Source organism: Papaver somniferum, chromosome 9 (genome assembly GCF_003573695.1).
Source record: "Papaver somniferum cultivar HN1 chromosome 9, ASM357369v1, whole genome shotgun sequence".
In the NCBI taxonomy this organism is placed as follows: domain Eukaryota; kingdom Viridiplantae; phylum Streptophyta; class Magnoliopsida; order Ranunculales; family Papaveraceae; genus Papaver; species Papaver somniferum.
The window spans coordinates 85333316-85404915 of record NC_039366.1 but is presented as its reverse complement, the minus strand read 5'-3'; the positions used below and the strand labels follow the sequence as shown (position 1 = coordinate 85404915).

Sequence of the window (71600 nt, the reverse complement as noted above, 5' to 3'; positions counted from 1 at the left end):
GTGCACAACACTTGCACACGCATGGGACAGCCATGTGTCCCATCAGGTAGTTTTCCTAACCGCCAGCTTGCTTTTCAACTGCCACCTTTTGTGTTGTCAATCCAAATGATGCCACATCTGTTCCTGGTGGTTATGAACACTCCCACATGGTTATAAGCTTCTTTTATAACCGTCCTTATTTGTCTCGCACCATTGGCCCACTTGTCAAGCTCGCAACCAACTTCTAACCGTCACTTGAATTGTATTGCACTACTATTTGCGCAATACTGAACTTAGCCTTGATTCTGTGCTCAACCATCTTGGCACTGCCAACATCGTGCTCTAAGCTCATGCATGTGTCATCCTTGTGCATCCATCATCAAAGCCAATTCCTTAAACTCATTCTAGTTACTCATGGCGCCATATGCTTCACTTCGCCAACTTGCATGACAATAGTAATGCCACTCTTGCATTACTAACTTGTTTGCATTATTCAAGCTTTGTCCAGCCTTGAACTAATGCATAGACTAACTCTTAGTCTATTTTACCCGCTTGCATCATCCTTGAGTTTGGGCCAACTCAATTCCACGGACATGCCAACATGCCAACATCGCATGTTGCATCTTGCAACTTTGGTTTTGCCTTGCCTTTTCCTTAATGAAGCTTCATTGTGTCGGCCAATAAGCTTCATTACTTAGCCAATGTGCTTTACATTGTAGCGCCAATCTTGCGCTTCACTGGCCCTGCAGGGTGCCACTATCTTAGTGCTTGAAGGTCTATACAGAATACCGCTATTATGGCTTGTGTTGCGCTATTATAGCTTACGTTGCGCTATTATGGCTTCGCATTGCACCATTATGGAGGAGTACTAACTTGGCCTGCAACTCTGTGATGCACAATCATTATGCTCAATTGCAGGACCGTCATAGACCTCCCCCACCTAATCCGTTCAACGTCCTCGTTGAACGCGACCCAGTATGAACACCATACTTGTCTTAACTTTGCTTCACTTGCTTTTAAGAACCTTCTCTGAAAATCGGCAACTACTTTTGACTAAACCCTTGTCAATGGTCTCCTCCGATTGCATCCGCATCACTTAGCGTTACTGCTTTGTCATTGATCCTACTGATCTTGAACTTTGTTGTTACGTTGCGTCTACGTTCCAACTCTGCCTCAATCCGCATATCAATACTCAAATGCAAACTGAAATTCTCCTTAGCCAATTCCATGAATTGTGCTTGAACTTCGCATGAATCATTTGTGCCTAAGTGTACACAAGCAATGATTCTTCCAAACTGATCATACTGATCATTGCCATAGTCGTTTGCCTTCATTTTCCGACATTAGTTGCACCATGCAACATAACAGGACTTATACAAGACTTGGCCTCATTCTTCAATCATATGTATGCCAAAGAACCAGCACCTTGTTGTTCTTTGCTTGCATTGTCGCTACACCCTGATTGAAATGCATGACTTTGGTATAGTCATGACTTAGGATTACCCGTGACGTCACACCGTATCTTTAGACCAGGCATCCTCTTCACGCGCCTTTGAAACCAGCACTTTAAGCATCACTTGCTTTTTCAAACTGTTACGCTTTAATGTGGCGGAAAAACAACATCACGTTCTTCCTTACTATGAGTCAATCTTAACTCATTTACTTGATGGACTTACATCTTCATTCTTGCTGCGTTACTCCATGCATTCGCTGCCAAATGCCTTCGCACTTCCACATAACTCCCAACAACAAACTCGACTATGCCACCAACTTCTATATTTGCTTCTTTTCACTTTCAGCGTCTTCTATTGCATATTTTGGCTTAATATGCTATGTAGCATCTTCCATGCGAACTAGCTTTACTTTGAATGAAAGAGGCAAGATCTTTCACTTCAAATACCCTCATTCACTAATACCTTACATAGAGAGACTTCATTCCAACACCAAGGTCCACTTGACCCAAACTGAAAGTATACTCAAACTTGAGCAAATACTCGCGCCAACTGATTGCAACTTGTAAGACCTAACAAGCCTCGCAATACTAACTTCAACTTCGCTTCTAAGCAACAAAGGAAGCGAGACAACACCTACTGTCCCCAATGTAGCAATTCACTTTGCCACATACACTCTTCTACTTATCAACATTCTTATGTCACTCCCATAACGAAGCACACTATAATTGACAATTAGTTCAATACTCCTTCTAGATTGATGCTATCATTTTGCTTTAGCTTTCATGAAGATTTCTTCAATAATGGCCACATGCCAACTTTATGCATCACCACTACTTTGTCCTTCTTTTCCATGCATCTACAATTCTCCTAACTCGCATTTCCAACCGCATCATGCATTCTGGCCATGCCCAAATCTCATTTGGCGCATGCTACTGTTGCATACATGCTATGCCAATTAGCACTCAAATCTTGACACAAACTTGTGCACCTTTGCACAACTGGAACAGAATTAACTTGGTGATTCTGAGCATCACCATAGAGCTCATCAAAGTCATATCACTCAATGACTTTCTCGGACAATTATCTTGGACAATCTTAACAAGGCACAATCCTTGCAAATGAGGCGCCACTGCCTACGTTCCATGAAGCAAGAATGTCACATTCTTCTTCAAACTTGGAACTCATTTTTACTGCCCATGCACAACTGGCAACTCTTGTCTTTCCCCTTCTCCAAAATCAAGTTCAGTAGCAACAATTGTTGATTTGTAGTCGACAAGAACATCCGCTTGTGGTTATGATCAAATGCAGGTCTTTGGACACCCTTGTCCAAGCATACTGATTCCACTCATAAACCAGGTGCAAGCACACTCCTTGTGTGCATCTAGCATCAACGAAGAACTTCTTTGTAAACGCAAGACCGTGGTGTATCGGTTTTTCCCTAACTTGCGCTTCTGTCTTCAGCCTTTCCATAAACTTTATGCTAGATAAGAATTTTCCACCCAATTCTTTCTTCATGGCATCACATTTCCACAAACATGCTGGTTCGCAACCAGACTTTTGCATTACCACCAAGGTGCATGCATTCGAGAGAGATAACTATAATCTTCCATCAAACTGGCTACGATGAAAACACCTTTAATCTATCGTATAGACATGTTCTTCATCTACTTTCTCACTGCAAAGGCCATCAACTTCTTTGAGTTCAGGAATTTTCACAAAATTCCCATTACTTCTTGTAATGTACTCGCCACTGATAACACTACGAAAGAATGCATTCCAAATGCATAATCTTTGCATACTTGTGAGAAACATGGACTTTAAACTCTTGACTTGCACCATAGAAGTCAGAATACTCCTTATTTTTTTCATGCCATCATTTGAAAACCCGGTTTTCAATGATTCTTGCGCGTTCGTCTAACACTTTGGGCAGGAATTTTGACACCTTTGTCATAAACTTTCATGGCATGTTGCTACTTCAAGCTTCAAGTTCATTCCAATTGATCTTTCCACACAAGACCAATTTCTTCTAGTCTCCATATTAGCGAAAACCCAAACAATTCACCACAGAATTTGACAAACAAATGACATTAACTTGAGCAAAAGAGAGAAAAATCAGCAACTGTGTCCCCAAACACAACTATGATACCGGCTGTCACATGCCCATTTAATCGCCTAAAATTTGCATGGGACATGACCGGAAATGATTGTGGTTCAGTGAATCAACTTCACCCAAAATCATTCAGCCTTGCATACTTGCATCAAAGTACGCATCTGCCTTCACTCATAAGGCATTGCACAACAGAAGTCTTTTCTTCTTTCTCTCTAACTCTTCATGCCCCCATAAGCATAAGAGGTTCTGCCATGTACTTAACTAATTTTCACACAACATCAGCAACATAATGAACACAAAGATTAATGCAACAAACCCGTTTTATTGCACTAAAGGAAGTTTACAAAACTCGTCCATCACATGGACCAAAAACAGGCCATTCACCCTCTTGGTGAATGCCTAACTCTCTCAAACATGAGACTAACTCTTTCTTGTGTAGCCTACTGATTTTCCCACTCCTTAGGACTATTTATACAGCAAACTCACTAGCCAAAACCGTGCACAACACTTGCACACGCATGGAACATCCATGTGTCCCATCAGGTAGTTTTCCTAACCGCCAGCTTGCTTTTCAACTGCCACCTTTTGTGTTGTCTAGCCAAATGATGCCACATCTGTTCCTGGTGGTTATGAACACTCCCACATGGTTATAAACTTCTTTTATAACCGTCCTTATTTGTCTCGCACCATTGGCACGCTTGTCAAGCTCGCAACCAACTCCTAACCGTCACTTGAGCTGTATTGCACTGCTGTTTGCGCAATACTGAACTTAACCTTGATTCTGTGCTCATCCATCTTGGCACTGCCAAGATCTTTCTCTAAGCTCATGCACGTATCATCCTTGTGCTTCCATCATCAAATCCAATTCCTTAAACTCACTCTAGTTACTCATGTCGCCATATGCTTCACTTCGCCAACTTGCATGACAATAGTAATGCCACTCTTGCATTACTAACTTGTTTGCATTATTCAAGCTTTGGACAACCTTGAACTAATGCATAGACTAACTCTTAGTCTAGTTTACCCGCTTGCATCATCCTTGAGTTTGGGCCAACTCAATTCCACGGACATGCCAACATGCCAACATCGCATGTTGCATCTTGAAACTTTGGCTTAGCATTGCCTTTTCCTTAATGAAGCTTCATTGTGTTGGCCAATAAGCTTCATTACTTAGCCAATGTGCTTTACAGTGTAGTGCCACTCTTGCGCTTCACTGGACCTGCAGGGTGCCACTATCTTATTGCTTGACGGTCTATACAGAATACCTCTATTATGGAATGTGTTGCGCTATTGTAGCTTATGTTGCGCTATTATGGGTTCGCATTGCACCATTACGGCGGAGTACTAACTTGGCCTGCAACTCTGTGATGCACAATCATTATGCTCACTTGCAGGACCGTCATAGTAGGTGATGATTACCGCTCCATCATTTGTTATTTGACCTCCAAGTCCTATTTCTCTTATGTGCAAAGTGCAAACCCTATTTTTCTTTTTTGCGGCATCCTTTCCTATCCACCTTTTCTAATTCCTAATGATTTCTTTTTCGTATTCGTTAATACATGGAAACATGCAAAGAGAATCAAAGATGATGTATAAAGGTTTCAGTTAGCTTAGATTTTTCTTTGTTCTCCTGTTTTGTACATATAGGTATTGATTTTGTTTACCTTTGATTTTTCAAACTTCATCCTTTGAGTATCCAATTATGACTTGATCATATCATGTTCTCGTTGATGGTGGTTTTTAGCTTAGGGTTAAAATCATAAAACCTTGCATCAGATGTGACGTCACTCTGCAAGGAAACGGTGCTGCGAGTACTAACCTCTCCACCGACACATTTATTGACCCGCTCAATACACTTTTATCCATAACATTCTTCAAATTTCGGAACCTCGCCAATACGAGACTCACTGAGTACTTTCCTGTGCTATGTTCCCCAGCAGCACCCTTAATCGGTATGGCATGACGGATTTATGTTCACTCGCAGCGGAATAGCATGAACCTCCAAGTACCAAAGTTAAGGCCATTGCACGAAATGCTCAGACATAAAGCCCATTGCATTCTGTAGATAAAGATTTTTGTATGGCAACATACAAAATCTATCTAATTATTGTGATAACTCGCAAAGAACTCATAAACCCAACTAATTTGCAAATTAGGGTTTCGCGCCCCGCGCAGTATACTGGACCCCGTTGGTCGAAACCATGCTTAAACAAGCTAGGCAACCGAATCCGCCACAGCGCGCTAAAAGTGCGGCCGCGCCCTAGCATGTCGGCCCTCTTTCCGTCGACCAATCAGGTCGTTTCAAATCCGCCACCGCGTGCTGGAAGTATGGCCACGCCGTAGCATGTTGGCCCCACTTCCCGTCAACCAATCGGGTTTCTCCAAAACTTGCCATGGCCTCAAAAAGGTCGTCATATTAAGTTGGCTTCCCAAAAACGCCAGCATGTCGCACGCGCATGTCGCACATGCCAGGCGCGCATGCCATACGCGCATGCCAGACGCACACGCCAGATGCGCTTACCAGACGCGCTTACCAGACGCGCATGCCAGACGCGCTTACCAGACGCACATGCCAGGCACACATGCCGCACGCGCATGCCAAAAAGCATGTGCAAGCCATGCCATCCATGCTACCATGCCTCTGGCCACCAACGGAAGGTAGCCATAATCAATGGCTACCCTTCCTCCTGAGGTGCGGATCTCAGCCGTACAAGTTCTCCACCAAGCCTGTGGCAACCTCTGGCCGCAATGCCAAATTCCACGCTTTGTGTCAAACCCTAATTTGGCCACGCCAAAGGCATGCGTAAGCCATGCCAGCACCACGACCACACCAATGGCCGCCAAACGGAAGGTAGCCGCGATCAACAGATACCCTTCCTCCTGAGATGCAAAATCTCGGCCGTCGAAGGTCGTCACTGAACCGGCAAGCCTCTCTATCTTAACTTGCCGCACATAACAACATGCTACACGTTTTCCAATGAAAACACTCGAGAAATCAAAACATGTCACAAACTGGGGGATGCTCATCAGGGTATTGGTCTGGCGGTTTACAGCGTGCGGCGTGCAATACGCCCGTTACAAGAAAGTGTCATAAGAGTGAGGCGGTTCGTAATGGCAAGAAATAAGTGGTGAAACGCATCTTCATTATGGAAACATCAATTCTAGGCGTTACCCGTTACCACTTTTCCACCAATCAACCGCTTCCACTTCTTACGAGACCAGGGTACGTTTTATTACGACTTGTATAAATAGGTTTCACCTATTTCCACCAAACAACAAGTTTTGGTCGTGAGAACAATACACATCCAGAAATCACCTGGTAGCTTTCCATTCAGCTTGCCAGTTCAACTTTCGGATACAAGTCTCAAAACACCCACACTTCCAGAATCAACTATTCTGGCATCAACACTTTCTTCGCTTCCCTCCCTAAGACCAACCCTTCTCCTTCACTTTGTGACCGAAGCATGCCTGGAACGGCCATTTCTTGGTTTAGGCCAGGATTGTACAGATTGATCTCTCGAATCAAAAGTACTCCCGTGCAATACATTGTTTTTGGTTTATATTTGTTTCTCACTCGCACTCACATGAAATTACCGAAATCAGCATAAACGGTTTTCGCCCACAAACAATTGGCGACCACAGTGGGAGATTAATCTGTCGGTTACAATATCAATTTTCAATTCCCAATTTCACTTTTCGATTCAATTTTCAGAAGATGGTTGGTCTTGGATCTGAGTCCACAATCTCAAACTCCACTCAGGCTCCGGGGAATGGCAAGCTCCTCCTCCCAACACGACACCTAATGACGCAACCAATGGAGAAATTCCGAAGTTGGACGAATTGGCATGAGTCCAGGAGATCCACGGAAGAAACATGGACCTGATGAAGGATGCAATCAACAACATACTCAACTTTCTTATCAGCCTGACATCGGATCTGAATGATTCACCCACCCCGGAAACTCAAAGACTGGGGATTGACGTCTCGGATGATCACTCTCAGGTTAATAGCTTCACCACCAATCAGAAACCAGTAGACCAGGAAGCAGCTGCGTTGGTGGAAAATTTATGTGAACTTTTACACCTTTCAAAAGACCAGCGAGCAGAAACATTTGCTGCTATCAATCAAATATCCCTAGACGCATGTTTGGTTCCCTCGCGATCAAAGACTCCAACATCAGAGATGTCCGTCAATAATATTACATTTACTGAGGACGACATGATGGCATAAGAAGGGCATAACAGGGCCCTACACGTCACTGCTCGCATCAAAGATTCAGAGTTCAAAAGGGCCCTCCACGTCACTCTCAGGATAGCCAAGGTGCGGCCAAGAAAAATCATACGTCAGTCTACCATGATGACTGATTTCGAAGGCAACCTAACCAACACGTATGGATACATCAACCTGAATCTGTCGGTAGGGCCAATCCAGTCAAAGATAAAATTCGAGGTAATTGAAAAGGAGCCAGACTACCACATGATACTGGGGAGACCATGGATCCATGATAACAAGATCATTCCTTCAACATATCACCAGTGTCTGAAGACCATGTTGAATGAAGAAGTTATTTGTATCCCGGCGTCGTTATCTCTTTATGCTCCTATCTGCGGTATGGAGATATTCGAACCAAGGGAAAATTCGCGGGACTCGTCATGCAGATTCCACTGCACTCCGCTCCCGACATGGACATCAATCGATGAAAAGGACAGACTCATGTCGCTGCACCAAGAGACGCGACCTCATATTCTCCCTCCAAAAGAAAAACACGTCGATCTCCCCTCATCAAGTGAAAGCATAACTCACACTCATACCAAGCGGGAGCGGGCTTTTATCGCAAGTCGTGACGAAAAGGGGAAAACCGTATATCGGCGCCGCTGTTAGCAATTATCAGGGAAGACTACCACCCAGTCTCTCCGCCCAATGGAATGCAATCACAGCAGTGATCCACAAGAGGAGGTGCCATACGCACCACAACAACTGCAGGAGGGAACCAACTCCACCATAGACGAACTCGAAGTCGTCAACATCGGAAGCGAGGAATCTCCACGGCCTATCTCCATCAGTTCAACTCTATGCGCTGACGAACGTGGAAAACTTGTGAACCTTCTTAAGGAATATCGAGATGTATTCGCGTGGACGTACGATGAGATGCCTGGCCTGGACGAGAAATTGGTCACACATCATCTACATGTAATACCCGGATCTAAGCCAGTCAAACAATCTTCAAATCAATTCAGACACGATATAGAAAAACAGATCAAAATTGAAGTTTAAAAACTATTAGCCGCTGGTTTCATCAAACCCATTCACCATCCCACCTGGTTAGCCAATGTGGTTCCAGTAAAAAAGAAGAGCAGCCAAATCAGGTGCTGCGTTGATTTTAGGGATCTGAACAAGTGCTGCCCCAAGGACGATTTTCCTCTCCCTAACATCGATATGCTGGTAGACGCCACCAGTGGACATGACATGTTCTCTTTCATGGACGGGTACAGTGGCTACAATCAAATAAAGATGTACGAGCACGATGCAAGTAAGACATCCTTTCGTACTCCTCTCGGAAACTTTTACTATACCGTGATGCCTTTCGGTTTAAAAAATATTGGTGCCGCCTACCAGCGCGCCATGATAGCAATTTCCCATGATATGATGCATAAACAAGTTGAGGACTACGTGAATGACATAGTGGTTAAATCCAAAACCCGGCAGCCCATACAGAAGTGCTGCGGAAGGTGTTTGAAAGGTGTCGTGAATACAAGTTAAAGATTAATCCTTTGAAATGTGCCTTTGGCGTCTCTTCAGGAAAATTTCTAGGTTTCCAAGTGACCGCCGAGGGAATCAAAGTCGACCCAGCCAAAACCCAAGCCATCCTCATGATGCCACCTCCACGAACTGTGAAAGAACTCCAGAGCTTCATGGGTAGGGTAAACTACATCCGACGTTTCATATCAGGTTTAGCTCAATTGGTTGCCTCGTTCACTCCCTTGCTGAAGAAAGGGGCAAGTTTTGTTTGGACGTCGCTGCATCAAGAGGCTTTTCGGAAGATTCAACAGATACTGTCATCTCCAAGCCATAATTGAAATCTCTTGTACAAGGAAGACCGTTATGTCTCTACACTGCTTTTAGTGATACTACTGTCGAAGCCCTCCTCGCCCAAGAAGATGGGGAAGGAACTGAGCACCCTATATATTACTTCAGTCGGAATTTGAGCGATGCTGAACTTAGATACCCTAAAGCAGAAAAAACGTTCCTAGATCTGATTCATTCCATTCAGAAGTTCAGGCATTATTTGCTTTCAAACAAAGTGGTGCTGATATCCAGGTATGATCCCGTGAAGTTGTTGCTTTCAAAACCAGCCCTGATAGGAAGGCCAGCCAAATGGCTCCTCCAAATGTCAGAGTTTGATATAACGTGTGCTTCCCTAGCTATCAAGGGACAAGCGGTCGCAGATTTACTCGCAGCTTTTCGGGGGGAAGGTACCACAGCACTGCACGAAGATCTTCTTGGAGAGTTTATGGAAGTCTCTTTTGCCAAGGAAGAGGCATGGATACTATTCTTCGATGGCTCCGCCACCCCTAGCAATAATACCGGAGGAGCAGGCGTGGTTCTAGTATCCCCAACCGGTGAAGTTTTCTCGCATTCCTTCAAGCTAGACTTTCACTGCACCAACAATTCAGCAGAACATGAAGCTTTTCTCATAGGGTTATCATTAGCCAAGCAAGCTGGAGCTACGCGTCTGGAAATATGGGGTGATTCTAAGTTGCTGGTTAACCAGATGAATGGAGTATATGCGCTAAAAGAGGTAACGCTGGCCCCGTATAGATCTGAAGCGCAAAAGCTGCTAAATTACTTCGCTGACGCAATCATAACGCATATTGGCCGTAATAACAACAAACATGCTGACTACCTAGCCAGATTAGCATCAAAGATGCAGTTCGAGGGTTTGGAAGAAACCTTGACAGTGAAGAGACGAACCATGGCATCAACATGGATTTCACGATCCAAGGAGACTGAAGCCAACGACTGGAGAACACCGATTATTCAAGAACTTAACATGTCGCTTTCTCAAGGGAAAATCAGCCTCAAAACCTTACAAAACTTCTTCATGCTTCACGGGATGTTATATCATCGGAACCCAGATGGTTCCCTATCAAGATGCCTCGGAGATGAAGAGGCACATCAGCAGCTTAACCATATTCATAACGAAGTTTGTGGGCAAACGCTGGTAGTGACACTTTACTGTCGTCTGCAACGCCTTGGCTACTACTGGCCAGAAATGGAGACTCAATATCGTTTGCTCCAAGGATCTTGTTCCAATTTCCAAGCACCACCGCATCAAATTGAAGTTTTCAATGTTAACCACGCTGGGGACTGGCAGAAGCCGTACATCAGTTATCTTCGCGACGGCGTACTTCCTACCAGCAAGAGAGATGCAACCAGGGTAAAGCAAATATCTAAAAGATTCATACTTCACGAAGGAATCCTGTATCGTAAAAGCTTTGGGGGAGACTTATTACGATGCCTGGGCGAGGCAGAAATCCCAATCATGTTGAAATGAAATGCACGAAGGCGAGCACCAAGGGAAAAGGAAGTTGTTTCTCCAGATACACGAGCGATACTACTGGATGACCATGGAAGACGACGTGGTTGATTTTGTTCAAAGATGTCACAAATGTCAAATTCATGGGAATCTTATACACGCACCCTCTACTCCGCTGCATTCGATAAGTAATCCGCAGCCGTTTTATAGCTGGGGGCTCGACATCATCGGGAAGATCAACTCGTCATCATCAAAACAGCACGAGTACATAATAACCGCAACGGGGTATTTTACCAAATGGGTCGAAGCCATTATTTTACGAGGGACTACTGGAACCACAATTGCAGCGTTCATCAAGGAATATATCATTTGTCGTTTTGGTGTCCCTAAACACATCATCACCGACAACGACACTCCTTTCGCCAACAAACAAGTGTGGGAGTTACTTGAAGAATACGGAATTAAACAATTTTTCTCCACCATTTACTACCCCCAAGGGAATGGGCAGGCCGAAAGCACCAACAAGACTCTGATTCGAATCCTCAGCGGGACAGTGCACGATAACCCTCGAACGTGGCATGAACAGTTACCCATGGTGTTTTGGGCATATCAGACATCACCAAGGATCTCTACTGGCGGCTACCCTTACTCTCTCGTCTACGGCGCGGACGCCATTCTCCCAGCGGAAATTAAAATCCCGTCAACAAGGATTGCCGAGGCAAGTGGAGTCCAATGGAATGACGCTGAAACATCGAATGCCAGGGTAGCGGAGCTAGACACTTTAGATTCCAGGAGATCTAAAGCAGAGGATCACGCACAAGCATACAGAAATAGAGTTTCCCGAGCGTATTACAAAGCGGTGAAACCTCAAGTTTTTCAAGCAGTAGATTTGGTGTTGAAGACTGCCAAACACATTCAACAAGACATGACCGCACCAAAATTCTCCCCAAAATGGGAAGGGTCGTATGTGGTCACCAAATCATACAACAATGGATACTACAAGGTCATCAAGGAAGATGAAGGCAAATTGGAAACAGTCATCAATGGAAAATGGCTCAAGGCATACTATGCCTAACTATTACCTCGCCCATCGCCATCTCACGACACGGCTAGCCAGGCATTTTTATGTTTCCTTCACATCCCAGTTATTAAAACTTCATTTTAGTCAAAGCATATCAATGAAAATTATCTTATTTCTCCAAGACCAGTACAAAAAAAATGTATATGTTCGAGACTAGAAATAAAACCAGATGTCTCACAACTACATAACTCAGAAGAGCCCGTCCAATAGATTATAATTCCTTGAAAGCATCATCTTCAACCTGTTTTGATACCTTTCAGTTCTATTCTTCAAGTCCTGGATAGCCTTTCCCACCTTTTGAGATTCCATTGCCAGAGCCTTCTCCTCTTCCAAAAACGGCTTTTGTAGCAGGAACGACGTTGGCAAGAATACCGGCTCTGTCAACCTTCACAATGTCAAGGCGATCCCGCAGCCAACTTACATTGAACTCAAGAGATTCACAGGTAGACACCATGTTTTCCCACCTTTCAATAGTTGATTCCGTGACGTCGCGGATGGATGTGCCCTCCATTTCAACGATCATAGGCAGGAGGCAATTCACTGTGGTAACCAAAGCCGACGAATAATGCTTCACCACGTTCCTGGTGGCAATATGGCCATATTTTCTCCATATTTTCGTATACAGAGTCACGAATTCCTTTCAGACTAGGAATTTACCGACGCTTCGGTAGCTAGAAGACAAACACTTCATGTGGATTTCAAATGACAAGCCTACACGGGGATATTCATAGAAAGAGATGCCCAAATCAGCAGTGGTCGGTGTGCTCGTTTTTGAAGAAAAGGGGGAGGTCAGATCATCGTCATCAACGACAGTCACACATGTCCCAGTTGGATATCTCTGTGCAAAAGAAAATCTCCTTTCGTCGCTCGCCAGCAATAATAAACAAATATCTATTGGTTAATGAAAGCATACCGGTATGATCTTCTTGACTCGGATAATCCGGATGGGGGAATTGTCGCAGGAGCAAGAATGTCCGCACTTAAATGAAGAATCAGGCTGGCTCGAGGACGATTCACTTCTGCTCGACATGATGAAAGAAATATGGGTTCATCAGGAGAAATCTTTGTCGTGAACTGGGAAGGATGATATAGTTTCACCAGCATATATATTGCGGAAACCCTAGAAAGAAATGGATGCTGGAAAAACGCGGTGAGCCTACATGACAGCCAAAAAATCATCCACAATGAAATCTCTTGTCGAAACCCAAATAAAAAAAATGGTCAAACATTCAAGGGAGGAATATATTTTCTAGCTCGGAACCCTGGCACCGACGCGTACCTAGAATGTGTTCTCCTTCCACAGAGGCGTTAACCACGCAAGAGGGTGACCAATACAAGCCGAGCCAACGTCTCCGCGTCCAAGCTATCTCTGCGCCAAGCTAAGCCAATGGATCCAAGCCAATCCATCTCCGTGCGCAAGCCAGATCGCGCCCGAGCCGCGTTCAAACCGCGCCAAACCGCGCCAAGCCAAGTCGCGCCCAAGCCAAGTCGCGTCCAAGTCAAGCTAGCACCGGTGCTAACGCCAAGACGAATCTATGCAAAATCCGCCAGCACAAGGATCACATATTTCTTATGCCTTCCACTAAAGGTTAGTTGAATTTCCTTGACGATCTCTTCACGTATCTCTCTCTAGATTTTACTCTCGCCTATCACCATCTCATGCTTACCCCGCAACAATGTCACTGTTACGTGCTAAGCAGGGGACTTAATGTTGATGGTGGGTTTTAGCTTAGGGTTAAAATCGTAAAACCTTGCATCAGATGTGACGCCACTCTGCAAGAAAACGGTGCTGCGAGTACTAACCTCTCCACCGACACATTTATTGAGCTGCTCAATACACTTTTATCCATAACACTCTGTAAATTTCGGCACCTCGCCAATACGAGACTCACTGAGTACTTTCCTGTGCTATGTTCCCCAGCAGAACCCTTAATCGGTATGACATGACGGATTTATGTTCACTCGCAGCGGAGTAGCATGAACCTCCAAGTACCAAAGTTAAGGCCATTGCACGAAATGCTCATACAGAAAGCACACTGCATTTTGTAGATAAATATTTTTGTATGGAAACATACAAAATCCAGCTAATTATTGTGATAACTCGCAAAGAACTCATAAACCCAACTAATTTGCAAATTAGGGTTTCGCGTCCCGCGCAGTATACTGGACCCTGTTGGTCGAAACCATGCTTAAACAAGCTAGGCAACTGAATCCGCCACAGTGCGCTAAAAGTGCGGCCGCGCCCTAGCATGCCGACCCTCTTTCCGTCGACCAATCAGGTCGCTTCAAATCCGCCACCGTGCGTTGGAAGTATGGCCACGCCCTAGCATGCTGGCCCCACTTCTCGTCAACCAATCGGGTTTCTCCAAAACTTGCCACAGCCTCAAAAAGGTCGCCATACTAAGTTGGCTTCCCAAAACACGCCAGCTTCCCAAAAAACGCCAGCATGCCGCACATGCCAGGCGCACATGCCAGGCGCGCATGCCAGACGCGCTTACCAGACGCACATGCCGCACGCGCATGCCAAAAAGCATGTGCAAGCCATGCCAGCCACGCTACCACGCCTCTGGCCACCAACGGAAGGTAGCCATAATCAATGGTTACCGTTCCTCCTGAGGTGCGGATCTCAGCCGTACAAGTTCGCCACCAAGCTTGTGGCAACTTCTGGCCGCAATGCCAAATTCCACGGTTTGTGTCAAACCCTAATTTGGCCACGCCAAAGGCAAGCGCAAGCCATGCCAGCACCACGGCCACACCACTGGCCGCCAAACGGAAGGTAGCCGCGATCAACGGCTACCCTTCCTCCTGAGATGCAAAATCTCGGCCGTCGAAGGTCGTCACTGAACCGGCAAGCCTCTTTATCTTAACTTGTCGTATAATGCAACATGCTACACGTTTTCCAATGAAAATACTCGAGACATCAAAACATGTCACAAACTGGGGGATGCTCATCAGGGTATTGGTCTGGCGGTTTACAACGTGCGACGTGCAATACGCCCGTTACAAGAAAGTGTCATAAGAGTGAGGCGGTTAGTAATGGCAAGAAATAAGTGGTGAAACGCATCTTCATTATGGAAACATCAATTCCAGGCGTTACCCGTTACCACTTTTGCACCACTCAACCGCTTCCACTTCTTACGAAGCCAGGGTACGTTTTATTACGACTTGTATAAATAGGTTTCACCTATTTCTACCAAACAACAAGTTTTGGTCAGGAGAACAATACACATCCAGAAATCACATGGTAGCTTTTCATTCAGCTTGCCAGTTCAACTTTCGGATACAAGTCGCAAAACACCCACACTTCCAGAATCAACTATTCTGGCCTCAACACTTTCTTCGCTTCCCTCCCTAAGACCAACCCTTCTCCTTCACTTTGTGACCGAAGCAATCCTGGAACGACCATTTCTTGGTTTAGGCCAGGATTGTACAGATTGATCTCTCGAATCAAAAGTACTCCAGTGCAGTACATTGTTTTGGGTTTAGATTCGTTTCTCACCCGCACTCACACGAAATTATCGAAATCAGCAGAAACGGTTTTCACCCACAAACAGCTCTATATTCTTAACTTTCTTAAACACAAAACAAACACAAGTTGTTATGAGCTAAGGGATTGACAATATTTTCAAACTCTACTGTCACCCTTGCCTCTCTACTGGCAGTGGAAACCCTACGAAGAGATATGCATTTCTTCTTCACCTAATTCAGATCTTCACGTAAGTAATATCTATACTTAATTTGTGGTTAAGCTTCTCATAACAGTGCTTATTGTTGTTCTCATAAGATTTAAGATTTGTACTTGTATGTTGTGCAACCTCGGGAGAAGGTCTGTATGAGGATTTGGACTACCATTCCAACAACATCGCTAACAAGGTGATACATATTTGTGCAATGTATTGCATACATTTGATGTTACTTGAATAATGACTATTAGTGGCTACTCTCCTTGGTTTTTGTTTTATTGTTTGGATATAAGGCTAACTCCTATGTGCTAGATTGAACTGCTAGATAGGCCAAAAATTGTTGTAAATCATGAAAAAAGTGTGGAAATTTTTTTTTTACACTGCTAGTTGATAGTTCTCTCTACTAACAACTGCTCGCAGTTCAACTATCAGCGAGATTAAAATGTTGAACAGTTCAGCGCTCAAAAAGTGGTCTAAATGCTGAACCATTCAGCGCTGGGAGAAAATTTTCTGATCTAACGGCTGAGATTTAAAACGCTGAACCGTTCAACACTGAGCGCCGAACGGTTCGCCGTTATATGGTGGTCCCGCTGCTAATCTAGCTGCTAGATTAGCCATCCCATAAGACTTAGAAGATTGTTCATGCTGACGTGGATGGCCAATCTAACAGCTAGATATCTAACCCATAGGACTAAGCCTAAGTATTTAATGACTGTAGTTTACTGTTGGATAACTTGGACATTTAGTCTTTGGACAAAATAGGTAGATATTACATTTTGACACAGTAGGGCTTAATTTGGTGACAATACTTTATGTGATTTTTTTTTGCTTTTAACAACAACTTTTTGTGATTTCAGTTTGGCTTAGGGGCTAGAAAAGCCAAGGTGGTTGGTATTGAGCAACGTGTTCAAACAGAAGAATCTGGAATGCAACCTCGGATACAGGTAAGTGAATACATAAGCTTACATGTATTCACAACTAAATTATTTATTAATGTCTTATATTTCATATCATTGCAGGATGGCCAGCGGGAAAAAAAAAAAAGGAAAAATTAAAAAAATGCTCATGTGGGGAAATCATTTAATAAAATGTCTACGTCTTTCATAATTTATTTACTGTCCATGTCGTTACGATTTCCATCGGGTTCCGTCATTTTGGTCAAATCTCGTGTACTTTGTAAATTTCTCGTAACACGAGATGAGAAAATGGTGCGCGTAATTACAAATTAGCCCATGACTAACGAACGACTTAAAAGTTGGGTTTTTAATTTGAATGATCGTCGACCGTTCATTTGCATGATGTTAAACAGAAATTAAAACCCTAGCTAAATACGTCCGAAACCAAACAACACATTCTCTATTTTCATCATCTTTTCCTTTGCTAACCATTCCATGATATCCCGGGATGGATGCTCGTTGATCGATGCCTAAAAATGCATATTTCTAGATTATTTTGTTATCTTTTATCACATTCAAAAAACTTAAATGTCCTATTTTGAGTCAAATGCATTTTACGTTTCGAGACATCAATAACGTTGTTGTTGTAAATATTGGTATTTTGTGTTTGTTTTTGTAGGACTAAAATACGGAGAGGTCCACAAAGTAACAAAGTGACTAGAGACTAGAGTGGCAGAGTTACTATGGAAAGGGGAAGTGCAAACGGTGGCTAAGAAGTGTAAAGATAGGGTGTTGCATTAATGAATTGCTGATACATATGAGGAGGAGTTGTCATGGTGTTCACGTGAATGAAGATAAAAGTAAGCCTATATTGGATTGCTACAATTCATGACATCGAAACCTGATGCACAAACTACACTCAAAGTCAACACCTAAACCTAGGCTTCCACGCGTGAGAAACGAAGTTGTTTCGTCTCCATTTTATCTCTTTCCCATTTTCTGTCTGTTAACCCCATCCCTCTAATGTGTACTCTCTATTTCTCCTCCTACTTACCATTTCCTTCAGAACCATCACACCCGATACCACCTCCCTCTCTCACCCAGAAACATCTCCATAAAGATGACGAATTCGTACTCCTATTGTTATATCATTTCAAGCTGGACCTGGAGTCAGTAATTATTATGTGAGCAACAATAGGTCGGCTAATTGGTTTCCAAGAGCGATAAAATTGACTAGTAGAAATCTGAATTTATTGGTCCTTGCAATCACCGACAATGGCAGTAAGGAATTGACGGCAATAGGGTGGTGGATGTGTAGACTCCATCAGTGGTGAGTGACAAAGAAAACAAATCCCTAAATTTATTTTTATGCATCTGTTTGACTATAGGGATTTGGGGGGTTTTGGGGAAATTTGTATAAATAGGGGAGGCAGTGATATTTTGAAGTCAAGCCCGGAGTAGCCGGTGCAAGTAGCCGTAGTCATTTCTAGGTTTATTTTCAGTTCTATGTTTGTGATGTTCTAAAATCTCTGCACAGAGATGAAACCCCTGAATAATTAGAATTTCTTTGTTTGTTTTTACTTGTTCTCCATGGATTTTTATTGAAAAAAATATAATTAATCTCTGAATTTTGTCAATTTTCTTTCACCTTGTATGTCAAGCATCCTAGATAGTTTGATTAATTCTTTGTCAAAATTCAAGTCTATGTGAACTGATTTTAGTTCAATCTTTGATTACTTGTGCCTTAGAAAGACAAGTAATGCTAGTTCATCTTTTTATTGCTTCTTAATCTTGTTGCTTTAGTACAATCAATCATCCATCACTTTGTAGTATCACTTTGTAGTATCGACACCCAACAAACAACCTTTTTGTGTTACTCTTTTCTCTGAATCAGTTGAAGTAAGACTTTAGAAACAACTCTACATCCACCTTTTCCCTGAGGATCAATCTGTATTTGCACCTTAAACAATTGACACTACGCACTTGCAGTTATCATTGTAGGTACCTTTACCGACCTACCACTCGTGAACATCTATTTCTTTACTCGATAGAAATTAAACAATAGTATTCACATATCAGAAGAAAAATTTCTTCTTTCTTAACCACTCTTTTGATGAAACAGGGGTTTGATTACGCTGATAAGATGATGACGGAGTTAATATTGGTACTGTTTCGAGTAATTGAATCTAACTTCAAAAAACATGTAATTTAAAAACGTTTGATTTAGGACTTTCATATTCTTTTCCAAATTAGAGAATTAGGGTTTCCGTTTAATTTTGAATTTAGGGTTTGATAGGAATTGGTATGTGAACTGAGATAGGTAATGAATGAATGGGTTTTTTATGGCTGCCACATAGAGAATGGTTAGATGTTGAAATAAATTTGCATGTATTTGAGTTGAATTGCAGGTGTGCAGTGTTTCCTTCGCTGATATCCGTAGACAAGAGATTGATTTGTAATTGGTGATTCTATAATTGCAGTCGCAGTCTAGTCAATTGGGTAGTTGTAGTTTTACATCGATTGACTATTTACGATCTTCAATTGATCCAATTTGATGTTTGGAGTTTGTAATTTCTGAAATTGGGTTTATTGTGAGATTTTAGGGTCTGGAATAATGGGGAAGAAGACGAACATCATGTAAATTTTACACCGTATCACCCGTTGAATAAGTCTCACCGTTCCAAATGTCTCACCGTTCCAACTGTCTCACCGTTCTAACTCGGACCGATCCAATTGATTCACGGGCTAGGATGTCATTTGACATAGCTGATTTAGTGCCACGTATCCCCTAACGGCTGTGAGCCGTTTTTTCAAAAAAAGCTAAAAAAAACGGGACGGAAAAATTCAATTCATGGGCATTAAATAATTTACGAAACAAATGTGGGCATTTTATTAAATTCATTTTCCCGCATGGACATTTTATCAAGTCTCCCAAAAAATAAAAGAGAAATAGTTCAGCCACCCATTCAAGACGCAGAAATAGCAAATCCTGGTAACAAAGCTGCAAGTGGTCAGCAGTTAAGAACTTTTTAAAGCCATCCACGAGGAAATTGAGAACTAGCTACAACTAAAAATCATTATGCTCATGAGTTAGATATGGTATCAATATATCAGTAGAATATTACTGTAAAGCATGCGAAGCCAGATGCCATGTATCCAACTGTACTTTGATGTACTTTGAACATTGTCGGCTTTATGAATACACTGTATCATGTCCAACTGGTGCAACTGTGATAAAATCTTTGCTATGCCAAGATTCATAATGGAACTTTTTTCTATTGGAGATGAATACACAAGAAGAGCTAACAAATCCTAATTACGAAGCAGCATGTGGTGATCAGGTGCGAATTCTATTCAGTAATACATGATCAAATAGAAAACTAACAAAAACTTAACGTTGTTCTGCTCCTGAGCTCCGGACTAATATTAATACGGTCAGCGATATTCAAAACCCAAAAATTCAAAATATAAACCTAACCTTTGTTGTCTATTTGTAGATTGCTAGATTTTACCTCGGCCATTGGAGCTGCTAATGTAGGAGCTCTTGGAACCGCACTTCTTTGTTATGTGAAGGCTGGGGTTATCGCATACAAGATAGCTGCTCATGCAACCGATTTAGCTAAAGGTCATCCAGGTGCTCAAACCTGGGATGATGCATTGAGCAAGGAAAGATTCGAGTTTCGATGGATGAATCAGTTCGCTTTGTCGTTGGATCCCATGACTGCCATGTCCTTCCATGACGAGACCCTACCAGCTGATGGTGCTAAAGTTGCACATTTCTGCTCTATGTATGTGCCACAGTTCTATTCTATGAAGATAACGGAGGATCAAGAAGTATGCTGAGAAGCATGGCTATGAGGATGAAGATTATATCTAAAACAAACTAAATTAACTACATTAGCCCAAAATAAGGATCTTAATTTATTTAGGAACAAAAGAAATGATAATACCTGCTTAGCGAAATTCGCGACAAAAAAAACGATGGAAAATATACAGATCCCGTTAATAAAATTATGAAAAAGGTTCTAAATGGTGAAACGGTATCACTTGTTGCGGCAAAAAAAAATTGATCAACATTGCCAAGTTATTGTAACTACCGGATGAACCCACACAAAGACGATAAGGATGTAGTTGATTAAATATAATCTTTTAGAGTGATGGATTAATATTCCGACGACATCCCATACTACAATAAGGAAAAAGACCATAGAATCAAAATGTATCGATATATTTATATATTATCGTCATAGAATCAAAATGTATCGACCACATTAAATCGCGACGGGGTGAGGCGAGGCGAAGTCAAAATCGAGTTTTACCAAATAAAAAATATGGTTGTGCTAGGCGTAGCAGAGCCACACCAAATCAAATCGGGACGAGGCGACGAGAGGCGAAGCCGAAACATCAAAAATAATTTTACTGATGGGGATCTGTATATTTTTCATCTTTTTTGTTGTTGCGAATTTAGCTAAGCAGGTATTATCATTTCTTTTGTTCCTAAATAAATTAAGCTCCTTATTTTGGGCTAATTTAGTTAATTTAGTTTGTTCCATATCAAATCGGGACGAGGCGAGGCGAAGCCTACCTTTACCAAATCAAAAATATAATTAAAAGAAAAAGATGCCCGAACTCAAAATCTAGTAATAATTAAGAAGCGGGACAGATAATATACTGGTTTTTCTGATTTTGGCATCTATCAAAACGGAGTGGCCCAAAAACTATTGTATGTTTTGCTGTGTTATTCCGGAGCTGAACTATTCATTTCCCAAAGAGACTTTTTTACCCCATGGCTCTCTGCTTCCCTAGTCTGATGAATCTTACAATATTCTCACCTTCAATTACTAACTCACCATCTTCAAAATCTCGATTCTCATCGTTTCAAAACCCACCATTAATTTCGGGTTTAAACTTTCCAAATCATAAGAGAAGGAAACCAATACAATCTAATAGAACTAGAGCTGTTAGAGAATGGCAAGATTATGAAGAAGCAGTTAAACAAAAAGACTTAGCTCGAGCTCTTAGATTCTTGAAATCCCTCGACAACCCTCAAATTCAAAAACAATCTTCTTCTTCTACTTCTGTTGACCCTTATTTGGATGTTGATAATGATTTGAGTTTATTGCGGCCAGAAAAGGACTGGGAAGTCTTGGATGCTTGTTTAAATGCCGATGATATGAAGCTAGTGGCAACTACTTATAGATTTCTTCAAGAACGTGGCTTGTTATCAAATTTCGGAAAGTGCAGGAATATTGGTAATCTTTTTTTCTCCTCCCAATTATTTATTTTCTAAAATGCTTTGAAGTTGATTTGGAAGCTGCTTAGGAATATTTTTTTGTTTCACGTATAAATCAATCTTAAACATGGACTGGCCGTTTAAAGATAACCTCGCTTTTCTGGGGGCATCCCAGACGCAGTACGAGTTCCTTGAATTGGATTAATCTTGCTCCTTGGTCCCTTCCTTAGCTTTTGCTATTGGAAGATTTGTCAAACTGTTTGGAAGTTGAATTTCCTTTATATATTGTCGCAGTTAGTCAGCTAAGTTTTTGTGTTACAACACCTTTTTTAATAATGTCATACCTTTTTGTTGAATCTTATAAGTTGTGATTGAAGGACTTGATGCCCATTGGGGCATTGCTATTGCGGAATAATCATCTGTATTCCTGTAGAGGAAATTCTGTTTGAATGGGCATAGAGTTGGACTTGTGAAATATATTGGGCATGTGGGATTTCTCAAGAGAGATTGAATAATCCAAAATAGTTTGAACTTTAAAGGGTGCAGTGTAATTAGCATAAACATATCTGGAGGATATATTTGAATTAAATTATTTTAAGGTCAGCTTATTGAAGATTACTCCTGTCTGTATTCACTTTGCATCAGCTAATAACCAAGCCTTTTATTCGCGCTTACGTGTTTTGATCGGAAAATGTACATGTTCTTGTTCAGCAGTTCTGTGTTTCATTCCTGATCTGTTTGTCAGTATATTATGATGGCAGTGCTGGAAGGCCCAAGAGATGTTACGCCAACAATTCTCAAGTCTTCTACTGGTTTGGAAGGTATAGAGACCTCTGATTGATTATTCTTTACAACACTTGAAATATCAAGATGCCTGATAAGATAGACTTTTTTCACAGTCTCACCTACAACATACTTTTCCACAGCGTCTAAGCTTTCCCCGAAGAAGTGGGGTCTTTCTGGAACCTCTACTGCTGTCTTAGTTGCTTTTCTCGGAGGGGTATCCTATCTACTTTCCAAGGATATAGATGTAAGACCTAACCTCACCGCCATACTGGGGCTGGCCATGTTAGACTCTATTTTTCTTGGAGGTTCCTGCTTGGCCCAAATATCTAGTTATTGGCCTCCATATAAGCGCCGGATTCTAGTTCATGAAGCAGGGCATCTTCTTACAGGTACTCATTTTCCCGTTCACTATTAGTTTCAAATAGCCAAATCATAGCAATTCAGAATATTTTAGTTGTCTTTCGAGCATCCAAAATGGTGGATGCTATTTTTAAGTTCATATTGCTAGAATCGACTCCCTGTAGAATAAGCACGGGGGTAAGAATGACTGGTTTTGCAATCTAGGCGTTTTAGTTTTGGAATTTGAAACTGGTGTTTAAATTGGACCCTGAAGATGAGTGCTTGTGTGGGGCTAGGTGGATTGTAAACTCATGCCTACTTGCATGCGCACTTTTCACTTTTCGGGTAGGTTATACAATGAAGAGAGTTATGAAGCTATGAGCCAGTATTAGAAAGTGTTCTAAATTCCATATGCCTTTTACTAGTGGGTGAAACGGTGCCCATATAGTTGGCAATTGCCAAATTTGAAATTTCGTTTGGTCAGATGACAATCATGCTCAATACCCATTATAAGCTAAGAGAAAAGATTGCTAAGAACACCATTGTCAACTCTAATTGTTCTGTATAAATCATGTGCTGCACTTTAAAGAAGAAGACTTTTTTTTTCTCACTCAAAATTTTATCATTTCATTATATAAAACAAATTGTGGCTACAGAACAATGAAACCTAAATCAAAATTCTAGAGACCGATACATACACCTGGAAATCAGCCTAATTTAGCATTGTCTTTAATATATCATACTGCAGAAGTCATATTTGACAAAGTTGCCATCTGAAAATGTTAATTTTGGAAATTCCGAAAAAGGGCCAGGGCTTAGCTCAAAACCCTTGGCAGCCCAAATGATACTCGGAATCCAGTCTAGTGTCCTGGATCTCATGTCGTGATTGCAGGCTCTGCACTTAGTTTCAAGCACAACTCCACTCATACTCAATTTGTAAGGGGTTGACCACAAGCAAGACTAGCCTCTTGGCATAAACAATTTCAACTTCCCAATCCTACTTGAATGTAACCCTTACTTCAAAACAAGCAACGCCCCTCACCTGGATTTATGTGTGTCCCATTTTTGTAACATAATGCATTATCACCATTATGCTTCCCTCTTGAACATTTCTATAGCTAAATATAGTTAGCAACATGCACACCGTTGTGTATTATTTATTTTATGCAAGTCGCCGAAAGTGGCCAGCATTGTGCATGTTCTTACCATGCACAAGGTTTTCAACTTTATCATTCATTTTTCATACTTTGGATTTAGGCTTAGGGAAGTTTAAGTTTGATATTTGCTAATTCGTTTTCTATTTTACATGTAACTTAAGCTTATCTTATGGGATGTCCAATTCGTGGGGTGATCTTGGACCCAATTGTTGCAATGCAGATGGGGATCCAGGGCCAGGTATTTCTCCACCTACATTTATATTTTTGTCCCTCTGTATCTCTATCTCACTCTACTTTTCTGAAAGGATCTGGCATTTCACTTAACAACTTGTTAATCAAGGAGTGTACCCGAGAAACATGAACTCGTGAAGGAGAGAAAGGAAAGAGACATAGGGATAGTATTAATACCAATTTAATGATGCAGCCAAAGCATTCTCATAAAAGCTTACATTATGATGAATCAGTAGATCACTTTCCAGAGCATAACACCGTAGCCAACTTGTAAAGAGCCTTGTTGAAGTCTTTAACATTATACCCAGAAAATCATGGATGTCAAACCATTTTGCTTGGATCGAGTTGGTTTCTCATGACCTCGTGAGATTGCTAGCCCTACTGCCAATTTACTACCCCACATTTAATTTAAATCCCACTTACTAATGGGAGTGGTTAGTTTATACAAAGGCGGATACTACATCTCTTTTTCCGGAATAGGCTCAATTGGCAGTAGGCCATGGTCGCCATCTGAACCACCTTCTTCGGTGTGCGAGTCCTAGCATCAAATGGCTTTTTTACTGTGGATGCCGTATTGCAATAGAACAGTTGACTTATGCAATGTTTTTTTATATATAATAAAAGGAGCGCAGGTGTCTCAACAAGTACGAATAAAATCCGACAACGAAAGGTTTTCTGGCGATGAAATTACTTTACTTAGGTGGCGCAAATTTTTGGATCTTATATTTAGGATTTGATATCTTTGTAAATGTTTCCCCAATTAAGGAATCTAATTGGAAATGAAAACAGATTGAATGTCTTAAGAAAGAGTTCCGTTAAGCTATTAAATCTGGTATACCACCTTAGTTAGGTGCTGTATACCTCAGTTGACATATCGCCAACCCTCTTATTATATTCATGATGATGAATAAAAAAGTAAGTCATTAATTTAGTAAACTACATTCAGCATACTTTTTACAGGCAGGTACTCAGTTTTGGGATGAGAAGTTAGAGAAAGAGCTTGGTGAAGGTCGACTCAGCACTGCTGCTTTTGACAGGTCGGTTATACCAATATAAACAATTATGTGCATGTACAAGCGCTTGTAGATGTCTAAATCTAATCGAAAATGTTCAGGTACTGTATGGTACTGTTTGCTGGAATTGCAGCTGAAGCTCTTGTATATGGAGAGGCAGAAGGTGGAGAAAATGATGAAAACCTGTTCAGGAGTATATGTATTCTTCTGCAACCCCCACTATCCGTTGCACAAGTTAGTATCTTGTTAAACTCGGCAAGGAATCTCTATATACTCTTTAACAAGTTGATTAGTAAATCTTTGTTTTCTACTTTTTATTTTTTTTCTTTCTGGAAATCGTAAATCTTTGTTTAGTGGTTGATTTTATTATTTCATCCAGATGTCAAATCAGGCAAGGTGGTCTGTCCTGCAATCATACAACCTTCTCAAGTGGCATAAACGTGCGCATCGAGCTGCTGTTAAAGCTCTTGAAAATGGTAGTAATCTCAGTGTTGTGATCAAGAGTATAGAAGAAGCAATGGTTTCTAGTAAATAATCTGGGACAAACTGGAGTCTGGTGGAGGTTGCATTAGTTTCCAAATGCGTAAGGTACCTTGGCTCTTCTCAAATGCTTAATATCTAGATGTACAGTATCTCTAAAGATATCATTTTCTAGGGGCAACAATGAAATACACGAGTTTTTAATGCAGTGAGAAGACAACTGCACGCTTTAGTAAACGGTAATGCTGCCTTTTACCCTGCAGCGTGATTTGGGGATAGAAGCACATACTAAATGTAACCCCTTTTTCAGTATCCACAAAAATAATTCGCTTGCACTTTTAAAATTATGTTCCAAATGCACTTCTAGCATCAGCCTGACTAAACTGTTCGTGGTATTTGCAGTAGGTACACATGTATTATAGTTTGTGATTGATTCCTTTTCTTGGGGATTCCAGCAAAACGGCCTGGTGCTTGTGTTAGATATGACACTTACGGGTGTTTTAAGAAGACGGTGGTGGTTCCCATATCCAGACATGGAATGGAAGGTGATGGAAGATGTAATATGTCCGTCATCAATGGTCAAGCTCCAAACTCTCAAGTAAAGGATGATCAACCATTTGCCAGGTCGCAGGCACAGCAAATACTCGTGTTACCAGGGCACTGTGCACAACACATCAACCCCAAAATCAACAGAGAATATCCTGCTTGTACCCAATGAATAGCTGTACTAATAACAGCTACAATATTTAGAAGTCTTTAGAAGATTGGGACAAATCGAGCAGGTCACATCTTTTAAAGCGATTGTTCTAATACTTTTTGTAGATAGCACTGTATATGTAACGATGCAAATGTTGTGATATGTACTAATGGTAGTGGAGTGCACTGCACTGATGTAAAACAAACCACAACACGGTGTGATTTTAATTGTATCATCTATGTCATTGAAGTTTATTGCCATTGCAGTGTTAGGCCGTGCTATTCACTTGGTATTACTGTATAATAATGAAAATAGAGAAAACAAACGTTCTTTTGTAGATGCATCTTTCATAGGATGATGATAAAATCGTCCGGCACCAGTCTACGACCAAACAAAAAGCAGCCCGTATGACGAAGCGAAAAGGGCCATAAGGCCCTTTTGCTTTGGTAGTCTCTAGACCCAAAGCAAACGAAATACAGTCGAGTCCTATCTTAGTATTTCTTTCAGCGCCCAAAGGGGACATTAGTCGCATTACTGAATCAGAATGGGGAGCGAGAAGAAGTCTAGGAAAAGAAGTTCACCATCATCCTCAGAAGGTATCTTAATCTCAATCCGTTACTACAGCTTCTATCTAACTTCTAGGGTTTCCTCATATTCCAACTTTTAATTTTTGTTTATTTATTTTTGTAGATGACAAGGTTAAAAGCGATAAACGGCATAAGAGCAGCAGCAGTAGTAGCCACAGAGACAAGAAATCCCACAAGCATTCTAAACATTCTGATAAGAAAGGTTATTATTCTTATTTCTCTACAAGTTTAGTATATGTATGAAGAATTTGTATTTCTAAGAATCTCTGATCGATAACTCTGAAGCTCACTAGGTTTTGTGTTTTCTTCTGCTAGTTATATGTATGTACTGCATACTGAGACTGTTGGGGTAGGCTGAATTCTAGGAATGGTCGTGGTTTTCTTGTTAACATGTAGATGACCATCAACTAATTTCAGCTGATTTCGTATAATATGTAAAAATTTGCGCTGTCTGTAGATGAATTAGAAAATCTGCTGTAGTTTCAGTGGGAAACTGGGAATTTCTTCATGTTGTTGAATACAAACTAGTTGAGTTTCCCCTTTCCCCTCTAACTGATATGGATTACGATTTGCATACCCAGTTTATAAATTTTGTTTCATCTCTCTCAAAGAATTTTTTTATCTAACTTTTACTAAATGATTGGGTTATGATAAACCCATTAGCTTTAAAGAAGTTTTTGCTCTCTAGAGTTAGTAGAGGGAGATTGTAAGGGTACATTGGAGATGGATGATTTTGCACAAAAGGAAGTCACCCAAACTTTAATGCCTTGTTAACAATGAAATTAAAAGAACCCTTCACTTTACAAGTGTCGTGATTTAACACATACAACAAGAGGATCCAAAATGGTTTACACTGTTCCTTGTTCCCCTTTCAGTAAGTTACTTACGTGGCACCGCATATTACTTTCTACTCTGGTATCTACCAGAGTACTCAATGATTAGATGTCTTCTGTTTCGGTTTTCTATTTAAGTGTCACTTTGACTTTGTAGCTACGACAAACATATTTGTGTAGTCATTTTCTAAATAATACATTTTGTTTGCTAGATTATAGTCTTCATATCCTCTTTATATTTTCTTTGATTTGGAATGAGATCCTTCAGAACTCTAAAAAATTGGATGGTACTTGGATGTTCTCTATCATTTTTTATGTGCTTCTGACTTCCGACTCTTGTTATGGATTATATGGTAAGTAAGATTTTCGTTGTTTTTTGCTTAATAACAGGGCACCATCCTATATTTTGTATCTATCAGGCTATAGCAACTTCCGCTGGGTGTTTCTTTACCACAGTGTCGCCATAGTAAGCCGGGATTTAGCGCCCATTTAAAATCCATTTGAGGGGAACTTTTGGCCATTATCTCTTTGCGGAGCTCGAACTTTTTTTCCTTAGTATACATATTGTCTTTGGCTATGGTTGTTAGTGCTTTTCAGTTTATTATATCGAAATATTAATTTTAGATATTGCATAAGTTTAGTTCAACTACATAAGTGCTATCCTTAACTGCTTGTCATATACTTGTGATCACTTTGGTTACATGTCTTAACGACTAATGAATTTTGTTTTACAGTAAAGAAGTCAGAAGAGAAGCGTGACCATAAACGTCGCAGATACAATCTTCTCCCAGTGAGTTCTTCTAGTTATCATACATTGTTGTAAGAGTGTTTTTAGAATCGTGTTTTTCCTCTACAATATGAATGTTCATAGTCATGCAAGTATCAATCAGAACTTTATAGGAGGTGATCAAGTATTAATAAAACATTAGAAACCTGTGAGGTCATGACTTCCTGAATAAGAAGTATCACTTATGTAAGGAGAGGAAGAAGATTCCAAGTAAATTAAACTTGTTAGACCTGTGTGAAGGAAACAGCAGTTAATCAGATTTGCTTCGGCCAGCGGTTGGCAAACTAAAATTGTCCATATTATTAACCGACTGCATAAGGGGGGTCGTATAGGCTCGAGGAGAAGGTGTTAGCTGCGAATGCTACTAAGCATCACAAGTTGCCTTTGGTGCTGCAACAGTACACAATTATTATTCAGTAACTTCACTATCTGGGAGTTTTGTTCTAATATCTAGACACAAAGATAAAATGCCAGTCTGGTGTCTGCTTATCAACAAGATAAGATGAAGGTGCTCTAGTCTCCATGTATCTATATCTTTTTCTGTCTTCTCAAATGAATGAGGGAGAGACAATTTATTGGAGTATAGCTTCAACCAATATTGTTACCTGTGGTGTACTTGTATAAATGGTTAACATCACGATGAGACCATTATCACAAAAGACAAAATTTTGGGTCCACGGATATGCATACCAGTTTACCAAGTTGGATGTAACAATTGAAAACTTCTATATGATCATTTGTGCTAGTATAATTTGGGATTTTTAATTTCTCTGCTTATGATTTCGCACTAGATGAAACTAGTTAGCACTTAATACAAAGTTAGATCATGTCTTCTAAAGATTCTGTATTGTAAAGAATGAGCTGTCCAGTTTGATATCTGTGAACCGCCATTTCTAATCTTAGTTCTTTCTAAAACATCAGGGGGAAGAGCTTTCCAAGGAGGACTACTTTGCAAAGAATAATGAGTTCTCAACCTGGTTGAAAGAAGAAAAAAGAAAGTTTTTCAGTGATCTTTCATCTGAAGCTTCACATGACCTGTTTTTGGACTTCATCAAGGTTTGGAACAAAGGAAAGCTTGAAGAACGGTACTACAAAGGCATTTCAACTGCCCCACGAACTGCTCACAATTGGAAGATTAGACCTGAGAAGGTTTCTTGAGCAGTCCTAGGAAACCCCACTAGTCTTGCAGGCCAGATCCTCAGGGTACCTTTTAACATGTTCTTTTGGTTTGTCAGTCTGCTTCTAAATAGTCTTTTGACTGGCCTCGTATGTTCTTCCAATATTTTGAGTTAGCCTGTAGTCAACTCCAAATCAAGAATCTGGGTTACGATCAAAATATAATTGAACAGTTTGCATATCCAGGTCATTAGAGCACCTCTGTTACATGCTTTCTCTATGTAAGTTTCAACCTTTTTTTTTTTGAAGCAGAACTATTTGCTGTGTTAGCTTTTAATCAACTATAAGTTTAGAATCTAAGTTAGTAAGATGGACAAGTAATTCCTCAAGGAACTGGTTAAGCTGGAAACGCCTTTCCAGGTTAGGGGGCCTAATTTTCCCAATCTGGATACTCAACCTCCCAATTCCGACTGTGCGAGTTTTTTTTTTCTTTTTTTTGTTTTTTCGATAGATGACGGCCTTCAAAAAAGGCGAATGATCTCCCTCAACAATTGGTAAAGGCGAAATTGGAGGTACAAACCAGTACATTGTAGAATTGTTTGTTTTAGCCCACTGTGTTAATGCATGAGCCATAGAGTTACATACCCTAGGTTGAAAAGTAAATAATCATGCCTCGAAACAAGGAGGCAAAATACTGAATATCCTTAAAGATAGCATCCGTTCTTGGATCTTCCTCAAACCTTCTAGGTGAAAATCGGTCAATGAGGTCCTTTGCATCACTTTCAATGATGATATGAGTAAATTTTTGTTCCACTGCTTTCTTCAGAAATGTCCAAATTGCTCTGGCTTCAGCTTCAGCCGTAGATTCAACATCAAAAACTATTGATGCACAAAAAGAAGCTTTATTGGAGAAATCCCCATCGCATAGCCTGCACCATTATTCAAAGAAGTTTCATCAAAGGCACCACCAGTATTACATTACATTTTATCTATCCAAAGGGGTGGGTGTTTGGGTGAGGGGTTCATTTGTCATTATGACCAATAATGATACTAGAAGAAATCTGTAAGTTAGGTTTCCTGGTAAAAAGCATAGCTCTGGTTCTATTGATAAATACAGAATGGGACTTCTTACGATTATTGAAGACAAGATTGTTTTTGCTGCTCCAAATGGACTAAAGGATAGTAACAAACAGACGTATAGGCATTTATTAGGCAGCTTAGTGACATGATCAACCAACCAGAAAACAAGCCAGTCAATAAAAGACTTATCCAAGAAAGCATTAATGTTCACACAAAATGAAGATATGAACCAAACATGACTAGCAAAGGGGCATAGAATAAGAGCATCCATAACATACTCATGAGGGTCAGAACATCTAGTATAGTCACGCATATGCATTCAAAAGTGAAGAACAATCATAAGGTATTACAGTTCTAGCAACCTTCGAAATAAAAATATGAACACTTTTGGAAGCATGGAAGGCAATAGGAGTACCAAGGTATTTTTCACCTACATCCCGATTATGAATATCAAGGATATTAGAAAGATGACACATAAAATGCTCATACAGTTTTTTGTTAAACAAGATACCGGACGTATCAAAGTTTATTTCCTGGTCAGAAGCCAAACAATATTTTTTTTTAAATAATCCTTTATGGTTCGAAAATCTTTGACAGTAGCTTTAGAAAACAACAAAGAGTCATCATCAAAAAGGAGGTGGGTAATACTAGGGGAGACCTTACAGATTTTAATTCCTTCCACTAACCCCTTTCTAGTCAGAGAGTCAATGTAGGAAGACTAGGCTTCAAAGAAAATAATATAGAGATAAAGGATCTCCCCGTCTCAGACCTCTTTATGGTTTAGTTAAGTAGTGCTACCATTTAGCAAACTGGATAAGACACAATTGAAAGGCACTGATTAATCAAATTGACCCAGTGGTCAGATAGACCCATCTTTTTTAAAACTTTTTCGAGAAAAGACCATGCCAACTTGTCATAGGCCTTAGACATGCCAAGCTTGATGGAAGCAATACCATCTTTACCTTTGTGATGATTAACAATATAAATGGTCTCATTAGCTAACAAAATGTATCAGAGATAAACCTTTTAAGAACAAAGACACTTTGACTTTGATAAATTAGGTTATCCATAAATGGTTTTTGTTAAAGCATTGCTCGTTCGAACTCACAACTGCTGCTATATCAAGCTTGTTGTCAAATTTAGTTATCAAAGCTATATTGATTTCTAGTCTACAATTAGTTAAGTCTCGGTCAAGGATAGAGGTAGTTGAGAAAAGAACCAGTCAATCATTTGCGTTCTACCGTTTGAAGGCGAAGATCAACCGAAGGTTTTGGAGAACTTCATCAACAAAAGGTAAGTGAAGACTGAACCACCTATTTCTCAAGTTATATTCACCTTTCTATCCTTGAGACAATTGTCGCATAACTAATTAGACTAGCTTGCATAGACAAAAATTTCGAGTCGAGAACTAATTATTTAGTTTACGAATTTCTCGAAATATAATGACTAAGCTTAATGGACATTTGTTCATACTTGATCAACTTCGGTGGAGAACAATTTATTGCTCAGAATCAAAATCTTCATTCAAGTTTATCATTCGAAAATAGTCTGGAATGGTGATATGTGTCATTGATGTTATTCAGGAATGTTTCGAATTAATTCATAAAAATATAAAACTACTGTATTCGGATAACTATTATTTTTTTGAAGCCGTACTACATGTATTCGTACACGTAGCGGAGTAGCTATATATCGACTTGCAGATTTATGTGATACGCATATTCGTATGCACATCATGGGAGAATATGTTTGTTTCGTGATCCGGATAGGTATGTATATTCGTATACAAACCATTTTAGAACTGTGGTAAGGGAACCGGGCTTAAGTATCCAAACCGGTATGCAAACCAATACAGTTGTACGTTCTAGAACCAGTTTAGTACTCAAACCGGTACACAAACTGAAAAGGTTCTGTGAACTCCGGAACCGGTAAAGTCTTAAGGTTTCCAAAACAGTTCACAAACTGAAAAGTTCTGTAAACTCCGGAACTCAGTTTCGCACCTAAGTTTGTAAACCGGTACGTGAACTGAAAAGTTCTGTCAACTCCGGAACTCGTTTTTGCTGATAAGTTTGCAAACCGGTCCGCGTACCATGACTCAGCCGATTCACGAACGGCTCATGTATTTGTACTTTTTGCATTCACAAACTATGTCGATTGTGTTCAAATGCGATTAAATTATTTCTACGAGCTTATTTGCATTTGATCAATTCTCTAATTAACACTAGACTTATTTAATCACATAATTGTGACTCAAGATTAATGTCTTTGTGTTCATCGAAATGAGTGTTAAGCTTTTAAGTTCAAACCGGCTAGTTTCGGCTAACCATGTTGAACATAGTTACGGTTTACCTAACCAAAGTGTATCTCGTATTTATGTGAATAAGATTCAAAGCTTTCATCTAACTGTGAATATTGTTTGCTTGGTTCCAAATCTATCTTAGCTTAAACCTAAAGCAACCTAGGCTTTAAAGTCTATATAAGGGGACTCTTGGCAACTGGGATTTTTGAATCCTGACACTATTTTTTGGTGTGTCCTATTTGTATCTAGAGTCGTCCTCTCCAGAAACCCTTTTAGGGTGTAGCAACTACCAAAGACTTCATTGGGATTCGTGAAGCCAGGTCCAATTATCTTTTATCTTGATAACTTGTGTATCCTGATCTTGTTCGATTGTTGATGTATCACTTGAACAAGATAGATAGTAATCACAAAGTTCTCTTCGTCTCAACTTTGTGATTCCGCAAGTTTTATACTTGCGAGGTTAATAATAATCTGGCTGCACTTCGGGTTGCACAAGTCCGAATTTTGAGGATAACCAGACTTATGTCAAGTTGCTATTGATTTCCATCACCTGGATCTTTCGTTTGATCTGATCATCCGTTTAGATCGTAAATCAGGAAATCAATTATATAGGCTTAATCAATGGGAGGCATATTTGGTTTAAAGTCTTCAATTGAGTTGAAGCAACTCTTAGTTGGTGTGACGTCATCTAAGGGAATCAATTGCGCGGAGTCCTGCTGGGATTCATGAGGCATAAGGAGCGTGATTGTACCTGAATCAGTGGAGACTGAGTTCGGGCTCAACTACATTCCAGACCGAAGTTAATTGGTAGTAGGCTAGTGTCTGTAGCGGCTTAATACAGTTTGGTGTTTAATATGGACTAGGTCTCGGGGTTTTTCTACATTTGCGGTTTCCTCGTTAACAAAATTTCTGGTGTCTGTGTTATTTCTTTTTCCGCATTATATTGTTTATCTTTATAATTGAAATATCACAGGTTGTGCGTTGATCAATCAAAGTAGATAGATCTGACCTAGTTTGTTGGATACGACTTGATCGATCCTTGGACATTGGTCTTTGGTACCGTAGGGGTCGGAGTTTTTTTACCCCCCATTTGAAAAACAACACTATTAATCTCCTCAGCTTCTAAGATCAATTTTTTTTTTCCAAGCCAAGACTAGACCACCACTTCTTCCAATGCATGACACATTAAAAGTGCAGGGGAAACCCACGTTTCTCAGTTTCCAAGCCGCAATATCCTTTTTCATTTTTGTTTTAGATAAGAAAACAATATCAAGGTTGATGTTTTTGAAAAATTAGGTTAAGCTCTTTATTAGAGGTATTTTTTCCTAATCCATGCACATTCCAGCATAGCATGTTAAATTATTAACAGGACAATTAGGAGCATGAGACAGGTCATCAGTAGAATTATTTAAAGGAGGGAGGATGGAAGAATTAACAAGATTGGTGGAATCAGAACTACCATTCCGCTGTGTATTAACATTATCACAATTCAGCCGAGCTCCTTGAGCATCATTTACATCCATATTAGCAGCCTTATAAGGAGAATTATTACAGACGTCATTTTTAGTTGAAGAATCACCAGTAGGCTCATTGGAACTACCATAAAGATTAAAAAGAGAATGGGTATTGAGGGTACAATTAGAAAGATTAAGGGTAGGGAGATTCCCCAATTTTGCGTGTGTGTGTGTGGGGGGGGGGGGGGGGGGGGGGAGGGGATAACTGAAGTCTTGAAACGCCTAGTTGAGTTGGAAGTACGAATCGGACCCGGGATTGATGACTCATGAGTAAGAATTGAATCAGCTAGTTTGTCTGTCTGACTAGAAATCTGCTTGAAAATAACTGGTAGTCCCTTGTCTATAGTAACAAGATGTTGTGCTTGAACAAGATCAACATCATAGATTTTCAAAGTACCAGATATGTTCTTGAAATGACCCATGTGAAAGTTTTGCTTCGATAATTCTTTATCTGCTCTTTTAGTACTTTGTTTAACATCAACTGCTTTAATTTTGTTTATGTTGTTCTGATTAAGAATATCATTTTGATATCCAAAAGTATATCTGCTTCAATCATAATGGAATCTTTTCAGAAGGATGTGTTGAGGGTTATGGTGGAATCAATCTGGAAACTTTTGGTAGAGTGTATTTAGTTCCAGATGAGCTTGCTTTTTTGATTTCCTTTTGTTTGGCTATCCAATTTGGACACACAATATCTTTATGATCAATTACACGACATGATGTACAGAAGAACATTAGTACCTTGAAGTATTTATTTTCAATCAGAATGGGTTGTATTCTTCCTCTAGTAACTAGAGGTGTGCCTGCTAGTAGAGCACGTTGAACCGAGATAAAAAATCAAAAGCTCACCAAGTTTGAAGGTAAGCTTTTGAAGATCTTCTAATTCAGTACGTTCATTTGGAACATTACATAGGATGAGTCACATTGGTTTTTCAACAAAATAAATTTGACAGTTAACCAGACAACCAGTGGGAGGAACAACTCTGAGAACAATAAAATATCCAGAGGAAAAGCATGGACGCTGCTCATTAACTCTGTTAAAGTCGTTGTCAGCTAAAAATCTTATCAGGGCTTTGTTTCTTAAGCCACTCAAGGTTGTGAGTTTTGGACTTCGAGCTAATGGTCATTGAGAGAAAATGTGGTGTCTGATAGAAGAAGTTGGAACCAATGTCTCACTGCAAATATATCCAACCATACACCATTTCCAATTATTATCATGTTTAGCTAAGACCACAATTTACCACAATTTAAGTAATGAAAATCGGTTCAATGTGAGTTAAAGGAGGGTTTATGGGTAATGTGAGTTTTTCTGCCATTTGAGAGGAAAGGTCTAGAATATCTGTAGCAGCAGAGTTAAAAGCTTCTTGGGTTTTGGTGACTCAATATAAATAAGTAGTCTGAATGAATTTTGAAATGAGTGGTTGGGGTATGTTTATACAAGCATATCTGGATGCAACAATTCCAGATGATGGTAACCAGTCGCAAGTACTTTCTCTCTCCTTTCTCCCTTGTCCTCTGCGACATAAAAAAAATCTTCCATGTACTCTCGTTTTCTGCTTGATGGGGTTCTTTAGGACCAAATCAAGTATGCAACTTATGCATATCTTGTATAATTAGCCCGTTTCTCTTCTTTTTCTTCCATGATTCAATCGATGGTGGTTCCATCTCTTTGATCTATTCTGATTAGGTCAATTGATGATGTTTATCGGGGTTTTTTTTTGGTGAAATATTATTTCATGTGATCTTCTGTGGGAAGGAATTTCTGGGTGTTGGTTTGTTTTCATGTATGCCCTTTGTTGAATCTTCATCATCCTAGAGGTGTTGATGGTTCTGTTGTTTTTCAAAGTTGTGGATCTAGGTTAGTTTGCACAAACATATATTCTTCCTTCCCTCTTCTGGCACTGACGGTGATCCTAACTTCTGGTGGTGGTCATAGCTATTAGTGGTGCTGTTGTTGGATTTCCTTGATTCGGTGGTGAAAAGACTTGCTTCTCTCGACGACCGGGTGATGTTGTTGGTGTTGCTCCATGAGATGATTCCGGTGAAGCTGGTGTCAAGTTCGGGTTGTGGTGTGCCAGTTTCCGGGCGGGTCTATTTCTCTTGGGCTTTGGCCTGCCTTTATATAGGCCTTGTCTGTTTCCGTTTGTTTATAAGTTAGCTTTCGTTGGCGTGTTGTTAGTTTGTTCTGATGTTTGTAAACTGTATTTGTTGCCTCTACTTCTTTCAGTGGAATCTTTTCTCGGAGTCAGTTCCTTGTGTATCAGTATGACTTCTTCAGTTGTCTGCAATATGGATGCTAGTTGTCCCTTATGATTTGTTCTGGAGATATCCAATTAGTATCTAGTAGAAGCTCGTCGGTTTATGGGTCGCCGTTACGGCAACTGGTTTACTTTGTTATGGGGTCTTGTAACGTTGCTCTCTAGAGCTTTTGTTTAATGAAATATCCCCTATGTAAAAAAAAAAAATCCAGATGATGGTAAAGCATGCGATATGAATGCGACAAAGCACCATAATGTTCAGAAAGATACAATATTTAGCCATTATTGGAGACTGAACCTTAAACTGGGAAATATTTGAAAGTTGAAACTGGTCTATGTAGGTAAATGGTAATGAAATTGATGAAACTCTGAAGACCTTTTTACCGGTATTCTACACGTTGGATCCCCCTTAGGTCTCACCCTATATTACTTGTTCACTACCCCACAACCATCTGCTTACCTATCCTGCTTAAGTACACAGGCCATGGTCATGACTCGCAGAGAAAACAAAGATACAATACAGAAAACAAAAACAAAGGATAACAGAGTATCCAAAAGTTTATATAAACACTAGAATCGATATTCTACACGTTTCTATTACTTACAAGATAATGGAAGCTCAAGACAAATGAACCAACCACGAGCATGATTAGTTCACCTGTTCATGTTCCACCTTTTCCCTGGGCTTCTCCAATGAGACCTTTCCTTCAAGAACTCTAGCTTACCAAGGAACCGACTACTGAAGCGACCGTACAAATTGGCATTCCAAGCAAAATCATGAAAAACCATTGATACAGGTATATATACAAATATCAAACAGCTTTACTTGCTCCCCAGGTCACGTTTTCCCATAAAGATTCAGAAGTTCCTCTTATTGGTTCCTCTTATTGAATAATGCTTGCAATTCTCCACAGTAGAGCGACATATAATATGAATGTCCCGCAACTCGAGATTTTCTAATGGAAGAACCAAGATGAAGAATCTAAGTAGCTAAAATTGCAGCTGCACAAGATTACTTTGGTCAAACTGATCTCCTATCGTGTTAACTCTTTTCTGCCCCCTTCAATCCTCGTCCTCGCTGAGTGGGTTGAATTTAAATTCCCACTAGCTTATTATCCTGTTGGGGAGTGGTTCATAGGCGAAGTCTCTTCAGCTTCTGCTCTAAAATCATCAGGACTGAAGTCATGCATAAATGGGTTGCTATCAGGATTTTGATTTTGACCAACTGGGTTTGGTGCAGAAAGAACCGGTTCGAGGTCATCATTTACACTTTTCTTTGGCCTCTTCGGCTTCTTTATTTTTGGTAGCTGAGGAATTGTGGTCCCAGGGGAATCATGAAAGCCATCCACTGTATTGTGTTCATTCATACCCATGACTGAATCAGCGTTTGGTAGTGGTTTCTTAGAACCCCTGCGTTTTGGATTGTCTGAGTTGGCTTTCCTCTGCACAAAAAACGAAGTTGTCAAGGTTAGTATCACTAAGATCCAACAAATTAATCGAGGACCATTCAGATTAATTTCAACACCCGAGGCAAAAGAATCCCCAAATCGTACTCAGATAAACATCGATATCATTTAACTACATATGAGCAAATCTTCCATCAACTGAAGAATATGAATAATAACAACGAATGTTATGGCAATAAGATCCATCTCTATGTTGTCTCAATTCTAGAATAGCTTTCATAATCTAGAATAAAGAAGTAACACTGTAATCAGACTTCAAGATTACTGAAACACCTGAGTATCCTGATACCATTGATCAAGTTAGAGTAACATTAGTGGTTAGCCATTCACTACTGATATGGAGTTAGGTATGGCGGCAACAACAACCAAGAAACAAATCTGTCCTGCTTAGCCCAAACATGACGAAAACCAAAACATATTGGATAGGAACATTAGAACTACCTAATTAATGTACCTTTTTATTTTTATTCGACTTGCCACTATCATGCACCGGAACAGGGTCGGCTGCAGCAGCATTTGATGTAATATTTGTGAGATCATCGAAGGTTGCAACTCCTTCCGCATCGATCCTTATGCCTTTTGTTCTAGGTTTCTTCTTCTGTCGATCCTTCCCCTAATTCCGGGAATAATGTAAAAGTAGAACTATAAGTCAGATCCTCCTCAAAAACAATCAGAAAGTATTTGCAAACATCAACCTACCAGGCAGGCTAACTGCAAGAATTCGAAAAAATAAATAAACATGTAGACCATCTCAATTGGAAGCTTAGTTACCTGCAGTGGGAGTCCTCTAATTCTCTGCTCAGCCTCATCGAAAAGTATAGAAACCACATCCTCAGGAGCCACGAGATCTCCCTGAACATGGCCACCCGTCATGACTAGCTGTTGCACCGTATTTTTCTGACTGGCTCTTTGCAGGATCTTTTCTTCAACTGTCTCTTTACAGATCAACCTGTAAACAGTAACCTGCATGATAGTGATCCACCCTTGTTAAAAAAATTCTCTAAGCCCCTCACTCACACGTGCTAATACGTTAATAACCTAGTGAGATTTGACTAATTGGGTAAACAAGCAGTGAATCCTACACAACAAGTAATTTCTAAGGCTACGACGAATGAAGATAAGAGCAGCTTTTGCCAAGACAAAACCATAACACAGAATTCCAAGGCATACAACTTTATGCCTAAACGAGAAGTATCTTTAGGCAGGGCTTTAGAAATGATATAATTCCACAGAACATTCTTCCTTGCTACCGATAACAACAGAAGCACATTCCAGCAGAAGTATTAAATCTTAATCCAAGTGTTAGATCCTTGGATATTGGAAATAAACCAACCTCCTTTGTCTGACCCAACCTGTGGGCTCTATCCATCGCCTGTAAATCCAAGGTTGGATTCCAATCACTTTCATAGAAGATGACAGTGTCTGCAGCAGTCAAATTGATACCCAGTCCACCAGCTCTGGTACTGAGCAAGAACACAAAGATATCGTTCCTATAAAAGAAGACACAGTTTCTTAGTAATCATCACATGATTTGCACGAATGGCTTCATTAGAGACAATAATCAAAATCTGGTCAAAATGAGCACTAGTACAAAAACCAATTTGATGCAAGGAAAGTATCCTACCGACGCTGAAAGTCTCTAACCATGTCCCTTCGATCCATAATGGTGGAGGATCCATCAAGACGGAGATATTTATACTTCCTATAATTCATGTAATCCTGCAAGGAAATAAATTATTCAGCTCCCCAGAGAAAAGGAATATTTCACAGTATAGCAGCAAGGGAAAACTCAACTGCATAAATTTGTGGATGCCTAATATCACCAAGGAAGACACTTAGGTATCTAGAAAAACGTAACAAAAGGAGATAAAAGAATAAAAATACCTCTATGATATTCAACATTTTTGTCATTTGTGCAAATAAAAGTACACGGTGATTTCCAGCTCGTAAGCGCTTCAACAATATATCTAGTGTTTGGAGCTTCCCCGAATCCTGACAAAAAGAGTTTATTCATTTAGTTACTGGTTCATTCAGGTTAAATTTTTAAAATGGTACGAACAGTTGATATGGAAATTCTGAGAGGAGATTACTGTGAGCATTTTCGCAGGGTCAAAGGTTTGCAAGGGTGGTGAAGACCCAAAAATCTTGTGAGTGAGCTGAAGAATTGGTTCAGTGACGGGTAACTCGGAATCTATCTCTTGTATCAAGTGGTGAGGAGAATTTGGCTCGGTTGGTCCATTACAGTCAGACGTGCGTGCAAACCCGAATAACAGCCTCTTAATCCAAGGGTGGTGTAGTCCTTCAATCATGTTATAAGCATGGTTTCTATCGGAGCAGTGAGCAGTTATCTGTCCAAGAGAGTTGCGAAAAGTTATATAGATGTTACTGAAGAAGGAGCTTTAAAAGCTAGAATAAAATAAGAGAGAACAAAGAAAGAAAGAAAAAATAGAAAGACATACTGGTGGAGCTCTAGTGCGTGGTATGAACGCATATGTTGAATGAAGAAGCCTGATGTTTGCCATAAGTCTATCTTGATGAGAGACAACTAGAGCCTCATACATGTCCTGGCCAGTACATTCTGCAAGTTTCCTTCTAAGTAAATTTGATTCTGACCTTGATGGCATCAGTAACATCCTTGTAACAGCTCTCACTTTCCCTTTCTCAGGTTGATTATACCCAGAATCATCATTCTCATCTTCATCCATAATGAAGTCCAAAGTTTCATCTAAAAACTGCCGATACCACCTCATAACCGAAAACAACAGCCTCTCCAGTAAACCACCTTTTGCCAAAAATGCAACCTCTTCGGGGGACAGATCCATCAAATGGCTGAATTCAAATGTTTTACCATTAAAAGAACGCTGATCTGAAATTCTACCTTGAGGACGAATAGATGCATAGATATTTGCTGGAGAGAACACATTAAAACGCTTCTCAAACAGTTCTCTGTGGATACCGTGCCCAGTTGTTGAGGTAGGCATTTTGGGACTTTGGATGAATTCCTGATATACTAGCTTTGGCATTCTGTATGTGATAGGATTTTGATCTCCTGCATAGTGTACATCCTCCAACTCCCCAAAAGGAGCAGGAAGAAGAGAATTTGGGATCTCTCCGAAGTACAGGTATGTGCTTCCCTCATTCCGTTCGAACAATTCTGGGTGATTGCAAACCTAACAAGAACAAAAACACATCATTTATAAACTTCAGTTGACAAATAGAGAAGAATTATATACATTGATACACTAGGAGACCTAGTCAAGATACCAGATTTCAAAATAGAGTATGGACCAGGAAAACCCCATGTAAGAAAAAATACAATACCTTCCTCAGCTGGATGACAATATTCATCAAGTTCAGAATTTTTTTCTCGTTAAGATGTCCACGACTGGTATCAAACAACTCCGCAAGAGATATCTTGTTCTTTATAGCTTGGTAAAAGGCTTGCTGCCTAGAACTTAATTTGCAATTGACCGTGACCTCTGTTTTTCCAGTCATCTCAGTAATCACATCCTTTTTAACTCGACGCAACATGAAAGGCTTCAGAACTGTATGCTGTAGAAATAAATACACCACAATAGACATGTAAGATACCTTCTTGGGAGGACCGACCAGCAAAGGTCTCTGGAAAGAATCCTAGTTTACAATGTCTCGTGCATGGATCAACAGAACAAACAAACATACTGGGTTAAAAGAAGTGTAAATCAAACATAAACTTTATGTGATGTTAAATACTCTTGGTCCAGATCATAACTCACGATTTAAGGTTGAAATAGTGAGTTATATACACCAGAAGGATGAGGGTTTGTTTATCCAGAGAAATCTGGAGATATGTTTACTATTTTTACCTTGCCGAGAATAAAAGAACGATTCGTAATTGTTGATTGGAAAACATTAGGAACAAACATAAGTATTTTTCAAGATAAATACAAAATATAGACACGAAAAGAGTTTGGTTCTAAATTTTCTGATAGTAAGTTAATCACTTACCTGTACAAGGTTTAGTGAAACCAAAGTTTATATAATGTCAAATTGTGTTACGACCTTTAATGCTATATATAATGATGTTCTCACCAAAACTCCAAAAGAAATATCAAAACTAAAAGAGAACTCACCAGTCTATTGAGCTGATGCTCATTTAAAGTTCCACCGTGTTCAGCATGGTTCTCAATGCTGATAATGTCATAAAATACTGGTCACTGAAGGAAGCTAATATTTGTTAAAAAAAAAAAACACTAAAATGGGCCAGCATAAACAAAGAAGTCAAGCATACCCTTTGGAGAACCACTCATTGAACTGTTCGTGGCTATCAAACAGCGTAGGCATAATGAAATGCAGAAGAGCCCATAGCTCTGCCATATTATTCTGTATAGGTGTACCAGTAAGGAGCAAGCGATTTCTACAGTTGAAGCTGAGAAGTGTTTTCCACCTTATACTGTAAAACAAACATTCATGAAAGATGAGAACTCAACAAACAACAAAAGGATATTGACCTACACAGTGAACTTAATTATTAAAAAAAAATACAAGTAATTAAGGTGCTGCCGAGTTTCGAATGCAGATCTTCAGTATCAACATTATACTGATATTCTAACAGCGCGACATGAGTAGTAAATATTGAAAGCATTATGAGATACCTGCTAGCACTTTTGATTGCCTGAGCTTCATCTAATACCATATATTGCCATTTCACACGTCGGAAGTATTTCTCATCAGACACAAGTAGCTGATAGCTGGTAATGAGTATATGGAATCCCGCATCCCTGTCAAATAAAGGAGATAGTTAGTAACCCTACTAACCAATCAACCATAATACAATAGAGCGGGCAGTATATCAATTGATGCTTTTTCCAACTAAACGCCACCATAAAGGAATAATGTATTTACAATGTGGAAGGACCGACACAATCACAAAATTGGATCTTTCTCCAACTTATGAGTTAGCTCATAACCGCTAAGTAGAAAGCAAGATTAAAAGGAACATGTAATCAAGGTGATGAAATGTTGCTATTAGACAATTACCTTTTATAAAGACGCTTTGGGTTGATGTTTTTCCTAAGAATAATTCTTTCCTGGAGTCCACCCCAGTATGGAAGTGTTTTCAAATCAGGACAGAAACGACTAATTTCGTCAGCCCAATTGTTCAAAACCGAAGCGGGTGCAACCACCAGAAAAGGTCCCCATATATCTTTCTCCTGCAAATTTTAGAAAAACCATGTTATAAAAAGAACATTGCAACTTCATTTGTACTGAAGGGTGAAGAGAATAAGTACTTCAGCTAAATGCGCCAAAAATGCCATAGCTTGGATTGTCTTCCCTAAACCCATCTCATCAGCGAGTATACCATTCAAACCCTGAAAATTCAAAAACGGAAGTTTTAAAGTTAACATACAAGAAATTTGTATCCAGTCAAAACCAAAGTTCTGTCTCACAGATTACCTTCTCATAACAGTTGACCAACCACTGCAATCCCTTGAGCTGATATTCTTTAAGAGAACCTTTGAACAACTCTGGTGTTTGAACAGATGATGTTACAGGCATGGTGGAGCTGAATGCACAAAAAAATGTTCAAAATCTAATAATTCCACAGAAGAAGGTATTCATAATCATCGTCAAATTACGGAATTTAAAGTGAAAACTTACGGATTAAGCAAGTCCACGCTACTAGATCCTGCAATAGGTGCCTCATCTGGTGGGACATCAGGCTCAGCTGTTTGACGCAATTTAGAACACTCATTGTCAAACGTACGAGTAATTTTCATCTGTTCTAAAACTGCGAGTTGGGCAGCTTTTAGTGCCTCCCTTTTCATTTCAGACTCTTCGGGATCTTCCTCTTCTTTCTTATCATCTGAAGTGCTCAGCTGCACTTCCAGACCTTTTAATTCTCCATCATCCATAGGCAAAGCTTCAGAGGGTTGTGACATCGACTTTTTCTGCATGAAATGATTGAAAAGCTCCGTTTGTGATATAAGAAAATCAAGCCTCTGTTGTTGTCTCCTTGCTTCTCGAAGCTCCTGTTCACGCTTCCGAGCTTCTGCCTCTTCTTTCTCCAGTCTCTTTTTCACTTCCACCTACAAAAAAATGGATATAGGCATAAAGCCAGCAATTAAGAATCTCCATATGAGCCTCCTCTAAATCCTAAGGAATTATTAAGAAAGTGCCAGCTTACTTCATATGATCAAAGATGATAAGAGAAACGCATAACAAGCTAATTTATGAAGCTTTTAAAATTTATCTCATACCTAAAACTTCACGTTGACGAAAGCAATACATTCATAAGCTTAAGATTTTTAAATAGCTCTACAAAACTAAGCATAGGTCGGATAATTCATCCCAACACCCACCCATGAGGTCTAACGCACTGGGAAGACTTAGCATTAGGACCATGAAAATGACAGCATGTGAACATGACCTTCCATTTTAAACTCACCCTAATCTCAATCTTATAAAGCTCAATTAGAATTGACCCAGAGAATAAGTTGTTGAGACGTTCACTCTCTAGGTAGGTTGGATACTTGTGGCAAAATATATAAATAGTGGATTAAGTAACAACAAATTCAAAATTCTTAATCTGGCAATAGGAGGTAGTAACAAAAAAATATATTCTCAGGCCATGTTATAAACCATGACTTTCAAGCTAGGCTCATAAAAAGATTCACAAGATAAAGAACCCCACCTGCTCCTTATCCACTTTTCTCCAAAACACCAGCATATCTCTAGCCAATTTCCTAGTGCGCGCTGCTGCTCCTCTCATCACCTTGAGTGATCTACTAACCTTTAGTTTCACCTGGAGGGAATAACAAGCACTCAATAAAGCACACCAAATAATATATATCACATTTCACTCTCATGATCGAAGAAAAAATGAGAAGACAAATATCAATAAGAATAAGAAGATGCCACAAAAAATTGCATACCTCTCTTTGACAGGTTTCGGAAACTCTCTTGGCATCAGTCAATTGTTTCCTATGAAAATTAGAGAAAATCTTGTGCTGTCTTGGGATTTCTCTTCTTGCAATGGTAACCCAAAACTTCCCAATTTTATCCATCTCTTCTTTCTCAATTAAGGCAGGATCTTTCTTAACCTTTTGCTTCTTAGGGAGTCTACGCTCAATAATCTGAAATTGAGAGTAAAATACATTAATGAAAAATTAACAAAGGGGTATGCATAGCCAATCAAGTACTAAGTAATTAGGGCAATGAATGCTGACCTCATATGTATCACCTTTCTCCAACACCTTCACATAGTAAACCTGCAAATTACCCGCCTCAGAAATGATAGACCTTCTTATAGCTCCAGCAGCATCCTCCGGGATGGAAGAAGAGTCCAACCCCGTTTCGCAGACTTGGAGAGAAAATTTTGGGGCCGACTTAGAGGTAGACAATGCCTTTAATTTAGCCTGAAGTGATTTATACTGGGGCTGAGGATCAGCCATTCCTGATCGACCATATCCAAACCTTCTCTCATTAGCCATCATAGCAGCTAAGGATCCTAAATCCAGGGTGCCTTTTAAGTAGTAATCTTCCACCCTAATATCTGAAAAGTTAGGCAACCTCAGGGATGCAGCAAGCTTATCATAAGTGGGAGGAATTCTGTAGGTAATGCCCTCGCCGATATCGAGATAAGCATTATCGAGTGAGGAAGGAAACCTATCGACCCCGTAATCTGGAGTGAAATCTGACTCATAATGATTAGAATTCTTTAAGGGATTAATTTCAGGAGTGTATTTAGCTGGGTTTTCCATCCCATTTACCATTCTTTCTGCACTTCCAATTTTCCTGCCTTTTGATCCAGGAATCCGATTTTGAACTGACATCTCTCCTCGAATCGAGGTAGGCCCTGGTGACTCCTTTAACCTCTTGATCCTGTATTTCTGGATGTGCTCACCAAGCAACGAACGGTACCACTCTTCTGAAATGTGTGCCCCATAATTTCCACTGCCATTGTCTTCATCATTACTGTCACTCTCTCTTTTGGACGATGAATTTGAACCAGCCTCACCCTCTATGTGGCGCCGTTTATTGGTGGTCTTCCTTGTTAAACTCCCATTACTGTGGTCTGTCATTGCCCTACGACCTGTTTCATGACCACCCAAAACACACACATTAGCCCTCAAATTTCTCAAAGTCTTCCCTAACTAAATTTGCAAGTTAGAAAATTCAGTCTAAAGGATGTGAATTGTGCAATGCTAATCTATCATCTAGCGCGGAACTAAAAAGAGTAAAGCAATAGTGATAATTTCCTTTGAAAAAAAAAGAAGAAGAAGGAAACGGATAGTTATAAGCCTACCTTGGCTACCTCTGCTCTCATCCTGACTACTATTCCCATTATTATCAAAATCATCATCTTGTTGTGGGAGTTGAAAGTTCATCAAAGACTAAAATAAAAGATGGATAAAATAAAAAATTCAATCAACTAAAACAAAAAAATAAAAAATAAAAATCAAATGTCCTCAAAACAGTCATAAAATTTCACAAAACCCTAAGTGAAATCCAACCTAAAATTACTTGTTCCAGTTAGCATCACGTAATCTCGATGATTACAACAACAAAACACACAATTGAAATCACTAACCTCAAGATTAAAAAGATTGGAAAACGTAAGTTCTTCTTTAGAGCTGCGCTTGTACTCCATTGATCAATGGGTTTCCAAAGAGGAACCCTAAACTAAGAATTTATAGAGGGAACTCTAATTACAGACTAATATTTGGAAGGTGCTCTGATAGGTACGAAATTTTGAGGTGGGAGGAGAAAGCATTATATTTATCTAGGTTAGGGTTATGACGACGATTAATAGAGAAGATAATAAGAATAAGAATGGGAATAGAAGAAGAAGAAGAAGTTTAAGGAGGAAGATGAGCGAGGGCAGAAGATCGAAGAGACAAAAAGGTAACCAGCAAATCTAGGCCAAGTACTATAATGCGCTTTTGGTTTACCGATTCTTAACGTGCGCTACGTATTTGCTACGGTGTACAGTGTTCTACTTGCTAGTTGTTGGGAGATTGGGGAAGAAACCTCCATGCGAGGTTATGTTGTGCATAACTGGAAGTCTGGAACATTCAGTTTCAGCTTCGCCACCTTTACTTTGGTGCGCAAGTCCTATGAGACTGTATACAGACCACCAGTGACTTCTCAAATTAGAAAATGGGGTCAAGGAGATTTAAAAAAAAAAAAACAAACAAACAAACAAACTTAATTCGTAATTATTGGATTGCTAGTAAAAAATATTCAAGCCAAGGGATACCCACAGATTGGGGACTATAGAAATATATATGATCGCACTTTTAGAAAAGATACCACATTTAGGGATACCCTACCGATTAAGGGGTACGTTTATTTTATTTTGTAGTCAATACCGTAAAATCATACCAACTACGATAATTGGCAAAAACTATGTTGACTGCGATAAAAAAGTGCCCCTTAAATATAGATTTCTAGAAAAACATATCTGAAATATTAGCTCCAAATCTACTACCATTTGGGTTTTATTCAATTGACGTCCAACGTATGAAATAGTATGAGAATAAAAGTGTGAATGATTTCACACTCAATATACTTGGTGGAACCTTTTATCTAATAAAATATATCCAGTGATATCCTTGTATAATAACAATCGATTTAAAAGTCTTTGTCGTACTCCGCAAACTGGTAAATTTGTTAGTTATTTTATGTTGAAACCAACCACCATTGAGTGTTTTCTACCTAAATGTTAAGAAGGAGTAGGCAGAGAACAACACAATCAGGTTGTGTTGTGATGAGCATCTTTTGGCTCATCATGGATTATGAAAGCCTTTACCTTAAATTTTTGTTTGACTCTAATAACACCATCCTAAATCTTGTTTGACTCTGTGGAAGAACTGTAGTTAAAAGAAATAGTATAACTACTTGAAATAGACACATTTTTTGCCCTTTTGATGACACTTCTCAACCGTTTCATTAAAATTTCTCTTTAAATGTGAGACAGTGCAATTGTAATCAAGAATTACAAAAGAGGTATTCTTCAAGGAACAAGTTTGTTTTTTGAAGTTATCCTTCTTCGTGTCACTAGACTTGAGATTGAAACACCTTCGAGAATCTGATGCAAGGATTTTTGTAGACAGGAAATTCTCTTACGCTCAAGTTGTGAAAAACAATTCTTAGAAGAATATCAATTCGCCCTATAGTAATGACAAAACTTTTTACCATTGTTAGATATATGGAAAGGAATTTCCATGTGTTAACGATTCTTTTTCGATTGTTTATTGCTCTGCTTCAGAGTATGACCTTTCTTACCACACAGAGAGGAGATTTTCTAAGATCTAGCAGAATCAGTTTTGAATTTTTGATGGTGCAGTGACTGATTCAAGAGGTTTTGGATCTTTCTTATTTTCACTTTGTGGTCAGTGAAAAATTCCTGATCTTGTTCTTCAATTTTCAAGGGTTACTCGGTGATGTTTGATACTCAACTACCATCCTCTAATCCTAGTTCGAGACCTGATTAGTAGACTAGAAATCAAGATGTAGTTTTGTACATCTAACATTGACAACAAGCTTGAGATAAAAAAAAAAACTTGCGAGTTCTACCGAGCGATGCTCTAACACTCCTCCTCATTTAAAAGCTTGTTTTCCTACAAACTATTTTATTTTCCTTTTATCGGTAATGGACATCCTATTTTGGAAACCCTGGTCCTTTTCTTAATCGCATAAATTATAAACCTAATTAAAAGTATAATCATCTTCAACTTGAGGAAAAACGGCTAATATGATAAACATAATCTCATTGTGTCTAAGAATTCTCAACCAACACTAATTATTCTCATAAAGAAGATGTTAGATGCAACAACTGGCAGTGGCTCTAGACAGCCTTAAAGAAGATAATTAATTTATGCAGACGATATTGATAAAGTGGCTAGCCAATTAGTCTAATAGTCTCATTGGAAAAATCATTGCAAAAGATGAACTCAAAGTCTAAGATGTCCAAGAAGATGTATGATGAATGCATTGAAAATACAAGAATGTAGAAATCCAACAAGAAGGTACTAACTTATATTATTGAAATTCAAAAAAGATGATGATCTGAAAACATTTATTAAGCAAGTTCCTTGGACGATCCAAGGTTATCTTGTTGTGCTGGAAAAATATGACCCCAAGATAGTGTTATTTGATCTCAAGTTCACTCATCAAGTCTTTTGTGTTAACTTTAAATATTTGTATTTGGAACATCTGGATAAAAAAATAATTAATAAGTTGTATTTATATATAAATGACGAGGGTACCAAGTACAGCGCAATATTTTCGATATCAACCTATATGATTGATACGTTGCGTGATCTAATATAAATAGGGATTGTCAAGAAAATAGCAACCACAATGTATACACTCGGTACATAGTACAAGTCCGAAATTGAACCTAACTATAAGGAGCAACCCAAGTGTTTTGATTAGCGTATAAGTGCAATTAATTTAATTATAACTAAAGAACAATTATAATGCGGAAAGTAAAGTAAAAGCACACAATAATATTTTGTTAATGAGGAAACCGCAAATGAAGAAAAACCCTGGGACCTAATCCAGTTTTGAATACTCACAGAGTTAAGCTGTTATACAAAGACCACTACCAACTTTGTATAGTTGAGACCAAGTAATCTACCCCTGGTTACCTAATTTCCTCAGTATCCTTGCACCTACAACCAATATGGCCTACACACGTTATTTCAAGCACACAACTCCTTTGGATCGTCTTCCGAAATAGTACAGGACTAATATGTTTTTGGTAACCACTATATCAATCTCAAGAAGTAAATCAGATATTATTGTTGAATTCAGCAAAGGTTCTTTTTGTTTAATCTAATAAAATCCCTTGTTCAGTTGGATCAACCAAGATCTAGATTATCAAGATAACCAGATCTAGGTTTACAAACTATCGGATTCAGATACTGAAGAATACCACCAAATGATAATTTGCCGATCTAATACGAGTAGCAATCAATTGTCTACCAAAGATAAACAAATCTTAGTCGGATCCCATCCAATCAAGTATGTGCACGAAGTAAATCACAAGAGACACAAAAGCAATAAAAAATCTTCTTGTCTTGAAATCTTCAATGTCTTCTTATGTACGTAAACAAATAAACCTGATTTTAACTTATGATTGATCATGCACGGAATAAAGTCTGTTAAATGGATGATACAAGTCTATAAATCAGATCTAAAAACATATTTGAACTATCGTTAATCCCTTGACCTAGTTTGAGTGACCTTATATCAGAAGAGAATGTTCTCAAAATAAACAAACCAGGTACAATCAAGGTTTAACAACCGTTAGTCAATCAAATCAATAATCGAAAACTAAAATAACAATGCAAATTCCCACCAACGTTATTATCTAGACGCTTCTTGATCCCACATAAATCTTTAAACTAGCAGACATAAGAGATTTCTCCTAATTAGGTTACTCTCCTCTCCAGAATAGTATTACAAGTAATACTATTAGTCGGCTACAATAGTGACTAGAAAATGAAGTGTATGCCTCATGATCAGTTTGTAAGAAGAACAAACTTCACTATTTATATACCAAGATAATTCGGACACCAAGGAATTTCCGCAACGGAAAATATTTTCAAGGTATGCAATAAACACCTATTTTTGGTTTTGCCTAATTCCAACCAATATCCAACTGTAATACCAAAATCCCTTTTGGAATACAACTCAATATTAGCTAGCATCAAGTATACTTTACTAACATATTTTCCAGAGATATGTTTTACTTGTTGGAAAAATAAAACATATATATTCGAAAATCTTAAAAGAAGATTCTCAAACATTTCGGGTTGGGATTTCACCTTGAGTATCAAGGAATATCTTTGAACAATAAAAAATAAGATTTGTACACATGTTCAAATTACTTACAATGTCGACATCTTGAACTTTCCTATTTTGCAAACCCAACTTCCAAAATCACACAAACACTAAAGTATACTTGAGAACGGAGTCGTTTGCCATGGGGATTTGTCCTCCTATATATCCCCAATAGGTAAGGGTCGGATCTTCTAGAGATCCCCAAAAGATAGGTGTTATACTTCGTAATTCAATACACATAAGTTGTAAAACAACTTGTATATTCTTGCTTGACACTTTGATCATAATAAGATGATTAAGTCTCCAATACAAGAGTTTCATATGTATATATATAACTTTGCATATTATGTTATCAATCTAAACGACTTGAAAAGTTACGGAGAAAATTTTGCTCTACCAGTGCTAGAGCAACTTTTATCTAGCAGCATTGTATCCACTTATTTGCCTATTTGTGACGTCAGTATAGTTGGGGTTAACCACGATTAGTTTACCCTAGTTTGGGATTAGCTTTTTCACTGCAGGATAAGAAAACCCAATGTATATCGTTTTGGCGCCATAGTTTCTTATTTGTCGCCCGAAAAAAAGATCAGAAAACTTTCTAAAAAGAAAACCCAATGTGAATATCATATTACTAACTTTTGAATGGCATACAAATCTGTATTATCGTTGATCTAGATAAAAAAAAAATCATTATTTGCGAAGTCGTGAAGAAACTAGAGAAATTAAAGCCCTATGTTTCATATTCAGTTGAAATCAAAGAAAAAATATAACTCTTCAAGATATCTCACAATCTAAACGAGGTAATTTTCTCTTTACAGAGGTTGCTTTCATGAAATTTTCTATGACTAATTGATCTTTTTATCTTAGCACTCTACATTCTCTCTTGTCCTAGCATACTGTTAACTGTTTGATTGATGGTCCGAATGAGTATGAGTATGTTCAAGTGTAACTATTTAATAGGTATTAGATAGTGGATGTATTATTCAAAGTAATTTACTTATGATATTGTGTGTGATGAATCAGGTCATGGTGATTCTTCAACCTTATTCATTGCAAGAAGAAGAACTTGATAAATTTACCATGGAAAATGATGTTCCAACAAATGGTATTAACAACGAGTTGCCAATAATTGGTATGAAATTCAATTCGGAACAAATGGCATATGACTACTATAATCGTTATGCTAGAGGCGTTGGGTTTAGCATACGGAAAGATTTAACTACTCACCGTAAAGATAAAACGATTTCAAGAAGAGTTATAGTTTGTTCAAACCAAGGAGAGTATCGACAACATCCAAGGGGGGATCCATTGAAACGACGCTTGCATGCACGAACAGGTTGCAATGCAAAGTTGGTCATTAAACTGCAAAGTGATGATTTAAAATATTTCACAGTAAAATTTGTGGAAGAACACAACCACTTGCTTAGATGTTCAGATCAAGTTCATATATTGAGATCACAAAGGAAAATAGAGAGTGCTCAAGCAATATTAATTGAAAATATGCATTACGAAGGTATATGTCAAAAAAAATATTTTTGCATACTTCCGTGTTGAATCGGGAGGGTCTCAAAATCTGAACTTCACCCAAATGGATTGTAACAATCATATACAAAGAAGAAGGCGTCAAGATGTGTTAGGGAAAGGTTATGCTGAGCATTTGTTAGAGTACTTTCAAGGAATGCAAAAAGAAAATCCATATTTTTTTATGCAACTGAAATGGATGCGACTGGTCAGTTATGCAATTGTTTCTGGAGTGACGCCAAATGTAGGATGGATTATGGTTTCTTTGGTGATGTGTTGGTGTTTGACACAACATTTGAAACCAATGAGTATGATAAACCGTTTGCACCTTTTGTTGGGGTAAATAATCATGGACAGACAACTCTTTTTAGATGTGCATTATTACTAGACGAGAGCACATACTCGTTTGTATGGCTGTTTAAGACATTTTTGAATGCCATGAACGGGAAACATACACAGACAATTTTCACCGATCAAGCAGCACCTATTATGAATGCAATCAAACAGGTATTCCCGAATACTCATCACCGACTTTGTCTTTGGCATATTTTCCAACTGGCTGCGAAGCACCTTTCCCATATATTTGCAAGATCCGAATTTTTTGCCATGGATTTCAAAAGGTGTATATACGAAAATGGGACCGAGGAAGAATTTGATTTAATGTGGAAATCCTTGCTTAAGAAGTACAAACTGACAAATAATAAATGGTTGAAAATTTTATATAAGAAAAAAGAGAAGTGGGCTCAAGTATATGGTCGATTACACTTTTGTGCTGGTATGACAACTACACAGCGGAGCGAAGGTATGAACAGTTTCTTGAAGAAGTATTTTAAAAGAACTTTATCACTCAAGAGTTTCGTGATTCAATATGATAAGGTTCTTACTTGTCGAAGAGATATAGAAAAAGCTCAAAATTTCAGAAGCACGCAAAAAAAACCACCTTTGCAAAGTCACTGGCCACTTGAAGCTCGAGCTTCAGAACTTTATACAACAACAATGTTTGCTCACTTCCAAAAGGAATATACACAAACTCTAGATTTGATTCCAGAACTTGTTGATCAGGATGGACCAGTATATACCTACAAGGTAACATCATTTAAATTTTCATGTGCTCGTATTATTACGTTCAACTCTTTAGACAATTTTATTCAATGTAGTTGTAAGCATTTCCAGTTTATGGGAATGATATGTTCCCATTCTATAAAGATATTGCATACCCACCAAGTGTATGATCTCCTATCGCAATATTATCTAAGTCGTTGGACAGTAGATGCGAAAAATGGTGTTGGTATTGAAGAGCCTAAGAAAAATGGTGCTGGTATTCAAGGAAACAGTGGGTCATCATCCCTCGAGTACAGCGACTTAGCACGTATGGCTTTATCTTTAGCCGTGAAAGGTACAAGCACTGGAACTTCTAGTGCCTTTACGAAGAAGTTGCTGACTGGAGTACTAGGTGAGTTAGATAATTTTCTGAAGTCTACTCAAGATGATCAAGCAGAAAAGATTATCAATGTTGCGGATGAGAACAATGAAAATATGGGTCAAACAAGCATCCAACTTCCGATGAGTCAAACAAGCATTCAACTTCCGATGAGTGCTAACATAACACTGCGAGCCCCTCCTCGAAGTAAAAAATCAAGCAAGAAGACTGGGAGAATCAAGTCATCAGTATAGAAAGGTAAAGTGGAATGTCGATGCAAATCAGTAATAAGGAAGAAAAAGCAAGCAAAAAAGCCCAGTGAAGCCAAACCAACAAAGAAACGTACCATAACTAAACCGATAGCAGTGAAAAGAAAAAGAAATGCTCATCATGATTCAGTGATGGAAAAAAAGGCAAAAAAGAAAACTACCCAAATGGAAGTGGTAAGAAAGGATGAAAAAATTAGAAAGCCCAAAAGTGCAGGTGTGCAGTCATAATTTTATTATCTTATTTTCCCTTTTAGAGTGTTTTGTTTTATGTTTATTTAGGTTCTTATAGAACTGACATCAAGTGCTATATATACTCGGATGTAGAAGAAGGAATATACAGTGATTCAGATGTTGAAGAAGTACTGGGAAGTTCAACTCTACAGCAAGATTCCATGCCAATCCCTTACTACTGTCCCCAATTTCGAGTTGAGGTACATACCTAAACCTTATTTTGTAAAATTAAATTTTTATTAGTTACCAAATAGATGGTCACTAGAACATATTTATTTGGGTTTGGGTATATTTGTTTGGGACTTATCACTTAGTTTCAAACATAAATAAGAAAAACTTACCGATACACCTTATTTTATTGTACACCAAATTCATTTTGTCGTGCACCTTCTTTTGTTGTTCACCAAATTCAGTTTGTCGTGCACCTTATTTTTGTCGTTGAAGGGGGATACTAAGACATGGGTTGCACATTTTAAAAGAAATATTTGTTGTTAAATGTCTAAGCTAACCATAACTGAACCATTGAACTCCATGGCAGAAGTCATATCTAGACTAGTCCATGGAGTGAATGAGTGAAATTGATTTTTCTCTTTCTGTTGTAGCTGTGTCGTTACAGTAATATTGTGTCGTTCTACAGTATGTTAAGGATAGTACAAACGACTTATAGTCTGTGTTTTATTGCTTGTTGGGGGGTGACTTCAGTTGCACTCTTGATTTTCAGTCTTTTGGAATATATAGTGCTTGTACGGGAGGGAGGTCTAATTTGTCTGTATCGGGTCTGCTGTATCTTTGCTTTTGGTTTTTTCTTCTTTCTGAATATAACATTTTCCATTAAAAAAAAAGTAATGTTGTGTCGTGATAGTTAAATGATGGATATAACTATTTTGATCTGGATGCGCAATGTTAACACTATCCCTTTGTAGTACTGCACCCTGTCAAGTAGGGTCTATAGTAGTTCTATTTCATTGAACAGTGACGTCCTACCAAAGTACCCCATATAAAATATCATACCCATAGTTCTATTTCATCACAAATTCAGTGTATGCAGGGTCTGTAGTAGTAACATTTTGTCGTGCAACTTATTTTTTCCAACAAAGACTTGTTAAGAACTCACTTTGTTTGTTACTTTGTTGATATTTGTGCACTTTCTCAGGAACCGGTAACATTGAACGGTGAAGGAACTCATAACCTTGTCGAATACCAAAGCTTTTTAGCACTTATGCTGGACTAATTCTCCTCGAGATTGTTTGCACATGTCCAGGTTTATGGTCTCATGTGTCGCAGACAGTGCTATGCAGTAACGTCATTGAAGGATATAAGGCTTATGTTGTATTTTATGTATTATGTGGATTAGTCCTTTCTCGTCATTATAGTAGGCTTAGAATGGTATTTTGTGAAACTATTGTTGCAGTGTTGTGCAGTCAGTTCTTTAAGACTTGGTTTTGGTGTAACTGTAACTTGTAAAGGGTGTTCACTGTTTCAATAGACTCAAAAAACCGGTTCTTAAGGATATCAATTTTTTTTAAATTACAAGCTAAAAAAACGGGAATGACAAAAATTATACCAAACTAGAGTTAGTTAGTTGAGGTTAGTGATGTTATAAATAGTTGAAATGAATGGTCATTGTGCTGCTAGAAATGGAAACAAGTCAAGTCTTGTATTACTAACCTCAAGTAGAAGGATGATGTGTTCGTTGATGTCGACACGTCTTCATATTCTTCGGGTCTTCAGATTAATACTTGTATGTCTTAACATTTTTAGGCTTCCTAGTCTAACCTAACGAAGTTGACTCTAGTAATCTAATCAAGCGAATTTGAGTTTTGAAACTAAAATATAACAACCAACCTTGAAATACCAACGCTTGGTGAGTTCAACCGAGCAATGCTCTAACATATATATTGGAAGAAAGATAAATGGTGATCCTTCTAACTATAGGGCAAAGAAGGGTAAGCTTGTAAAAGCTAACATTGAAATAGACTTCAGCAAACCTCTCTTAAGAGGCTATTGGCTTCTTATTACGGCTGAATATTATGTCTGGATGAGATATTAATATGAGAAGAAACCTTATAAAAGTTGCCCGAAATACTTTATAATCGATCATAATGAGGATGCTTGTGGTTAAAATGCTTACCAACTATGATTGAAGGCATAACAGAAGATGAATTCGAGAAATTTTATGCAGAACATGAACAGGAAGTGGAAAATATGTTATAGAAATCAAGTGTTTATGATGAAGTTCTCAATAAAACACTCAAAGGGTGGGCTTAGTGAGAATGTTATTTGGGATTGAGAATACCGAGAACTTAATTAGACCAAGACCTGCGAAATAATAAGAGGTCGAGGCAAGAAAATAACCATTGGATATCTCATTTTATAAACCCGAATCCTAGCTATAACCAAAGTAAAAATCTTTCCAATATGGAAATCATGATGGCCAATAATGGATTTGATATTCAAGATAAAGGTTATCACAAGGCCAGCAATTAATAAGTACGCTCACCTCAGTTTCTGATGTAATCATGTTATGAATGTAGATTGAAATAATTGATGGTCAAGAAAAAGCTAATGAAATGCAAATGATCACAACAAACCAAGTTTATATTTGGGATATTTAGCGTTTGATACCCAGCAAATGTCCAACACCTTAGTTTAGTACCCAACATCTGAAATTTTAAGGATTGGTACCTTGACCGAAAGTTGACTGTGAACAATTCCGGTTGACTTCATAATTTTTAATTTTCTATTTTACAATTATTATAAATCAATTTTTTTCCATAATTACCCTTCTTAATTTCGATGTCTAAAAACTCACCCACATATTTTTTTTCTGTTATTTCACCAACTCACCCCAAATATTGAAATTCTCATTTGCTTTTCACAAAACCTTAATTTACCAGCAGCGACATATTTGAAGCAATCCTCAATTTTTCCACGCCCATCAGTTCTCAATTTTGCTTCACACCTTTCATTCTTGAACAACTCTTATAACCTAACCAAATTATATTTACAACAAAACCATCATCAGTAACGGAAACTAAAAGAAGTACCAATAACTAAGATCAAACTCAATTATACCATCATCAGGGTAATTGTCAAATTCTTAATTATAGGATTAACAGTAATCCATTTAGTACCGTATCTGCAAATGATCATGGAGAAATGAAGTACCATCCTTTTCACTTTCTTACTACTAGATATATACTTATTACTTATAATCAAGGTCACGTCAATCTCAAAACAAAATACGAAAAAAGCAAACAAACTTATGATTGCTGGACTTTTTTATCAAGCACTTAATGTGCAACTTCCTACGGTATTTCCTTCAAACTTTTTTTTTTTGGGGTTCATTCTCTATTTTCCACTCACCATTAATACCCAAAACCAATCATTACCATTTTATTATCATCCTGATTCATAATCTACATCTTCTCTGGGAGATTTAATATTTTCACCATTCTTCTTAACATTACTGAGATCGTACTAATCGATGGACAAATAAATAAAGTTTCAGCTACCATATTTTCATCTTTTGTGAGGGATTCAATCTTCACTTCATGTTCATCATTCATCTGTGAAGAAGAAGTCGATGATATTTTGAGTTTCTCCATTTTCTCCAACATCTATTGTTCTGAATTCATTAAATATTTCTTCTGAGAGATTAATTTTCAATTTTATCCAACTCCTCCGAATAAACAAATTTGTTCGTTTTTTTGTTTTTATTTTACCCATGGTTCATGGTTGAGTGAAGACAGTATACAAAGAGAATTAGAGATTTTATTCAATTTGGTTTGGTTCAGCGGCGGTTGTGAGTAAGGTTTGAATCTCTCAGAGGGAGAAAGAAGATAGGGTTTTTCATTGGGGATAAATCTGTAAATTTAAATAAATTTTTAACAAAATTTAAAGAAAATATAATAATAATGGGTCAAATGGAGTCATTGACAGTCAACTTCCGGTCAAGGTACCAACCCTTAATATTTGAAATGTTGGGTACCAAACTAAGGTGTTGGACATTTGTTGGGTACCAAACGTTAAATAGCCTTTTATATTCTAATCTTCCAATACCCAATTTTGTTCTCAACATATCCGTATATTTTGCTTTCTTCCGTTGGTGAATTTCTTTATTTATAACCACGTTGATGTCAGTGGCAGAACCAGAGTTTAAAAATGGGGAGGGTTAAAAAGTATATAAATGTAGGGAGTAGGGTGGACTAAATATAAATTATAAGGGGGACTAACTATAAAATATATAAGATAAATATAAGAGCTTTTAAATGATTTTAGTGATTTTGGAGGGGCTAGAGTCAGGGTTAGTCAACCTTTGGCTCCGCCCCTGGCTGATGTGATCATGTTTGTTTGCCATATCTTTGCTCTTTGATTGAAATCCTGTTATGCATTATTAGTAATAATCTTGATTATCAAATTTATTTTCATCACTCTTAGTTGTTAATTTCTTTTGTTGCTTATATTGTCATAGTAGTTTATATAATTCCGTTAAGATAATCATTAATGTTCCACCTATATCATCTTGCATATTATCTATAAGCTCATTTACCAATTTTTCCATTTAGTTAGAAATGTGCATACACTTGCGACTTTATATTTTTTCATATCTGTTGGTTTGCTTTGTTTCTTTGCTTTATCAATTTTGTTAATTTAGTTAAATCCCAAGGCGGACCTATCTCCCTTATAAAGCATAGTTTGGACAACTTAGGCAAGATAAAGAGCGGCCAGAATTCATTCTGGGCAAAGCTAGATTCATGTCTCTGGTTGTTCACATCATTATTATATCATTAATTTCTTATAATAAATACTTTATTAATCTCTTATCATAAATGTTTTATAATTATCTTAATAAATATACTTTCATTAGATAAATAATAAATTTGTTAATAAAGAATCATAATAACTTTTGAAATTCTTTTCAACCCATTAAATGTTTCTAAATATATTTTTATTAAATTCTCTTATAATTATCTTAATATAAATATATTTTCATTAGATAAATAATAATTTTTTTAATAATGAATCGTAATAACTTTTAAAATTTTTTCCAACCCATTACATTTTTCTAAATATATTTTTATTAAAATAAATAATAAATTTATTAATAATCATATCAATAGAAATTAGAGATAACCCAGGTGGTGTTTGAGATTGGAGATGCATGGAGCCGGTGACGATAGTGATGGTGGTGGAAATGGTAGTGGTAATTAGTGGTTTTGGTGGTGGGTTGCCATTTGAAATGGCTCACATTTAGAAGATCAATGTCGTAGACTGTCTGAGAATTTTTAAGAATTGGAGTTATATCTTTTCTGAGTCGAATGGGTTGCCATATGAAATGGCTCAATGTTTTATGATATAGTGGCTTAGATAAATTAATTAGTATTTATTTGTGTTATTCAAATATAAGAACATATGATGTAATATGTAATGTAGAGTTTTAATCTTTTTGGACCATTTTTGAATGAGACAAAATAAACAAGGATTTTGAGTTTATGGGACACAACTATTTATTAGGAAGAATGAGTTTGAGTGATGTAATTTTGTTTTATTATACATCGTTCGATGTTTTGCTTTTTCACGGTCACTAAAATAAGGTAGATGTAGAAGGGAAATACCATTTCAAATGATTTTATCATAAATGTCCTCTTAATTGATCTAATAAATACATATTTTTATTAGTAAATTATAATTTTATTAAAAATTATATTAATAAATATTAATGGTGGTATTGGATGAAGTAGTGGGTGATAGAGATATTAAAGATACAAAAATATTATGGTGGGTGTTGGTCTTTCCCTGGTGGTGGAAGAAATAGTGCCAATGGCTGTTTTTAGTGGTGGATGATACCAGATGATATAAGGCAATATCATATCGCTGGATCACCCAAATAATGCCCGATCAAACAAATCATGACTTTTAGTGTTAAATATAAATGATTACAATATAAAATAGAATATAATAAAAACAAGGCCTAAAAACAAAATAATGGAATAAAACAATACTGGAATAAATTAATTGACGATTTAAGTTTGTTCAATATAAAATTTTCTCATGACATCTGTAATTAAAAATTAAAAAGCACGTCCAGTGGTTGGGGGTGGAAGCAACGGTGAGGTGGGGGAAAGAAGTGGTATCAAGTGATATTTTGGATGTGGCGGATGTTGGTGAAAATAATATATTTTGTTAATAATGTTTCGCCACAAATTGGTTAACCTTATAAAGAAGAGAAGATGTGGTTGATCGTCTTAATGATAACATAAACTCGGTTAAAATACATGACAATTAGAATAATAACTGCAAACGAACGGTATGAATCAAAATTAGTACACAATAAATTAACTTATTATTAAGTCGTATGGTTATGACACGAGTTATATCATAGCTAGATGATATTTTTTCCATGTTTCTTTGTTTTGTATTATAAAACAAAGTTTAACTAAGTTAGTTAACATAAAGAGAGATCTTGATTTGCCCTCCCGATTGATAAATCCACGTTTGTGGTCGATTCCATGGATACACGCTTTAATTGGGAAATAATGGATTACATATTCTCTTTTTCCCATCCCAAAAACTAAAAGCAAAGTGGATAAATTTGATAGACTAAAAATAACAAAGCTACATTCACATAAAACTAAATATTTGATTCTCTCACTCACATCCAGAAGGAGGAGTGGACTTAAAAACTTTAGTTCTCCACTTTTGAGCAAACCTAAATCAGAAATAAATTTTGGAATTAGAGATAGACTAAAGAGACAAAAGAATTGAAATCCAAGAACATGCTTCCGCTCAACCTTATTTCCTTGAAGATTTTGCATCATCCTCCAAATATTTAGTGCCTTAATTTATCAATTTTTTTGTATCATTCTCAAGATTTGTTTGGGGAGAAGATAAATCAATGGTTGTTTACGTAAGTATTTATAAGTGACGTCTATGATTGAAAGTTAGAAATTCATATCTAACGGTCTTAATCTGTGCACATCATCATTATCTCATTAATTTCTCATAATAAATATTTTATTAATCTCTCATGATAAATGTCTTATGAATTATCTAAATGAATATATACTCCCACTCAACAAATAACAACTATGTTAATAATTACATCAATAGATATCATGGATAATCAGGGTGATGTTTGTGAGTGGTGGTGCATGGAGCCGGTGGCGGCAATGCTGCTGGTGGAAAAGGTAGTTGTAATAGGTGGTTCTGGTGGTGGTATCACGATTAGTCAATATAGCAGTGTGCAATGTTTATTCAATGTCGTTATGACAAGAAGAACGTTATATTTTACAAGTTGTGCTTGATTTTTTAGGTGTTAAAATAAGCTCGCTCAAATACAAAAAAAAATATAACAATTAAAATGAATGAAAAACAATTGTCACTTTAAATAGTAACAACAAATGAATAACACTAGTCAAAATATTTTTTTTCACTTATTTTCGTGGCCGTGCCGTTACGGCACGAGCCAAGTTCTAGTTAAAGTACAAATTTGCCCTTCAGTCCATTAGTGTTAATGTTTTTTATTTTCTCATTTTTTTCCAGCGAGTTATTACCTTTAGCTCGGGTAAACACAAAATTAAATCCATAGTTAAATCTCAAAATTAGTGTTATTTTTTAAGTAAAACAAAATGATTTTCCAAAAATGAATAAGTATTTGAGAAGATCCAACTACCCTAATAATTGGGGTTTTCCTTCTGTTGGACTTTCGGGGGTATTGCCCTCATGTGAAAATCTGGTTTTCATATTAAAATGGTTCAAAATACTTATAAAATGGTTAGTGCTATTATATCTTCTGATCCTATGAAATCTGAGTTCCTTGTAACTTTTTTTTTATGATTTTGTTTACCATTATAAAAAGGTTACAACAATGGTCAATGAAACTATATTATAAAGATTGGTAAAAGCGTTAATCTACCATGGATATTGATTGGTGACCCAAATGTCATGATGCATGCTTATGAGAGATCCACTTTTACCAATTGTACAACTCAAGAAGTTCCTATCATACAACAAACAATTGATTTTCTTGATTTTTTTTTTATCTTGGCTTTGTGGGAAATAGATACACATGATCAAACAGACGATCTGGCAATGAAATTATTAGAGCCAGATTGGACAAGGCTTTGGTTAGTGGTTTGTGGCTTCAGCATTTGTGTAATTCCAAAGTTATCTATATTGACACTATAGGTTTGGACTATGTACCAATCATCTTGATGACTGATTCTAGCTCTCATCGGTGTAAAAGGCTCTATAGAAATTGCAAGTGTTGGTTTAGGGACCCTACCTCTCATGAGGTTATTAGGAATTCATATCATATCGATATTAGAGATTCTTATGCTTTTCCAATTTTTTGGTAGATTAAGAAATGTTAAATTTGCTCTAAGAGAATGGAACTTTTCTCATTTTTGCAATATTGACCACAAAGGACAATGATAAACTGCTAAATCCTATAGTTGTTCAAAGATTAGATATAAAATGGTTCCATGGACATCCCTAAGGCCTAGTGGATTTTTGCCAGGATTTTATAAATAGAACATGGAGCGTCTAGAAATTGATGTGTGGAATATGGTCAAAGCTTTATTTGACTCCAAACATCTCCTTAAGAAGATGAAACACATCTTATTATCTGGTTCCTAAGAGTAATAATCCATCTTTTCATGTTGATTTGAGCCCTATAAGCCTTTATAATACTGGTTAGGAAACAATTTCTAAGATTATAGTCAACAAAATGACCTATGCTAAGCAAACTCATATCTCTATTTCAGGCAGGTTATGTGCCTCAAAGGTGTATACAAGATAACTATATCTATGAGCTAATCAATTTAATGAAGAGAAAGGGGAACACTGGCATTTGTGGTGTCATGTGCCATAAACTTTACATATCTAAGGCCTTTGATAGAATTGAGTAGTAATTTTTATTAATGTTTTAAAAACATTTGGTTTTTCTGATCATTGGTGTGATTGATCTTGTTAGAGCACTACTCGGTCGAACTCGCAAGCGTTGCTATCTCAAGATTGTTGTCAAGTTTAGTTGCCAAAACTATAAGTCTTGATTTATAGTCTACTTATAGCCATGTCTCGGATTATGATAGAATGTGTAGTTGAGCTTTAGACTTTACGGCGTTCATCGATTGAAGACAAAGAACTACTAAGGGGAGCTTGTGGAACTTCATCAACAAAAGGTATGTGGAGACTTGAACCTATTACTCGGAAGTCTATTTCTATTTTATCTCCTAATGAGACAAAAGTCGTATAGCTATATAGACTTTAATTTATACACATTTGATATTTCGAGCTGAGTATAACTCGCTTACATATTTCTCGAAATATGTGTTGGTAAGCTTCCGCTTTAACCAAGTTCATCTTTATTCTTGACGAAAGTCAAAAGATGATCAGGTGAAAATCGCCTGGAAACATCTTATATGATTTGTATGAGACAGTCATTTGTTGTAGACTCAGAATGTTTCGTATTAATCACTTGAAAATGACTTTGAAGCTAATAGTTTGAGTAAGACAGCTATTCCCGTCTTCCAACAATGTTTCAGTGATTAAGATGGAGTTTAGAACGACTAACCATTGATTGATAGCACAGTATGCGTACTTGTATGCTAACTGTTGCAAGGTATTCAAAGTCCGGGAACTATAGTATGCATACCCGTATGAGTATTGGTTTGAAAGTTGAAGTCCGGGAACTTAGTATGCATACCCGTATGCGTACCAACTGAGAAGTTGAAGTCAGAGAATTCAACTGAGTTTGGTCACGTACGACAATATGCGTACCCGTTCGCATACTGGCGAACCCAAACCAAGTCCGGAACTCTAAGTATGCGTACCCATTTGCATACTTGAGTGGGTTAAGTTCCAAAATCGGTTTGTTCATGAACTAATACATTTACATATTAAGGAATGCAATCTTTTACAAAACGTGGCTATAATGTTGATGAATTGATTCAAGTGAATCAAATTCGATTTTGCTTCAATTGTGTCTTGTATACTTCTATGAGAATATAAACAATTGAACAACTCCATAACTAGTTTCATTTGAGTCATTTGAACTAGTTGTGATTAAGATGAACAAGGTTGATATGAAAGTGTTCATATGGCTAACTTCGATTAACTATTATTGAGCCAACTATGTGCACACGTTTGGGTACGGTTACTCATACCTAAATGAAGTCACATTTCATTTGTGTATAACAAGCTAAGTCCGATCTAACGGTTGAAAGATATTAGCTTGACTCTAATCAGGTTTTCATCTAACGGTGAATATTGAATGCTTTGTTACCAAGGTAACATTGATTGCAAACCCCGATTTGAAGACTATATAAGGGAGAACTCTAGCAACTGGGAAACCTATCCCCACACCTCATGTGTGATACTAGTTACGACTAGAGTCGATTCTCCTTTAACCTAGGTTTTTCCTAAAACCATTATAGGTTAACGACTTAAAGACTTCATTGGGATTTTAAAGCCAGACCCAACTATTTTCTCTGTAGTTGCGTGTTCTGATCTTACTTTGTTCTATCGTGTTGAGTATTATCTTCTCTAAGATTTGCTTGAGAATTAATCTTCAATAGGTAAGATAAAAAGTAGTCACAAACATATTCGTCTCATCGTTTGTGATTCCACAATATCTTGTTTCGCTTCCATACGATTAAGATTATTGTGAGGTGATTGATATTACTAGGTTGTTCTTCGGGAATATAAGTTCGGTGTATCAATTGGTTCATGTTCACCTTGATTTATCAAAAGACGGAACAAAACTCATAGGTATTTCTGTGATAGACAAATTTATCTATTCAATAGACTATTCTGTGTGAGACAGATTTGTTTATCAAGTTTTCGACTTTGGGTCGTAACAACTCTTAGTTGTGGGTGAGATCAGCTAAGGGAATCAAGTGCGTAGAATTTGACGTGGTTCAAGAGGCGTAAGGAACGCGACTGTACCTTAATTGGTTAGGGCTCAACTACATTCCAGTCCGAAGTTAAATTGTAGTAGGATAGAGTCTGTAGCGGATTAATACAGTGTGGTGTTCAAATCTGGACTAGGTCCCGGAGTTTTTCTGCATTTGCGGTTTCCTCGTTAACAAAATTTCTGGTGTCTGTGTTTTATTTTTCTTTTCCGCATTATATTTTTTTATAATTGAAATATCACAGTTATGCGTAGTTCAATCAATTAGATAATACAGCCTTTGGTTATTGATATAAATCGATTGACACTTGGATATTGGTCTTTGGTACCATCCAAGTTATTTCTTATATTAATCCGGCTCACAGATTTCTATCTGTTAGATTGCAGATTGATTTGAGAAATTGAGATATAACTCGTGGATGTATTTTCCTTGATTGAGTCTGACTGTCTAGTTGATTCTCTTGGAAATATATTGGAGTTTATCCATACAGATTGCCTAAACGAAATATTGGGTGTGGTTGTTAGACCCCCGTTTATTCAATTGGTATCAGAGCAGGCAAACACGTTTAAGACCTCATAAGTCGACAAAAACACTATCTATGTGCTGCAAACATAGACTTATGAGGTTTTAAACGTGTTTGCCTGCTCTGATACCAATTGAAAAAACGGGGGTCTAACAACCACACCCAATATTTCGTTTAGGCAATCTATATGGAAAAACTCCAACATATTTCCAAGAGAATCAACTAGACAGTCAGACTCAATCAAGGAAAATACATCCAAGAGTCATATCTCAATTTCTCAAATCAATCTGCAATCGAACAGATAGAAATCTGTGAGCCGGATTAATATGAGAAATAACTTGGATGGTACTAAAGACCAGTATCCAAGTGTCAATCAATTTATATCAATAACCAAAGGTTGGATTATCTAATTCATTGAACTACGCACAATCTGTGATATTTCAATTATATAAAAATATAATGCGGAAAAGAAATAACACAGACACCAGAGATTTTGTTAACGAGGAAACCGCAAATGCAAAAAAAACCCCGAGACCTAGTCCAGATTTGAACACCACGCTGTATTAATCTGCTACAGACTCTAGCCTACTACAAGTTAACTTCGGACTGGAATGTAGTTGAGCCCTAACCAATCTCACACTGATTAAGGTACAGCCGCGTTCCTTACGCCTCTTGAACCACGTCGGATTGTTCACCCTTGATTCCCTTAGATGATCTCACCCACAACTAAGAGTTGCTACGACCCAAAGTTGAAGACTATTAGTTGAGTTTCCTGTTTACCTTGATTATTAGTTAAGTTTTCGACTTTGGGTCGTAACAACTCTTAGTTGTAGGTGAGATCAACTAAGGGAATCACGTGCACAGAGTCCTGCTGGTATTCAAGAGGCGTAAGAAACACGATTGTATCTTAATCAGTGTGATACTTGGTTACGGCTCAACTACATTCCAGGCCGAAGTTAACTTGTAGTAGGCTAGAGTCTGTAGCGGCTTAATACAGTGTGGTGTTCAAATATGGACTCGGTCCCGGGGGTTTTCTGCATTTGCGGTTTCCTCGTTAACAAAATTTCTGGTGTCTGTGTTATTTCTTTTTCGTATTATATTTGTTTATATAATTGAAATATCACAGGTTGTGCGTAGTTCAATCGGTTGATAAATCCAACCTTGATTGTTGGATATAACTTGATTGACACTCGGCCATTGGTCTTTGGTACCATCAGAGTTATTCTCATATCAATCAGTCTCACAGATTTCTATCTAGTTGATTTATTGATTGTATTGAGAAATAGATAAAGCTTTTTGATATCTTTCTTGGTTGAGTCTCACTTTTAAGTTGGTGCTCTCGAAATTATATTGGATGAGTCCATACAGATTGTCGAACGAAATATTGGGTTTGGTTGTTATACCCCCGCGTTTTCAATACTGGTTAAAAAATAATTTCTAAGATTATAGTCAACAGAATGAAACCTATGCTAGGCAAACCCATATCTCCATTTAAGGCAGGTTATGTGCCTCAAAGGCGTATATAAGATAACTACATCTATGAGCTAGTTCATTCAATGAAGAGAAAGGGGAAAACTGACATTTGTGGTGTCATGGGCCTTAAACTTGACATATCTAAGGCCTTTAATAAAATTGAGTAGCAATTTTTATTAATGTTTTAAAAAGTTTTGGTTTTTCTGATCATTGGTGTGATTGATCTTTCAGTGCATAAACACACCAAGTATCTCCATTATGCCCAATTTCTCACCTTGCAGAGTTATAAAACCACCAGAGGGCCGAGACAAGGAGATGCATTATCACTCCATCCTTTGCATGAAGGATTTTTATAAATATCTCATGTATGCTGAACAAAATCATATTATTTATGGTTTTAAAGTCACTAAAGATGCTCCTGGTTTATTTTTTACAGATGACTGCCTTATTTTTGCTAAGGCTAGTCATTCAAAAGCAAGTAGTATTATGTCTTTAATAAGGGGGATTGAGAGTATCTCTGGAAAAGTTATTAATTTCCACAATTCAGGGTAATTCTTTAGTAAGAACGTTCACTTTGATCTTTGTGTGTTATTAATAAGATTTCTCAATATTCAAAAAAATGTCTCTAAATAATTAGAACTAGTCATAAAAATCCAAGGTGACCAAACTTGTGGTACAAAAACCCCATTCAAATGTTGGGGTCCATTAAAACTCCATCTTAAACAAAATTGATACAAAAACCCCAAATTTTTAAAAATTGATACAAAAACCCCAAAATTCAAAATTGGTTTCATCAAATTCTGATGTTTCATCAAATTTTATGATGAAACCAAAATTGGTTTCATCAAATTCTTTGGGGTTTTTGTGTTACTTTTGTTTTGATGGGGTTTTTGTGGATGGATAGTGACACCTTTGGGGTTATAACTCGCGGATCTCTAAATAATAGATATTCAAAAATCCCATTTTTCGACAACAGGTCCAAAAATGTTTGTTTTTATCATCTATTGAAAACTTTGACAACAAGATTGCTAATTGGAGGGAAAACAACTTGATCAAGTTGGGAGATCAGTTATGGTTTAGCATGTTCTTAGATCATCACTTAATACCATATAAATACCTTTCTTATAGCAAATAATATCATTACTAAAATGGAGAAAACAAAGAGGCTTCTGGTATGTGTGTTTGAGTTGGGGGTGGGGGTGGGGAAGTAATCATGGTGGGGTCTATTTGAAACAATGGAAACAAAATTATTCTCATAAAGGTCAAGGTGGTTTAGGGTTTAGAAATCTTAAAGAATTTCATATTGCTCTGCTCAGTAAAGCTACTTGAAATATGGTTCATCCTACTGATGATTTGTGGGACATCATATTAGATGCAAATATTTAAGAATTATCATCCCTTGCATTATCAATAAAACAATGATTGTTTATTCGTATGAAAAATTATTTGCAATGGTCTAGATGTTTTCAAGGATACTTGTGTATAAGAAGTTAGAAACATAGAAAAATGTATGTGCATTTAAGGATAATTGTATCTACAATGCATCTCATCCTCTCTGGATTCACCAACCATATCATAATTATACAGTCGATACCTTCGTAGATCAAGATACTAGGCAATGGAACATATATATTCTTGAATCCTTTTGTACCTTAGAAAATGTCACAAAAGTTCTGAATAATAGGATTCATATGTGTGGGAATTGAATAAATATCCCTTGTTTTGATGGGCTTCATAAATATCCTTATCACACAATAAATATATCCCTCTCCATCTATAAACCCATCATGGGTCCATTAAGGTTTTGCTTCTTTCCATATTTACCAATTCTCTTTCAATAAGGCTTTCAAGAAAATCGTTTTTTTTTTCATTATTCCAGATCTAAACTTTCTTTCTTCTTCTTCTCTCCCGATAACAGCCGCCACCACCATCACTGTCGCTCCAACTTTTTTTCGTCGCCGTTAAGAAATCTATATTAGTCAATGAAAGTAAATGATTTTTCGACTGTGTTTCATAAATCTCATGTTGATAACGATGGTGGATGTGGTGGCGGTGGTGGAGGAAGATATCAACTATCCGATTTATGTCTTTCTCGATTTAGAGGGAGATGAAGATTTTCGTTTGAAATCATATTTCATTATCAATCATCATCAACAGTTTATCTTTTTTCTCCCTTTATTATGATTTCAGTATCAGATAAACATTCGGAGATTAATAAATCTGATTTCTAAATTTCGAATTTGGGAATTTTGGGTTGATATAAAAATCAAAACCATAGGAATTCCACGGACATAAAGCGGCTGGATCAGGTTAGTATAAAAAACCCTAAAAATCTCCATTTGATTTGAATCTCGCATAACTTGGATGTGATGTTATGATGAACTACAAATTAAATATCCGTAACATAGGTATTAGTTATTGGATTTCAGTATTAATAGTAGCATGTATCATGGTTTTTCCGAATTCGGCGGTGGTGGTGGTGTTTTTTAATAAATATTGGTGGTTTTGGATGTTTTTGGTGATGTTGGTGGTGGAGTTTGAGTGTGATTGTGGTGGAGATTGGGTGTGATGTTGGTTGCATTTGTTGATGGTCTTCCAGGTATAACAACTGTCCTTTCAGTAAATCTACTTACTTCAGTTTTTACGGGATCAACCACTGTTGTTGATCCAATTTATGGGATCAACTGCTATTCTTGACCCAATTTTTTATAGGATCAACTACAATTGTTGATCCATTTATGGGATCAACTCCTGTTGTTGACCCAATTTTTTATGGGATCAACTACTGTTGTTGATCCTTTCAACTCCTATTGTTGACAATATTTCCTTCGATAAGTATAATCGTTCTTGTAGTTTAAATCATGTAAATTTCTTCCAATGTTGAACTTGTGGTGCAATGGTAGCATGACTGACTTCATGTCAGATGATGCGTGTTCGACTCATGCCAAGTTCACTCAATTTACATGGATCAACTTTCATTGTTGATCCCCTAAATTTGATAAACTTCTACTGTTGATCCTTTTTTTTGGATCAACTACCATTGTTGATCCCCTAAATTGGATCAACTTCTACTGTTGGTTCTATTTTTATTTAGATCAACTACTGTTGTTGATACAAAAATATCTGAACCAGTGGTGGCGGCGGCGGACTAGTGGTGATGGCGTCGACGGACTAGTGGTGGTGGAGGACTGATGGTGGTGTAATGGTGGTGGTGAAGGAGTGGTGGTGGAATATTAGTGGTGGTGGCGGTTGGTAGGTGGTGGTCGTTGAACGGTGGTGGTGGAATGGTAGTTGAATGTTGGTGGTGGTGGTGCTAGTGGTGGTGGTGAAGTGGTAGTGGAAGAAATTTTTTCCATTTTGAAATAAAAAAAATATTATATGGGTGAGGGTATTAAGGTAATCTAATTTTAAATAGATAAGGTTATTAAAAAGTATGGATATATTTATTATTGTATAAGGATATATTTTTAAGGTGTTAAAACTAAGGACATATAATTAATATACCTGTTGATGCTGACGGATTAATTTGGCCTCATGCCAAAAATGGCTAATTTATTGTCAAGTCTTGTTATAGGTTTATGACATCCCCAAGCAATATTTATTTTCAAAGATAAAATATTTATCCAATCAACAAGGCTTTTTGGAATATTATTTTCTAAAATCCAACTTTTTCTATGAAGCGTGTGGAAAACATTCTCCCAAAACCTAACTTCTTATTTTCCATTCAAATCAAAATGCATTATGTAGCATGTATCTCAGCAATCAACATGAAACTGCTGAACACATAATTTGGTATC

At 37.8% G+C, this 71600-nt stretch overlaps 5 protein-coding genes across 15 annotated transcripts; 4 read left to right on the top strand and 1 right to left on the bottom strand.

The window, feature by feature from the left end:
* The first annotated feature begins 9416 nt into the window (after positions 1 to 9416).
* On the top strand, positions 9417 to 11098 carry LOC113312231. Its single transcript, XM_026560987.1, has 3 exons — positions 9417 to 9543; positions 9636 to 10139; positions 10242 to 11098. The coding sequence occupies exons 1-3, from the start codon at positions 9417 to 9419 to the stop codon at positions 11096 to 11098; spliced, it is 1488 nt and encodes a 495-aa protein (XP_026416772.1).
* A 10344-nt stretch (positions 11099 to 21442) lies between these two features.
* LOC113310114 lies at positions 21443 to 26936 on the top strand. Of its 10 annotated transcripts, none has more exons than XR_003340927.1 (9): positions 21443 to 21992; positions 22735 to 22794; positions 22900 to 23148; positions 24417 to 24493; positions 25447 to 25523; positions 25601 to 25733; positions 25879 to 26082; positions 26189 to 26273; positions 26382 to 26936. XR_003340927.1 is itself a non-coding variant. In XM_026558690.1 (8 exons), the coding sequence occupies exons 1-7, from the start codon at positions 21527 to 21529 to the stop codon at positions 26032 to 26034; spliced, it is 1218 nt and encodes a 405-aa protein (XP_026414475.1). In that variant the 5' UTR covers positions 21443 to 21526; the 3' UTR covers positions 26035 to 26082; positions 26435 to 26936. The 10 variants fall into 10 exon arrangements, 2 of the variants coding, with proteins under 2 accessions (XP_026414475.1, XP_026414474.1); XR_003340932.1 differs by having other exon boundaries at positions 25879 to 26087; positions 26189 to 26218; positions 26435 to 26936; XR_003340928.1 differs by having other exon boundaries at positions 25879 to 26087; positions 26189 to 26218.
* A 209-nt stretch (positions 26937 to 27145) lies between these two features.
* LOC113309094 (style cell-cycle inhibitor 1-like) lies at positions 27146 to 30301 on the top strand. The gene is made up of 4 exons (XM_026557521.1): positions 27146 to 27272; positions 27367 to 27465; positions 28831 to 28886; positions 29805 to 30301. The coding sequence occupies exons 1-4, from the start codon at positions 27221 to 27223 to the stop codon at positions 30039 to 30041; spliced, it is 444 nt and encodes a 147-aa protein (XP_026413306.1). The 5' UTR covers positions 27146 to 27220; the 3' UTR covers positions 30042 to 30301.
* A 7371-nt stretch (positions 30302 to 37672) lies between these two features.
* LOC113310300 (chromatin-remodeling ATPase INO80-like) lies at positions 37673 to 47649 on the bottom strand. 2 transcript variants are annotated; one of them, XM_026558920.1, is made up of 21 exons: positions 47189 to 47649; positions 46904 to 46991; positions 45825 to 46690; positions 45531 to 45731; positions 45290 to 45400; positions 44257 to 44684; positions 44053 to 44161; positions 43887 to 43967; positions 43636 to 43808; positions 43251 to 43376; positions 42887 to 43048; positions 42729 to 42786; positions 41938 to 42168; positions 41076 to 41786; positions 40707 to 40964; positions 40501 to 40608; positions 40241 to 40335; positions 39950 to 40106; positions 39388 to 39579; positions 39071 to 39229; positions 37673 to 38592 (listed from the first exon to the last, which is right to left on the bottom strand). In XM_026558920.1, exons 1-21 carry the CDS (start codon positions 47246 to 47248, stop codon positions 38263 to 38265), a joined length of 4704 nt encoding a protein of 1567 aa, XP_026414705.1. In that variant the 5' UTR covers positions 47249 to 47649; the 3' UTR covers positions 37673 to 38262. The 2 variants fall into 2 exon arrangements, with proteins under 2 accessions (XP_026414705.1, XP_026414706.1); XM_026558921.1 differs by lacking the exon at positions 46904 to 46991 and having other exon boundaries at positions 47189 to 47647.
* A 5517-nt stretch (positions 47650 to 53166) lies between these two features.
* Positions 53167 to 54645, top strand: LOC113312230 (protein FAR1-RELATED SEQUENCE 5-like). The gene has a single exon (XM_026560985.1). It carries the CDS (start codon positions 53167 to 53169, stop codon positions 54643 to 54645), a length of 1479 nt encoding a protein of 492 aa, XP_026416770.1.
* Positions 54646 to 71600: the final 16955 nt, after the last annotated feature.

Excerpts from the sequence above, each read along its gene's own strand:
- LOC113312231 (XM_026560987.1), top strand. The coding sequence starts at position 9,417 with ATGCCACCTCCACGAACTGTGAAAGAACTCCAGAGCTTCATGGGTAGG. Across the intron at positions 9,544-9,635 it reads CTTGCTGAAGAAAGGGGCAA|GAAGACCGTTATGTCTCTAC; the intron begins GTTTTGTTTGGA and ends CTCTTGTACAAG. Across the intron at positions 10,140-10,241 it reads CAATAATACCGGAGGAGCAG|GGTTATCATTAGCCAAGCAA; the intron begins GCGTGGTTCTAG and ends CTTTTCTCATAG.
- LOC113310114 (XM_026558690.1), top strand. The coding sequence starts at position 21,527 with ATGGCTCTCTGCTTCCCTAGTCTGATGAATCTTACAATATTCTCACCT. Across the intron at positions 23,149-24,416 it reads AGCAGGGCATCTTCTTACAG|CTTATCTTATGGGATGTCCA; the intron begins GTACTCATTTTC and ends ATGTAACTTAAG. Across the intron at positions 25,734-25,878 it reads CCCCACTATCCGTTGCACAA|ATGTCAAATCAGGCAAGGTG; the intron begins GTTAGTATCTTG and ends TATTTCATCCAG.
- LOC113309094 (XM_026557521.1), top strand. The coding sequence starts at position 27,221 with ATGGGGAGCGAGAAGAAGTCTAGGAAAAGAAGTTCACCATCATCCTCA. Across the intron at positions 27,466-28,830 it reads TAAACATTCTGATAAGAAAG|TAAAGAAGTCAGAAGAGAAG; the intron begins GTTATTATTCTT and ends TTTGTTTTACAG. Across the intron at positions 28,887-29,804 it reads GCAGATACAATCTTCTCCCA|GGGGAAGAGCTTTCCAAGGA; the intron begins GTGAGTTCTTCT and ends CTAAAACATCAG.
- LOC113310300 (XM_026558920.1), bottom strand. The coding sequence starts at position 47,248 with ATGGAGTACAAGCGCAGCTCTAAAGAAGAACTTACGTTTTCCAATCTT. Across the intron at positions 43,049-43,250 it reads GCAATCAAAAGTGCTAGCAG|TATAAGGTGGAAAACACTTC; the intron begins GTATCTCATAAT and ends TTTGTTTTACAG. Across the intron at positions 40,609-40,706 it reads ACCCTGCGAAAATGCTCACA|GATTCGGGGAAGCTCCAAAC; the intron begins GTAATCTCCTCT and ends TCTTTTTGTCAG.
- LOC113312230 (XM_026560985.1), top strand. The coding sequence starts at position 53,167 with ATGGATGCGACTGGTCAGTTATGCAATTGTTTCTGGAGTGACGCCAAA.